The sequence below is a fragment of the Benincasa hispida genome, chromosome 3 (genome assembly GCF_027475165.1).
Source record: "Benincasa hispida cultivar pf3 chromosome 3, pf3_genome.v1.1, whole genome shotgun sequence".
Taxonomy (NCBI): domain Eukaryota; kingdom Viridiplantae; phylum Streptophyta; class Magnoliopsida; order Cucurbitales; family Cucurbitaceae; genus Benincasa; species Benincasa hispida.
This window is the reverse complement of record NC_143480.1, coordinates 22,154,315-22,225,718: the sequence shown is the minus strand read 5'-3', so window position 1 is coordinate 22,225,718 and position 71,404 is coordinate 22,154,315. Positions and strand designations below refer to the sequence as shown.

General features: G+C 35.6%; 4 protein-coding genes across 9 annotated transcripts; 2 read left to right on the top strand and 2 right to left on the bottom strand.

Annotated features, from left to right (window-relative positions):
- The first annotated feature begins 10,981 nt into the window (after window positions 1-10,981).
- On the top strand, window positions 10,982-13,229 carry ACBP3 (acyl-CoA-binding domain 3). The gene is made up of 4 exons (XM_039027576.2): window positions 10,982-12,072; window positions 12,539-12,644; window positions 12,756-12,849; window positions 12,946-13,229. The coding sequence occupies exons 1-3, from the start codon at window positions 11,327-11,329 to the stop codon at window positions 12,825-12,827; spliced, it is 924 nt and encodes a 307-aa protein (XP_038883504.1). The 5' UTR covers window positions 10,982-11,326; the 3' UTR covers window positions 12,828-12,849; window positions 12,946-13,229.
- A 2,593-nt stretch (window positions 13,230-15,822) lies between these two features.
- On the top strand, window positions 15,823-21,002 carry LOC120073037 (Major facilitator superfamily protein). 2 transcript variants are annotated; one of them, XM_039025611.2, is made up of 9 exons: window positions 15,823-16,202; window positions 16,461-16,605; window positions 17,074-17,242; window positions 17,634-17,889; window positions 18,521-18,609; window positions 18,861-19,043; window positions 19,143-19,228; window positions 19,332-19,416; window positions 20,307-21,002. In XM_039025611.2, exons 1-9 carry the CDS (start codon window positions 15,995-15,997, stop codon window positions 20,439-20,441), a joined length of 1,356 nt encoding a protein of 451 aa, XP_038881539.1. In that variant the 5' UTR covers window positions 15,823-15,994; the 3' UTR covers window positions 20,442-21,002. The 2 variants fall into 2 exon arrangements, with proteins under 2 accessions (XP_038881539.1, XP_038881538.1); XM_039025610.2 differs by having other exon boundaries at window positions 15,825-16,202; window positions 17,631-17,889.
- Window positions 21,003-21,270: 268 nt separating this feature from the next.
- LOC120073038 (putative prolyl 4-hydroxylase 9) lies at window positions 21,271-31,817 on the bottom strand. The gene is made up of 8 exons (XM_039025612.2): window positions 31,507-31,817; window positions 31,283-31,402; window positions 30,906-31,063; window positions 30,037-30,139; window positions 23,918-24,013; window positions 23,656-23,721; window positions 23,428-23,547; window positions 21,271-21,603 (listed from the first exon to the last, which is right to left on the bottom strand). Exons 1-8 carry the CDS (start codon window positions 31,630-31,632, stop codon window positions 21,517-21,519), a joined length of 876 nt encoding a protein of 291 aa, XP_038881540.1. The 5' UTR covers window positions 31,633-31,817; the 3' UTR covers window positions 21,271-21,516.
- Window positions 31,818-33,752: 1,935 nt separating this feature from the next.
- On the bottom strand, window positions 33,753-45,072 carry LOC120072979 (Chaperone DnaJ-domain superfamily protein). 5 transcript variants are annotated; one of them, XR_005480646.2, is made up of 5 exons: window positions 44,621-45,072; window positions 43,040-43,924; window positions 36,223-36,399; window positions 34,843-34,983; window positions 33,753-34,364 (listed from the first exon to the last, which is right to left on the bottom strand). XR_005480646.2 is itself a non-coding variant. In XM_039025529.2 (5 exons), the coding sequence occupies exons 1-5, from the start codon at window positions 44,927-44,929 to the stop codon at window positions 34,220-34,222; spliced, it is 1,566 nt and encodes a 521-aa protein (XP_038881457.1). In that variant the 5' UTR covers window positions 44,930-45,071; the 3' UTR covers window positions 33,753-34,219. The 5 variants fall into 5 exon arrangements, 3 of the variants coding, with proteins under 3 accessions (XP_038881457.1, XP_038881458.1, XP_038881459.1); XM_039025529.2 differs by having other exon boundaries at window positions 36,314-36,399; window positions 44,621-45,071; XM_039025530.2 differs by lacking the exon at window positions 34,843-34,983 and having other exon boundaries at window positions 36,314-36,399.
- Between the last annotated feature and the right edge of the window lie 26,332 nt (window positions 45,073-71,404).

Genomic DNA, 71,404 nt, shown 5'->3' with positions numbered 1-71,404 from the left:
TTAATATAATCTATTCTAAAAAAATTACTCAAAAGAGAACTTTATGAAAAAGTAATTATTAAATAGTAAGACAAATATTCTTCTCTATAGTCCCGTAAAATCTTATAATTTTAATTTAAAGTAGCTAAAAGATGTTTAGCTTTTATTTGAAGTTTGTTTCATTCTCCATAAAATTTATGAAAAATTTTAATACATTATAATTTGAAAGATTAAGATTATAATTATTTTTTTTTTAAAAAAAACCAATGCAATAAAAAAAAAAAATTTGAAAACTAATCATTTCTTTGGGAATCCAATGAAACTTTTTTTTAAATGTTTTGAATTCTTTATTCAAATTTTAGTAAAAATTAAAGATTCTTAATTAATTTATGCATATGTTTATAATTTAAGTCTCTAGGGTTTTTTTTTTTTTTTAAATATATATCAATCTTACTTTATTTACTTTCAAACTTGTCTCTTAAAAATATCATATATACTTCTTTTCTAAATTTTAATTATATGAAATTTCTTTTGTCTAATAACATAATCAAACACTTTCGTTTTTTTTTTTTTTCCTTTTTATATAAGCAATTCTCATCAACATGAAATGAAGCATTTGTTGGATGTATAACCACAACCCTCAAAATATTCACATCATCATTTGCATCAATTGGTGCTCATCAAATAAATATACTCGAAGAGCTACCTCCCACACGCACCATTTACACCTATTGGACATAAAACTTTAATTTTGAAATATATAAATACATTTTGTGAACTAAAAATTAGAAAGGTCACATCTACTGTCTTTTGGATGGACACCTACACTCGAAAAAGCTCATTTTGTCGGCAAATGGTAACACATAAATTTACTAAAAATAAAGGGAAAAATAAATATAGAAAATTAAAATTTTCCCTTATAGGCCTTTTTATATATAGGAATGTATTAAAAAAATAATTAAACATGAATCTTAACAAATCAATGCAAATACCTTATAATCGTAATGCATAGAGAATGTCAGAAAATTACATCCAATTTTATTGACTATTTGCCTTTCTACAAAAAAAAAAAAGAAAAAAAAAGAACAATAATCAAATGAAAATTATTCCTAAAATAATCAAATGAAAACAGCTAAACTAAAAAACCCAAACATGTGCATATGAAGAAAAACAAAAACAACAATAGTCCGTCCATTATTCAATTCTTTCTAAAACATTCACAATGTTGTGGATCCGTTGCCCTCTCAATACCTATAAAACATAAGTTACCAAAATTCGATCAACAAAGAAAAAATTCCACCACCATTAACATCTTCTCCAAAAAGTAACCCAAACAAGAATAAAAGAGAGGAAAAAATAACTTGAAACTATCATTTTGAAATCCAACTTTAATTTTTCATTTTGGAAAATTCTTTTTATCATATCAATGCTGACATAAATTTTAGAGTTTTGTGCACTCTAGTCTTATTTCAATCTCTAATAATTTAGAAATTGATACTTATGAACAATTAACAAAAATAAAATCTTGAAAATACTTAAATAATAATAAAAAGTTAGGGTGGTTGTCATAGAAGGGATGAAGTCTCTCTACAAAAGATGCTTTGATGAAAGAATTTGATTCATGAGGTATGTCGGAAAGGTTTTAACCAAAAAAAATAATTGGCATAAAATAGGAATTGTAAATAATTTTTAGGCCAAAAAGGAAAAAGAATTGTCCCCTTTAATATAGTGTAGATGTCCACTCTACTAGTCTAGATGAGTAAAATAAGTAAAGTTTGAAATATCGATATTGATGGAAATATCGAAATTCCGATTTTATGGAAATATCGATGGAAATTTTTGAAAATTTTATAGAAATTGATATAATTACTTAATGAAACTTTGATTGTGACTAACTATAATTGACAATTTAAAATTATCATTTCAAATAAGACAACATTTTAAATGTATATTCAAAAATATATTTTTTTTAAATGTTGATGCGAGAACATAAATTTAAAAAAGAAATAGAAAAATAATTACAAAATAGTATCAAATATTGAAAATTATTTACGAAGTTAAAGAATGTGAAATATTTACATAAAAAATAATTGTAAATTGTTTATTATAAAATAATGTAGATACAAAAATGAAAAATCATAACACTAAACTTAACATAATATAAAATAATAATAATAGATAAATTATAACATTAAACATAAGAGGGATATAAAAGCATGACATTAAACATAACACAACATAATGGAAGAGAAAGAAAAAAAAAAGAAAACTCTTGAAGTAGATAGAGTTTGAGAGAAAATGAGAGAAATATTAGAGAACTCACATAAATTCAAGTTTGAGATGGAATATGTGAAAATTCAATGGAAGAGTGTTTCTTGAATACAATTTTTTTTTTTTTAATGGTAGAAGAGAAAAAAAATCTTCTATTGAGCTAGCACGACTAATTGTTAAAAGTAAAAAAAAAAAAATAATAATAAAAAGAACTTCGAAATTTCAATGGAGATATCAATGAAAATTTTGGAATTTTGAGAAATAGGAAAATCGAAAATTTTCTCCTATCGAATTTTTGAGATTTCGACTGAAAATTTAAACTATTGATAATAGGACATCGAAATTAATAGCTCAAGAGTAAATAGGGTGAAAATAAAAAATAAATAGGTAAATTATACAAAATATTTATAACTTTGAGGTAGGTTCAACTATGTATCTGTTTTTACTCTTTTCAAATATTTGTTCAAAATTATTGGGTATATATAAAGATAAAATTAATATAGTGGTATAAAACTTAGAAGTGTATCATCTAATATTATTTATAACTATATAAAAGATCAAATATATCGTTCATGTTATGTGATCTGATTCGTTAAGATTTTGTTACGATTGCCTATGTGGCGTGATAAATATATTGTTCTAAAAAAATTATATAGAGATCAAATCATTGTTATCACCTATTTTATCTTAAAAGATATCATTAAAACTATTAACATAATTTTTTTCAGCCAACAAGTTATTTTATGTAAATGATGTTGCAAATAATATCATGCCAATCTTTAAATGCACATTAGTCATCATGTAACTTCTATCTTGACATTAAAAAGAAAAAAAAAATGAAAAGTAGTTTTTGGAACCAATAGAGGCATGTTTGGGGGCCTAATATCCTATGTGGAGATCATATAACCCTTATATCACCGTTTGACCCACTAATATACCATCTCCCATGTGCATAGTAACCCAACTTCCTTTCAGCATGTGCACAATAATCCTCATTTAACATTTCTCTCAACTTCTCCACCCCCACTTCCTATGTCTCCTCCTTTCTCATATCACTCTCTCCTTCCTTCCTATGGCACACTTATGTTTTTATTTCTTTATTCTTTTCTTGAGTTTATTTCATTATATTTCGGGTGTATTTTTTTCACTATATCCATTTTATTAAGAAACTATGGTAATTCAATATAGTTCCTTCCACCCATTTTTTACTTCAATTTACATACATCGTTTTTTCCAATATCCTATGATAGAGTATATTAATAATTTCTTATCTATAAATTATATCATTTAAATTTTCATTCTTATTTGCCTAGTATATCGATTACTTATTGTATGATGTCTATTAAAAAATCACAATATTTTGGATTAAATCTTTGTACACAATTTCTCAAAAATAAAAAATCTCTTCATATACAACATTAATAATCAAAATTTACTATACAAAAGCCCATTATAAAATATTAATAGAAAACTCATTCGTAAATATATATGAGAAAAACCTCAATGAAATACCTAAAATCAAATAGAAGTAAAACATTTTTTTTGAATGCCTCATTAAAATATTTAACTGTCCATTCATAATCCTTTAGTTCTCGATAGTTTTTAAAAAATAAATTTATAAATACTACTTTCTTGTTTATTTTTATTTTTTTGTTTGTCTTACTTTTGAAGGCTATTTTCAACATTCAAGTCATGATTGAAAATTATATATAATTAGTATTAAAAAGTGGAAAATGGTTTTAGAAAAGAAGTTGGTACGTCCATCCTTGACTTAGAATTAAATTTCGTATTTTTAAATGTTGGTATTTCGTTGACTATTTATAATTAATCTTAAATTTTGATTGAGTTTTTTTTTTTATAAAAAAAACAACAACAATAAATAATTATTTAAAAGACAATAATTGAATACAAAAAAATGAATTGATACAATAATTGAATTATAAGATTAAAAAAAAATAGTGTTGTAAATGTTGGATCGACACCATCACGCAGCGGAAGGGAACGGGATCCATAAGCATTCTAATTCATTAATTTTGGTTGAAAATAAACATGCTAAAACATAGTTTAATGGGTTTCAAGAACATACCTTGGCCGAACCAACAAAATCTCCATTTTCATATGCAAAATCCTCCGAATCCTTGGATAAACCACCACAAGATCTTCCCTACTATTATCTAGTGCTCTAAATTGAGTTGTGGGACTCAAAATAAGTTGGAATCAAATGGAGTATGGAGAAAGCTCACTGAACCAACCCATTGAAGAACACCTTCATCCGAATTTTTCAACAAAAATTCAGTCAGATTTACATTTTTTTCTTCACTCCAATCTCTTTAATATATTGCAGACTATCATGCAAAGAGATGTGCTGCATGGGATGCAGCTTATGTTTGGAGTAAACCAAATAAGAGGTGGTGAGTTCTTGTGAGCAAGTTGAAGAGTTTTGTGTAATTTTCAATTTCCAAAAATCCAAAATTGATCTTAAAATCATATTTTATTTCTAAAATCAAAATTTATTAATTTTACAAATTAATTTCAAAAATTAATTTTCTAATAAAATTAATAAATGATTATTTAAACAATTTAAAGAATTCTAATTAATTTAATATCCAATATTAAATTAATTTTTACACAAATTCATCTTCATATATTTAAATCATATTTAAATATATTTTCTCCAATTCCGTTTGATTCTAATTTGAACGTTTCAAATTAACTTATCACACTACTCTAGAGCTAATCCATTTCCGAGCTAGTAGGGAGACCTCATGGACCTACAGATCATGGGCTCCAACGATCCGAGATTAATCGGCTAAACTTGATCTAACCCCCATTCGTTAACTAATGGGTCACTCCACTAAAGGCCATAGTTGAACTCCCTAGATATATTATGTTCACTCGATATAACCATGATTAGTAAGTTAACTCCCGAAATTATCTTTTGTTCCTTAAGTCCCCACTGATCCCCTAATGAACAATTGTTTTATGATCCAATCACAAAATCAAGTCCTTCTCATGCCAAATGAGAGGGCGGGATCCTTTGTTCAAGCCTCATAATCAGCACACTTAAGGAATCTCTACTATCCCTAAAGCGGGTAGAAGTGAATTCCCTCTTGCACCCTATGTCCCCAGCTATCTATCCGGTCTTACCCCTGAAATGACAGTCATATTGAGTCGGCATTGTTGAGCCAACCCTCACCTATGCAAACTAAGGGAAATCCTAGATAAACAGGAGTTCATAGTTAGCTCAGGATTAAGGTCAAGTTACCTAGGTCATTGCTTTGAAATAGCCAGTCTTAAACAGTAAACATCGTTATAAAGTAAGAGTGACTCATTTCGTTGTCCGATCTTGTACAGACTCTTTTGCACAAGGACACCCTCACTCCTCATGTCCAATATGAACGAATTAGGATCACTTCGTTTGTAGCACTTTACAACTCATTGTAACAACTACAAAGCATGTTGTATCCAATAGTGTTACCAGAATAAAGTAACAAACCCTATCCATATACTATAGATCATTTTGACTATTTAGTCGAACCTGATCCACTTTTATGTCTCCACATAAAGTTCAAGTACTCATCCAATAATCAAGGGACTTTTAGGTTTATTGGATTTCTATTTAAGCAATAGATCTATTCAATAACACCTTTATTGAATTTCCAGAATAAGCTTCATTGTTTACATACCACGAGTTTTAGGACATAAAACCCAACAACAAATTATTTTATAGTACAAAATATTGAACCAGACAATAGGTTGATCGAGTCATTTATTCAAAATATTTGGGTTGGGTTGGTTCAGGTTAATCGAGTCATTTATTTAAAAGTTTGTTATAAAAAGAAGCAAAACATAAATTATATATTAAATTAAGATTAACAACTCAATTTTAATTTATAAAAATTTTCTTTCTAAAGTGCAAATAGAGTTGTTGAAGAATAAATTATTAAAAAATATATTGAAATTTAATAAAATTAAAATCAATATATATAATAAATAATTGTGTTATAAGTAATAAAAAAATATATTTTAAAGTTAAACAATAAATTCGGATTGGTTTGGATTATATTAGGTTAACCATGAACTAACCCAACCCATAAAAATTTCATCTATTTGAACCTAACCCAACTCAAATGAGTTGATACCCCAACCCAAACTGCACGGGTTGGGTTGAGTTAATCGATTTTTTTGGGTCATCGAGTTTTTTGAACATCCCTACCAGACAACACTGACATATGAACTCCACACATCCAAACATAGACATATGAACTCAGTCATAACTTTGCACTCCCAAACACAAATATATAAACTCAGACAACACAACTATACACCCCAAACACAGACATCAGAACTTTCCAGACATCAGAATTTCCAGACATCAGAACTCCAGACATCCTATATCATCTCGGCATCCCAAACAACTCCTTAAGGACATAAGTGAAATTAATTAATTTACTATAAAGCTCATGGTATTTTGAATTATTTAACCTTTAAAAAAAATCATTTAACCAATTGAAAAACATTCAGATATAATTTTGGATTTAAATATTTAGGCAAATGTTGGACCACTCTACCTTCCATTTGTATCAATCGTTGGACCAAACCAAATGAGAGATCTTTCTCTTCTCGGAGGACAAGGCGACTTCTTCTTCTTATTATTATTATTCAACAACCATACATGAGGTGGCAATTCAAACGTGCCAATTAAACTAGGTTCATATCAGTGGTAAAGTATTTTCAATGTAAAAACTGTGGGATGAAAATTTAAATTTTCAAAATTATGCGAGTTCATACTTAACGGTGCATTTAGTTAGTGATGGAAAAACAAAAATATGAAAATAAGATATTCAGCGAAAAACATAATTACTTTTCATATTTTTTAAATACATATTTTATTGTATATTTTGAAATTGGATTCCAACTTAAATAACTGTTCACCAAAAATTATTATAATTATCAACGAAATATTACCTTAAATCTCAATTATATTGAATTATTTTATGAACCTGATTTATGTTATGAATTTTGCATACTCATCATCTTATAATTATAGTACGATTTATAGTTAATATTATTCATATTTTAATTTAAAAAATGAAAAGAATTGATAACATAAAATATTATATTTATAAAATTAAACTTATTTGTCTTTCCTAAAGTAATTCTACATTTGAAATTTTTAAAGTTCAAAATCTAAATAGACTCAAAATATAAAAATGTTGTTTTCAAGTTTTCACTATTTGAATCACATAAATTCAAAAATAGTATTAAAACAAATTTGTCAAATATTGAGTTAGTGAATCTAAAAACATAAAACAAAATTTATATATTGTTTAAAGCAGTCCCTTTATATGGTTTAATATTTTAAAATCTTAAATTTTTGAGTGTAGCATGTCTATTTGGATTGTGTAGAGCAACAAGTTTATAAATTTTACTGTGTTTGGTTGTTACTTCTTTTTCTTGAAGGGAAATTAACTAATGAATAGAAATAAAGATTTGAAGTAAAAAGTCAGAATTTTTTCGTAGTTCATGAACTATCATTTATCAATTTCGGAGTCTGAGATTATTGGATGAGAATATGATCAAAATTCTATGTCGGTTAAATAAATGGACGATCGTGGGTTTATAAGGAAGAACAATTATCTTTAATAGGCTAATGGCATGAGACCTTTTAGGATGAAATCAAAAACAAAATTATAAAGATTTTTACAGAGATAATTGGAAGGTCGTTGTCTTTATTAAAGATTTCATCTATTTTAAGTATGCTAAAAAAGAAAAACAAAAAAAGAAGTTACTCTTTAAAAAAACGATAATAATAAAGAAATTATTCATTAGAATCGACCGTTTACCATATCCAAAGATTGGTGATTGTCGGTGACACCTAAATTTCATTTTATATTTTTCTTACGGCATTTTTGGTTGTTTTTAGGAGAGAGATAGACATGGAAGAAGGTAGTTTTATATGGTGTCTTTTGGGTGAATGCATTGAATTTGTCATTTATCGGTTCCCTGTCGTTTTTAGTTGCCTTTTTGCGGCCAATGAACGTGATAAAACTTTAATATAGAGTTGAATAATAATAATTTGAGTACGTCCTGCTGCTTCTTCTCAAGCCCAACAATGAAAACTTGTACGAAACATTATATTTATTTTAATATTCATTAATCGAATATTATATTTTATGGACTCCGTTATTTAAAAGTATAAATTTTAAAAGTTAGTTGGCGCGGAATTATTGTGATTGGATTATAATAGTTTTTGTTTGAAATGTAGATTATTTTAGTTTTAGTTGTAATAATATGTATTTGAGGTGTAAACTTGAGAAAAAAATATTAAATACGGTAACAAATAATTAAAAAAAAATGATGAATGTAAAATAGTAAAAACTGTAACAAATAATAAAATATTATAGCAAATAGGAGAAATTATGTTGGCTGTAGCTAATTGAAAAATACAAAATAGTATTTACTGTAACAAGAGATGTTTATTATCGTCTTATAATAGTATTTCCCCCAAACACACCCTTATAGGTTTGGAGTTGCTTTTGATTTTGGTTTTAGTAGATTCTAGAGATCATCATGGTTCACCCTCAACTTAGGTAAATTGTATTAAAATTTATCTTAGTTTTTCAATTGTTAAGGTCTGTTGGGTAACCATTTTTTTTTTTTTTTTGAAAATTAAGTCTATAATCTCCTTATTTCTTACAATGATTTGCATTTTTCTTAAATATAAGGGTTTAGTTTTTAGCCAAATTTCAAAATAAAAACAAGTTTTTAAAAGCTACTTTTTTTAGTTTTTAAATCTTGGCTTGGTTTTTTAAACCGTTGATAAAAAAAAATAGATAACACATGAAGAAATCGAAGGTGGAGGAAGTGTCTATAGACTTAATTTTTTAAAAAATAAAATGAAATGGTTACCAAACGAATCTAAATTACACGTTTTTTTTCAGTTAAATAGTATATGTAACTTGGAGGATTCAGACCTTTAATCTTTTGATCGATGAAAGTTACATATATGTGATGAAAGATCCAACGCTAACTAGTGTTTATACTAGTTGAGCAAAGTTTATGTTGACATTCAATTATTTTAGTTGAAGATTTGGTAGGCCATTTTTTTTAAAGTAGCACAAACATTTCACATGTAATAATAATACCCTTATAATTCTAAATAGGGGAATTGTTTTGAATATAAGATTGTTGAAAATATTTTAGTTGGTCAAGGATTAAAATTTAAAAATTTAATTGCTCTATCTGATGTAAAATTGACTATGTCTATCAGTAATAGAAGATAGTATTTATCAATGTGTAATACTGATATACAATGACATTTTGTATATTTATAAATATTTTGATTTTTACTATATTTGAAAATAACTCTTTTAAATATCTTATTTTAACATTGTTTTTTTTGTTCTCCAGAATTTTTTTAGAGACCTCTGTGTTTTCCATTTGATTTTAAAATATATTTAAGGGGGAAAAACCTTAGTTGAAATTTGAAAATATTTTAAATATCGTGAAAAGGTTAAATTACAACTTTACCCTTTAAACTTTAAACAAAATATTAAATAGATCTTCAAATTTTCAATTTTATGTTTGATAGATTATTTTACACCATCCAAATTTAAAAATTTAATTGCTCTACTTAATGTAAAATTGAATTTTTACCATCAATGAGACCCTAAATTTTTTATTTTGTGTTTAACTGATGTGGATTTTAACAACAGTTAAACACTAAATTGAAAATTCAATGGCTTATTGAAAACTTCATCAATATTTAAATTTAATATAAAATTTTTAAAGTTCAAACATTTATTTACCAAAAAAAAAAAAGAGAAAATAAAGATTATATCATACCCTTTCTAAAGTTTAGAGGACAAATAAAAACAAATTTTATACTTTGAAAGTTTATACACTATTTATAATTTAGGTTTAGATACTATTTTGATTCCTAAATTTTGAACTTTGTTCTATTTTAGTTCCTAAATTTTTAAAAATGTATGATTTAGTCCCTAAATTTTTAAAAAATATTCATTTTGGTCCACATGTTAACTTTTAAGGAGGAAATCGATTTAAGGATAAAATTGCATCTAATATAGGTTGAACAAGATGAAGGTAAAGTAAAATGTTAATAACCAATGTATACAAATAGTAAACGACCAAAATCTTGAACTCAAAAATGACTTTTAAGATCTATAAAATCGTTTTACCATCTAATTCAAAATCAAAACCCTAGATTTTCTTAGCTGACTAACTTATTTAATAACCTAGTTATCCAAACATACAAGCTACACCACCATTTTGTTTAAAAGTTAATATAATTTTAATAATAGGGACCAAAGTAAGTATTTTTTTAAAATTTAAGAACTAGAATAGACGTTTTTGAAAGTTTAGAAATCGAAATATAACCAGTTTCAAAGGTTAGAGACTAAAAGAAAATTTAAACCTATAATTTAATAACAAAGATGTTTGAATCTCCACCAATTATAATTTAACCAAATAATTTTGATAACTATATATATTTTTTAGGCAAAAATTTTGATAACTAGATTCTTAAAATAGAAAATTGAAGGGGAAAAAAAAAAAGAAAACAAAATCATCATCAATCATCTAACCTAGATATTTTTCTTTTCTTTTCTTTTTTTGACCAAGTTTGAAAGGAATTGAGACGAGTCTATTTTGATCGTTTTGGTTTGATCTCCCTAATAAAACATCAGCGGTATACATGATCTTTGATTTCGTCGTTTTTGGCAATGATTACAAAAGGCAAAAGGCCGCATCAGCAAACACTCAAAACAAGGCCCTAATCTGATCATCGTTCCCAGTTGGTGTAAGGGTTCCATTGCAACACCTTGCTTTTCAGACCATTGCCAACATCATGGGCCCGACACCTAATAGCTGCCCCTGATGCTGATGCCGACTCGAATATACTTTCCTCTGTTCTTCCAAAATTCCCTTCTCTTTTCTCCAACTCTTATCTTGATCCCCGTTTCTTTCTCTTTTTCTCTGTCTACTCTCCTTTTCCACCGCCGCGGCTGATTCTTCCCTTCTTCTTTTCCCTTCATCTATCTCTTTCTGTCGAGTTATGGAGTTTTTTCTTGAACTTGCGCTAACCATTAGTCTTCCTCTTCTTATTTCCCTTTTTGTTAGTAAGTTTCTCTCCAGGGGATCAACAGATGAAGAATTGGCACCGTTTGGTTTTGATTTCGGATTTGGATCGCGAATTCGTAATCTGGAAAGTGATAAACCTAGCGTTGTCGTTGAAGATTTTGTCGGTGAGGAGGAGATTGTAGAATGTGAACCGAAACATGGTAATTCCACAGGAGTACTTGAATCGAGAGATGAAACTAAGAGTAAATGCAATGATGCAGTGATTGACTCTGTGAGGATTGTTGATGAAAGAGTAAAGAGTGACTTTGATAATAGTGGTGGTGATTGCGGCGGAGAGGTCGGAGAGAAGGTGATCGATGAAAGTTCTGTTAGGGCGAGGAGGGAGGAAACTGAAATCAATCGGGATGAGGAAGACGTATGCGAAGGCGATGGAGTTGAGGCGGTTGAGAGTGATCGGAGCAAGGAATCCGGTGGAGTAAGCGATGGAGGATCGGCGGAGGAGATTGCCGTCGAGGATGACGATTGGGAGGGAATTGAAAGAACTGAATTGGAGAAGCTATTTGAAGCCGCGGTGGAGATTGTGAAGATTCATGATAACGATGATCCCAAATTTGGCGGTGAATTGAAGATGCGGCTGAGCGGGCTTCACAAGATTGCCATGGAAGGGCCTTGCAGAGAACCGTCGCCAATGGCTCTGAAGATCTCTGCTCGAGCCAAATGGTATAATCAACTCCTCTTTTCTCTCTCGTTCTCATTTTTCTTCGATTCAATGTTTCTTCTGCTGCCATGATCGTCCTGCAACTAAATTATTGTTTCTGATTTCTGGGAAATCTTCGGGAAAAGAAAATTTGAGTCTCACGAAACTGTTAATCAAAATGTGAAGATTCTGGAAATTCAAGACTAAATGGGAAGTTATCTATATTATAATGCACATTACAACTCTAGGATTCTCGTTTGTTTAATAGTTATATCATGGAGAAGTAGCCAGTGGGTGGTAGAAAACAAATCTTTCAAAATAATTGTCGAGTTTGAAGATTTTGACAAACAGTTTTTGTAGGATTGGGACTAATCTTAACCGATTTAAGAATAAATTGAAAAGTACTGATTTAGTAAATGGTTTCTATTTATTGAACTTGATTTGTTAGGCTTTTGTTAGCTTTGTTAAATTGGATACAATTTCTTTAAGGAATGCCTGGAAGCAGCTGGGGAACATGACCCCCGAGATGGCTATGGAAAGCTATATAAACCTTGTTTCTGAGAACATTCCTGGTTGGACGCCCAGAATCACTCCGGTAAGTATTTGGTTTTAATGTGAGCTATTGATTTAGGTCTAAATGATTATCAAACGGAGTGTCACTGATTTGCCACTTCAAACTCGGTTTCTTTTTCCCTTCTGATTGCAGGTAAATAGTGATCAAAATGCTTCTCATTCTCACAAGACTGAAAAACTAGCTTCTGAAACGAAACCACTTTAACAAGGGGAAAAAGCTCAACCGTGTAACGTGGAATGCTGAATGCTTTTTGTTTATCGATTTTCTTCTGGAACTGCAACTGCAGGAAATCTGAATAACTAAAGCCTTGTTTCAACTGCAGGCGATGAAACTCGGTGATGAGGAAGCTCTATGGTGTAAGATTTAGTTTATCCTAAGCTTTGGTTCTTTCTTGGCCATTTAGCCATTTTCATATGGTTTGCATTTTAGAGAACCTGGCTGTAACATAATTTATTTTTATCCATGAAAATCCTGGCGTTCTTGTAAATAGCAATTTGAAGTTATTTTTCCAAGGTATGAGGCTGTAAATTCCAAATAATTCCTCTACCACTGTAAGTTTGGATTGATATGTGAAAATAAATTGAATCATTTGATTTTCTTTTTCTAGTTGAATATGTGAGAACGTGAATTCAAAACTCATTGGATCATTTGATTGCAAGGTAGTAGTTGCCAAATGGTACAGAGTTACCTGTAATTTATTTGTACACACTTTCAACCACAAACTTCTTAGTTCCCTTATCCACTAAAATTTCCTTCCAAACCATCAATCAAATAATTGTTATTCAAAACACCACAAATAAATCACCAAATAATCACTAAGCAATCAACCAACAAAAGACAACAATAAATTACAAAATTTTGGAAGATTAAAAACAAAGAGCACACAAATTATATGTGGAAGTAACCCAAATAAGTCATACAAAGGTTCACTACCAACCAATACTTTCATACGTAAAAGATGAACACTTAGAGATGATCGACAACGATTACGGACAAACCATAACTTCAAACAATGATCCAACCGTTTAAAACGAGACCTTATGTGTCCTGCATGGTTCAAACTCCAACAATCGACAATTTTGTGGAAGTTGTCACTACCGAATTTTTTGCCTCTTTTTCACTCTCTTTTTTTTTTTTAGGTCATCTCATAAAACTCAAGGCTTTCAAGATGGGCCAACCTAAAAATTAATCCCAATTGGACTCATAAAATACAAGTTTAAAATAAAATCTTGCTTGTGCACCAAGTGAGCTAGACACCCACAACACACACGTTATATCCAACACAAAAAAAAAAAAAAAAAAGAAGTAAATATCTTAACTGCTAACTATAGTTATTCCTATTTCTCATATTTGTCCCTCGCGTTACTCCTATTTGGCCAATAAATAATATGAAATTTGAGGGAGGGAGGAGAGAGGAAATTCATTCTTTTATTTTCACTTTAATTTGGAATAAGGCCATGTTTATTTCGATCAACGGTAATCTAAAATCAAAACATGCAAGCTGGTTGAGCACCTCTTTCTCAATCAGATTGTGTTTGAAAATTATGTAAGACTTACTATCTTTACCATTATTGTTACTTTACTGTTACTATATGGTATGGTAACAATAACAATAAATTGTTGGGGTGTATGCCTTAAAGCCTCGTAATTTTATATTAGTTGATCAATGGTTGATTAATTTTATACTACTTGTATAATAATCCATTAACCTAAGATCTAAGGTTATTTGATGTAACTTAAACATGTATGTTGCGACATAAAAGTGGATCATGTGTAAGTGGCAACCTAAATGGTCTGTAGTGTGTGGATAAGGTTAGGTGTCTTATCCTAATAACACTACTGATACGGCTCACTTTTTAATTGTTACAATTGTTGTAAAGTATTACAAATGATCTGATTCTAATCATTATTGTGGAGACATGTGGGCAGGGTATCTCATACAAAATAGTCTGTATAAAACCGGACCACAAAATGTTATCTCTCTTTATAACATCATTGCTATAAGAGACTTACATTTTGCTAGGATGATCATAGGTGACTTAACCTTGATCCTGAATGAGTTGTGAATTCCTGCCTATGAGAGCGATCTTTTGATTTGTATGGGTGAGAGTGGCCAGATTCGCTGGCTCATTAAGCCTATCATTTTAGGGATTCGTCTAATTAAGAAGCTGGGAACATAGTTACACAAGAAGGAATTCACTCATTCTATATAGTTAGGGTAAGGAGATAAATTACTCCCTTAAAACTGATTCCAGGACTTGAATAATGAGACACCTTGCCTTCTCCTGACCTGATAGGGGTTTGGTCATGATTGGACTATGACTAATTGTTTATTAGAGGAATCAATAGTTATTCAGGGGATAGATTTAACTATAGGGTAAAACGGTAATTTGACCCAATTGTACTTACGAGCAATTTGTGAATGGTCAATGCATTGTTGATCGGTTATATCCAACGAACACTTAAATATATCTATAGTGCAAAGAATTGAGTTGTCGGTCTTTAATAGAGTGACCGACAGTTAATGAATGTTGATTAAAATAATTTAATCAACTAATCTTGTATCATTGGAGCTCCAATCTATAGGTTCATAAAGTCCTCTTATTAGTTTAACAAGGACTGATAGGAATCAAATTAATTTTGGTATGATTTGAATTGTTCAAATTAATTAAAGACAATTAATTGTATGAGAGAAATAAATATTTGAATATGATTCAAATATTAATTACATGAATATGGTTCGTATAAAAACTATATGTTAAAATTTAATGTGAGTATGATTTATATTAAATTTATATAGTTTTATGAGAGAAATAAATGTATGAATATGATTCGAATATTAATTATATATATACGATTCATATTAAATTTATATATTTTATTGAGATGTATTATAATTTGAATATGATTAAATTGTTATTTACATGAATGTGATTTATATAAAAATTATAGGTTAAAATTAATATGAATGCGATTCATATTAATACCATAAGTTATTTGAAAGAATAACAAACTATGATTTATCTTATAAAAGAAGTACCCAATAATATTTTGAAAGTTTTGAGAATAAACTAGAACAAAATTTGATTGAGCAAAATAAGATTCAAACCATAAAATTATTAATAAATTGAATTTATAAGATTCAGAAAATAAACATGTAAATCTTTATATAATATCAAAAAGACTAAAAATTGTATATGTATGTATATATCGTAAAATTTCCCTCCGTCCCACTTCTAAGCAGTTGAAAGAAAAGAAAATCGAGCAATGCTTGTTGTTGCCATCGCGCCTTTTCCCCTTGCGATCTCACAATTCTCTCTCTGAAATGGCTAGAGACCTAGGGCTTCTTTGAGAGATTAACTGCTAGAATAATGGCGGTGATTATCGAAAATTCAGTTTGGGAACCAAATCCATTTTTGTTCATTTTCATCTTCCTCTCTTGTTTTCTTTCGATCTTTCTTCTACCTTATGCTTCCAAAAATAGCTCCACCAGAGCTCCTGCTCCGTTCGAGCATGGATTTTCATCCGCCTTTTCTAGTTTCCAGCGGAAGTTCCTGCTACTTTATTCTCTTGCCTCAGGTAAGTTCGATGCATTACTTTGCACATTGTTTTGTGAAGAAAATTTACAAGAAACTGGTCATTTGGAATTGGAAATCACCTAACGAGTCTCTCTCCGACGAGATATTCTCTTTTTTAATTTAACCTTGTTCTAGACTATTTCCCCTTCTTTACTGACATTTCTTGTTAACCGAGTTTAGCAAACGTAAATTTCCCCTTCAATTGAGGGCGTGGATGTTGCTGTTCGATTATCTAAATCTCTCCTCTTTAATTTTACAGTAATGGAAGGCTTATGGTCAGTGTATGGTGAATTTGAGTTTACGTATCGTGGAGTTAGCAGAGAGCAGATAGTGTTGTCTCTATGTGTTGGATATGCAGCTTCTCTCTTCGTCGGTACCTTTTTGGGCATTCTATCCGATTTGATGTAATTTTAATTCGATTCTTAACTCGATTACCTTCTTATTCTGAAATGGCGTCTTCGTCTATATGACAATATGCACAGGAAATGTAGACATGGAATTATACTGGTTATTGTGATGTATCAAAGAATATTGTTTACGCAGTATTCTGATGTTAAAAACTCAGATGTTTTTTGGTGAAGGAAATAGTGATTTTACATAATTTCCAAGCTCTTAGTTAAGAACATTTGGATAGGACAATGCATTTTTTTTTTTTGGGAACAAATATAAAGAAAAAGAGACTGCAGTCTAAAAAGTTTCATCGTTGTTTTTCAGTAATCACTTTCTAGGTTGTGACGTTGATTCTTATGCTTTCACTAGAGAGTATATCTCCTCCAATGCTTTCTTTCAGATTTCATCACCAATAATTATCTGTAAATACATTGAAGTTGATGATGCAGTTCTTCTAACAAATGATTCTATTATTGTTGTAGAGGTCAAAAGAAAGTCTGTATGACCTTTTGCATTATACACCTTGTTACTGCCATATGGAAGAGGATTTCTGTGCATCCAAGTCTCTTTATTGCCAGTATTGGCTTATCTCTTGCTACTTCAATATTTTCATTCAGTTTCGAAACATGGATGGTGCATCATCATGAGAAGGTTTGTTAATATGGTTTTGCACATGGATTTATTTAGTTAGTAATCTACGGCCACATAAATGTCGTACTTGTTTAAAGGAGTTCGAATATAAAATCAATGGCCTCTGATTGTGGTATTTTTTACTTCAAGTCTTAAGATTCTTGAAATCAAACCAACCAGCTTTTCTTTAACAGAATCGATTTAACCGGCTTAGTTTAGTTGGATTCTTAATTTTCTGTCCTATCATTCTCAACTTGTTCCCCAAGTTCTTTAAGTATGTGTTTTTACTTGGTTGAATTGTTGGCCTTGTTGATTTGTATTTTAGTTCCTGCAGTACCTAATGAGTGTCATGTTTGAAAGAAAGCACTAATTTAAACTCAGCCCCTCATATTTTTTTCTCCCCTTGCAGCAGGGTCAAAGGCAAGATATGTTAAGTGACACATTTTGGCTAATGACTATATTTGAGTCTGTCTCTTTGATTGGAAACCAGATGCTTGTGAATAGTTTGATCGGTGATAATGTTGAGAGGAATATGTTTACTCCTTCCACCATTGCTGTGTTCTTGGCAGTGATATGTTTAACTTTTATCATCAAAGGGTGGACAGAAGTATCACAAAGAATAGAACTGGAGGACTATAGAACTTCTTTCAGTGCATATATTTTTAGTGGTAAGCACCATATGTTCCTTAAATTTACATCTTGATTTAGGTTTTATTTGACTGGGTAGAATTTTCCGACAAGACCATTTATGCCTTTTATTGTTCATTTAATATATCAGTTTTGCCCTGTTGACACATTCATCTCTCTGTATTTGAACATGATAATTTTTCCGAATCCCAACATACCAGAAACTATCAAATACTTTTGTATTGTTTTCGGGAATATTTTGGATACGTTCTTGTACAAGGGTGGGTCTTTTCTATTTATTTGCAATGTTTATTAGAATTATAGTAATTTTCTAGAATATCATTTCTAACTTTTTCAGAACTGAATGCAGCCATTAATTTGTTTTTCTTGTGCTCTTCTGCACTCTACTAATGAGAAACCTAGGGAACAAACAGTGTCTTAAAGTGTAAAAATGCTTGCCAAGTGCTTGCCGGTGTCTTCTTCACCAGGTTTAGGTAGATTCTTTTACATATCAGATAATTTAATCTCATTACCTTGTCTGTATTGAACTGATTAGACGGTTTCATGGTCCAAAATAACTTTAATTGTTTATTTTTAAAAGTCTGAAATAATTGTGAAATGTGAAAGAATTAGTAGATGTTCTCAAATTTCATAAACTTTCATAATTTGCAGATAAAAGGATATGGTTATTGGCATGGGCCCAAGCTTCTATTCACTTCTCTGTTGCATTCTTTTGGATTCTTTGGGCACCAACATTAGTGGTACATATTTAAATGTTCATTGAGTAATGTAGTTATGAGAACACTGAAGCATCAAAGTTAATTTGTTAGAAGATTTATAATATTTTAAATTGTATGCCTGAACAAGTCTTTCATTTGCCTTCTCTAATTTTAAGGTTCTTAGTCTAAACTAACTAAACCACTGTACTAGTAACCTTTTATACTGCTGTTGGATTTAGTTAACTGGCATTCATAATTATAATTTTTGAGTTATTTGATCATTTCTGATCTAGGCTGATGGGCGGGAAGTCCATCTAGGGTTGATATATCCATGTTTGCTGGGATCAAGAATCCTTGGAAGCTCATTGTTTCCATGGCTTATGAGTGGAACATCATCTCTTCGGACTGAAGATTGTTTACTATATTGCTTCGTAATATCAGGGCTTGTGATGTCAATTGTTGCTTTTGATTATCAGGTACATTACATATGACTCATGTTCTTAGGTTTTTAAGAAATTTGGACGAATATAGAGCTTGATGTTTTACTGCTTGATCTCTTTATCTATAATATGCAGGAGCTTGGAGTTTTAGTGATGCTATTTTCCATATTTCATGCCTGTGTAGGTTTAATTTTACCTTCACTTGCAAGATTAAGGACCATGTAAGTGCTTTGCTTCACTATTATGATAGCATCTACAGAAACTTAAATATGCATACATAAAGTTCTGATTTCACACTGGTTTTCCCCCCTATTTTTCTAATAGGTATGTGCCAAATAAGTTACGTGGAGGGATGATTAGCTTATCTCTGGCCCCGGCAAATGCGGCAATTTTGTTTTTTCTGTTGCAGGTATGTAACTTTACCTTCAATTGAATTCTAAAGAGTGGTGAGCTCGCATTGGCATTGACAAGAGATGATGCGTGCCTCCATCATTCACAAGTAACTCATTTGCATGAAAAGAAATTGTCTATTATAATGAAGAATACCTTAACTTCATCACTCAAGCAATCTAAATTGTATAAGGAAAGAATTAGCCGTTAAGCGAGAATTTAGTTCATGACCATAGGTCTGCTCAGAATATTCCTGTGTCTAAATCTAATTTGTTTACAATGAATGGGCCTTATGAAAATTTGGGAAACCAATGTCAAACGTTGGCTAGGGTTTCATTTTCGATCTTACCCTAACTGAAGTTAGTGGACGAATTCAATGCATTTGAAATTTAAGATGAAGAAGGGTCTAAGAATGGGGAGAAGGGCACAAATGTAAATGTGGAAGAGAATAAAATTAGTTAGAATGGGGACCACCAAATCTATAACAAATTCGGTTAGTAGAGGGGGAATTCTGTTAGAGAGAGAGATGACTATTTGCTATAAACATAGGAGGGTAGAAGCACAGGGGGCATGAATCATTTTATTGTAGAAACTGAGCTTGCTAAGCTTGTAATCAAGAGGGGGGTCTTGACCTTCCTAGGCTATTTGAGCCAAAACAGTAAATATATAATTGAGACACTATCAGATTGCTGATATTGTTATCTTTGAACTCATTCATGATATACTAAGCCTGACGATAAGAAAGATTTAAAACGGGAATCCAGAGTATGTGTTATTAGGTTTGATATTTTTGGTCCCACGAGAATGAGTTTTAAAGGTCCATTTCCATTTTCCTTTTTCCTTTTTTTTTTTTTTTTTTTTTTTCAAATAAGAAATGGCATAGATGACATTGCTGTCTTACTACTGCAGGGAGGCTATTACCAGCGCATCGAAAATTCAGTGATAATAGCATTTGCTGCCCTTGGTCTGTTCACTTCGGCTGGCGGTATGTATGCATTGAAACGCTGGGGAAAGCATCCATATCAGACCTGGCAAAAGCAGTAAGTTGTTTTCACATTTCAAGCTTTGGTTTGAAGTTGGTACACATCCATTCAGAAGTGCAACTTCTAATCTTATGGTTCAAGCTTGCAAGGCAACGTTATGGGATATCAATTTGTTTGTTGGTTATGATTAAAATTCAACAAACCCAGTCCATCCTATTTCCCTGTTTCTGGGAAATCCGGCTAAATTCCTTTTGATGTGACGTTAAATCTTGGATTGAGCTAGAGGACTCTTCAACCCAGATTTTAATGTTGTAGATGAAGACAATTAGCTGCCAAGGGGGTTTGTGCCTTTTAACCCTCTGAGTCAAATATAAAATGCGTTTTCATCCTTGGGATCCAAAACCAACGAAGCAGCTAGACTCGTGCTCTCACGGGTTTAGAACCTGTTTTATACCTTTGTAAACTTTAAATGAGATGATATCGGGTATTGTGCCTTTACTTAATTGCTTCACTAGTGAATAATGAATAGTTTTGTATCAATTAAATTTTAGTATATATTTAATTTTGCTCAACAATGTGAGGGATTTGAACCTTTCATTCAAATATGATCTCTTAGTCCTCAGTGTATCGGTGCTTCATCGTTTTATCGACTTGATAATTTTTTTAAATACAACTGCTAGTCACTTCCCCTTTATACATACTATCTATAACAAAAAAAGGATAGGTATTGACATCCTAATCAATAATTATTCATCAAACAGCATTGTTATGTACCAATCAATGATTATTCAATCTATTCAATAATGTTTCCATAACTTATAACTATACTAGGTTGAGGTGTTGAGCATCTCCTAGTTTAACCACTAATATTTAGACATGTTCCAATTCAGTTTATTGTTTAAACATTTTCAATTTAATCTCCGGTTGATAATAAATATACGTGGCATCAACCTTTTAAACAATAAGCTACAATGGAAAAAACATTCCAACATTAATAACTAGCCTATTATGTTATCTGGTAAAGAGGAGAGCATGGGAATCAAGTTTTTATAATGTTAGAACTCATTTTATCATACAGAGAAAATGATGAGGTAGAGATTTACGGATTATGCATTGCGTGTAGTAAATAGTAACGCTTAATCGTCCTGTATTTGATCTCTGATCCACTTTGTAGCGACCCATTTCTGCCCCTTGACCACTGGACAGCTTCCATGAAGTGATGTCTACAAAATCATCCAATACATGAGATTTTCAGACAAGCAGCGTTCTTAATAAATGCAAAATGCTAAACAGATGAGCAAAATTTAACGTAATAGTAATCTTCTTCATCCCTGAAAAAGATACATCATAATATGCTTCCACACAGAAGCAAATAACTCAAAAGCACCAACTTGGGCAGCATACAGAAACAATGAATTGCCCACAAAATATATTTTCGAAAATAATTGCTGTTACTTTATATACATGCATGCTTTCAAATCCAGTGACGTATGTAAAGATTTGAAGTAAGTACCTATTAGTATGATGTAAAGATTTAAAGTAACTACCTATTAGATAAACATGAAGCTCAGTAATAAGATGAGTAACTTATGAAGTATCTTCATCCTTTCGATATAAGTGAGATCCTCAACACTACCACTTACAATTTTAAGTAGATGTCTATTGACCCCGAGTTGCAAGGTCAGACTATCTAAGTCCCCAACAAAATAAACGAGCATTTTCTATCATCATCCAACACTATATAACTAGGTTTGGTCAGATGAAGTTCATCAATTTTTTTAATAGTTTACTTTCGGAAAGCTTTCATATATTAATTCATTAATTACTTGATAAAAGTTCAAATGTTGTAGTTTTAAACTTATAATGGGAAAGAACAATTTTTTTTTCTGTATTTCCTAAACAAGATGAGTCCCGACATCTGTTGAATGTGTCACACCCGCAGCAGCGCCAAAACATAAAAAACTTAACAAACTAAAAGTAAATTTAATGCTTAAAATACGTGTACGAAGCATGTCTATCTCCAACATGGGAACACCTTGACATTCTGCTCATAATAAGTGCCCATGCTTCCTAACGAGCATCATCTTATAACAGCTTTGTGAAAGTTTAACATAATATATAATGCCTGACGTTCCTTGTCTATGACAAAGCATATCTAATTGAAGTCGGTGAACGAATATGTCAAAAACAGCAACGGCCTGAAGAAAGTGGGAAAGATTTTAGTAATTTTAAAGGACTTCGATTAGAGAATGTTATTTGGATATTAGTAGTGACAATTGTAACTCCTCGATAGTTTGTTAGGAGGAGTGCTCATAAATAGAGGGAGTTAAGAGTTGGAACTGGTCCATTGTGGAACTTGGGAATGGGATAGAGACAGTTCTCTCGAAAGGTTCTATCAGTCTGCATTTTCCATTTTATAGTCATACATTCTTTTCCCCCTAAAGACTGAGATCCTAACCATCTTCGATTTCAATGTCTATACTTTAAGTAGCATATGATATGAATTTGTAGATTTGATATGAGCAACTGTTGTTTGTTACAAACATGCTCAAACTCTTTTTCATGGCAGAATTAGACCCCTACTTGGAAATTGATAAGTGAGACCTATTTATCAAGAAAGGTGCTGAGTCAATGAATAGTCTTGTTTCCGTTTCCCAAAAAAAAAAAAAAAAGGTGATGAGTCAATGGATTTAGAAAGCTTCCCCTCTCTCCCAAGTACAAAACTCTCAGACTTACTAACCAATGTCCAGCTCGTTCTCTGACAATATATTTCCCTTTATTCACAGCCCACATCTCATTACATTTACATGGGGCCACCCTTCTAACTAACTTCTAATAGACTATTATTCCTCGTTCCCCTTTTTCACGTGCCTCCTTTTGTAAACATGTTCAATAGGGGGTCTATCATCAATCGAGCAACTCCATGCTCAAACAAACGATAAATGCTCCCTCTTGTTAGCTTGTTGTTCAACAATACACACATCCATACAGCATTCAAACTAAAACCACCATATCAAGCATCAGGGGAAAGGAACAGGAACACTAACCGGATCGATTGTACCATTTGGGAAAACAGAATAAAACAGAAGTCCGTCACCTTGACGTGGCTTCACTTTCAAACCAATACACCTTTGGAAATCATAGAGTCCATCCATATTCGAGCCATTCTGCCAATCAAACATAGTAAATACTCCATTTGATTCATATTCTTGGTTGTAAAATGTAAAAGATGTCAAGAGAAAGGCCACCTTGTTCATATGGTCTTATGGTCTTACCTCAAATGGAAACATGGTTTCTCCACCTTCGTCAACATCAGTCAAGTACAACAAGAAGGAAGCCACCTGAATTTTTGGATACTAAAATGTCAGGCAAAGTAGTGCAACATTTTCGCTTCTTTTCTTCTCTCTCTCTCTCTTGGAGGGAGATCAAGATATTTGTGTAACAGAGCTCTTATAAATGAATGAAAAGGATTGAGTGTAAAACTGTAAATGTGAACGAGCAATGAGCAAAGGAAAAGCTGATATATTTATTTTGTACCCTTTGGCTCTTCTGTGGCCCATATTCAGAAGGATTGAACGCATCATAATGAGAATTATACTTCTGCCCAATCTCATAACGCAAGATATTAAATGCCTGAAACACAGAATCCTCAATCCATTTTAAAACATCTGGAAAAAAGAAATTCTATACTTTTTAAAGAAGTTTTTTAACCTGTAAATTAACTACAAAATGAAGCATTATTATAGAACATATTTCTGCAAACAATTGAAAGAAAGAAAAAAAGAAATGAAGTACCAGGTGCATCAAATGGATAGAACGCAACAACTAATTATCTCAGGTTTTATGTTCACCTGTCACTACTTACTATTACGTACCTTGGTATTCAATCAAGAAATGTGAAAAGGTAATACTAATCCTCTTTTGGGTTATCAAACTATCAATCTCCAGAAGTTTGAACGTGAAAAGAACAGTTTGAGAGAGAATTTTAATCTCAGCATAAAATAACAAACAAAATCTAACCGTTGAAAGTAGGGTTTTAACTTAGGGGTATTTTTGTAATTGTATTCAGCCCAAGGGTTCTCTATCGTCTATTATTCGTCATGTTCCATTGTATTCTGTGTATCAATTCAATAATAAGAAAAAGGCCGGTATCGTGGTTTTTCTCCTTGTTCTAGGGTTCCACGTAAACTGTGTGTTGGTCCCTCTTTTCTTCTCCTCTTTTATATTTCATCATGGTATCAGAGCATGGCGACGAAACCCTAGCCGTCATCAACGAGAACCAACCATAGATGTCTTCAGAAGCCCTTGTGGGAACCGAGGGCGCTCCAATCGTGGACATGAAAGCTGTCATCCAAGCGGCTGTGAAGGAGTATCTCCAAGCCGCCCTACCGCAGCTGATCCCAGCTACCATAGTCGTCCAGCCGCCGCCGATAGAGGAGCGGTTCAATTCTGCCGAGAGGTTCCAGCTGCCGCGTGAGGGAGTGCCGTCGACTTCATTCCAAACTGAAGCCTACATAGTTGGTTCTTCCCATATCCAGCCATTGGTCGAAGCATCCTTTCTAGCCGTGCCAAATCATGGTGGCTCGGCCCAATGCCTTGATAATGTCCGACGACGGTTGGCGTACCTCCAAATGCAGATTTCAGATTTGGAAACAGCTCTTGGCACAAATCCTCAACCTATCAGCACAGAGAATCCGGTAAATTCGTTCTCTATTTTGCCCAATACAACTTACTTATCTAGCTCAATGGGAAATTCTGTAAGATTTCTGGTAGGAGAAAAATTAAATGACCAAAATTATTTCTCCTGGTCCCAATCGATCAGAATGGCCTTAGAGGGACGACACAAATTCGGGTATCTGACAGGAGAAATTCCGAAACCTATCTTGGGCGATCCTCAAGAAAGAATCTGGAAAGGGGGATTCTCTATTACGCTATGTTCTCATCAATAGTATGGAGCCACAGATTGACCGCCCTTTATTGTATACAACAACTGCCAGAGATACTTGGGACGCAGCAAGGGACCTGTACTCAAAGCGACAGAATGCATCTCGACTTTACAAACTACACAAGTAGATCTATGAGTGCAAATAACGGACCATGGATGTCACATCCTACTTTAATAAACTGTCAGTGTATTGGCAAGAGATGGACCTATGCCGAGAGATTGATTGGAACTGTGCATAAGATGGGGCTCAATACTTGAAACTTGAAGAAGCCGACCGGGTGTATGTTTTCTTGGCAGGATTGAACCCCAAATTTGATAGTATTTGGAGTCGCATATTGGGTCAACGACCTACACCCTCCCTCAGAAAAGTTTGTTCAGAGATATGACTGAAAGAGGATCAATCGCATGCTATGAACAATCCTGTTGTTGTTTCCACTAATGCAACAACCTTTGTTACAAAGGCGCTTACTGCAAATGGTGATAAAAAGCCCACTTCTGCTTGTGAGTATTGTAAGAAGCCATGGCATACGAAGGACCAGTGCTGGAAGTTGCACGAGAGACCCCCAAATTGTAGGCGATGACAGTCTCATGACAAATCAAACTCTGGGCGTGCCCTCATAAGTGACTCAGTTAATGAGAATACACAACATCAATCCTCCACCGACAATAAGAACAATTTGAGTGCGGTCGGGGTGAGTGCTATTGCACAATCAGGTACATTTCCCTTTTTTGGCCTTATTAGTATTAATGGCAAGAAACCCGGATTGTAAATTCAGGGGCCACAGATCACGTCACCAGTTCTTCAGATCTATTTATTTCATACTGTCTGAGAGCAGGGAATGAACGTATTAGAATTGCAGACGAATCCTTTGCCCTAGTTGCAGGGAAAGGACATACCTCCCCGTTTGATGGCTTAATACTGCGTGATACTCTACATGTGCCTAAAATCTCATATAATCTTTTATCTATCAGTAAATACGAGAGATTTGAATTGCAAGACAATTTTCTCACCAGATTCTGTTGTGTTTCAAGACCAAAAGTCGGAGATGACGATTGGCACTGTCCAGCACGATAGGGGACTCTACTTCCTTTCTAACGATGCTTCTTCTAAGGAGGATCATAGAACTGGTTTTATGTCTTTAATTTTTTCTACTTCCAAAAATGACTTTATGTTATGGCATTATCGCTTAGGACATCCAAAATTTCAATATATGAAATATTTGTTTCCGCATCTATTCCGCAATGTCAATATAGCCTCTTTAAATTGTGATGTGTGTATTCGTGCCAAACAAAGTCATGTTACTTTTCGTTCTCAACGTTATAAGCCGTCCAGTCCCTTCTCCCTAATTCATAGTGATGTTTGGGGACCCTCACCTACTACTACCTCCACTGGCAAACGTTGGTTCGTTATAGACGACCACACCCGCCTTACTTGGGTCTTCTTACTTACTGATAAGTTTGAGGTGTCTTCCGTCTTCCAACAATTCTATACAACTGTTGAAACCCAGTTCCGTGCAAAGATTGAAATTTTGAGGAGTGATAATGGGCGAGAGTTCTTTAACACCTCTTTATGAGACTTTCTTATGTCTAAGGGGATTGTCCACCAGAGCTCGTGTGCTTATACTCCCCAACAGAATGGAGTAGCCGAGCGTAAAAATCGTCATCTGATGGAAGTCGCCTGGTCCTTAATGTTGTTTGCCACTCTTCCGTCCTATCTGTGGGGGGAGCCATTCTTACTGCCGCCCACCTCATTAATTGCATGCCCTCTCGTGTTCTTGACTTTCATAATCCCTTGGACCTATTTAAAGAATCTTATCCGACTACTCGCTTGATTTCCGATGTTCCCCTCCGAGTCTTCGGCTGCGTCGCGTTTATCCATTCCCATGGCCCAAATCGCACAAAATTCACTCCACATGCTCAGAAATGTGTCTTTGTTGGGTACCCTCTCCACCAACGTGGGTACTGCTTTTCATCTGACCTAAAAGTCCCGTGAAATAGTTGAATAAGTACTATTATCCGTCTTCTCGTAGGTATTTTGTCTCCATGGACGTTACCTTCCTTGAGGATCAGTCCTTCTTTCCCGTTAGTTCTCTTTAAGGGGAGAGCTTGAGTGAAGAGACTAACTGGTCTTCCTATGCTATTCCCTTAGAATCAGCCCCTATTCCTTCTCCCAGTTCTGAAAATGCTTGTCCAGTCCTTCCTACCAACCAGATTCCATGGATAACCTACTATAGGAAGAATCTTAGAAAGGAAGGAGTGCCACCTGTTGAACAGCCAGCTCCGGTCCATGAATCAGACCCTGCATCAGGTCCAGGTACGTGTATTCCTAAAACTAATGATATTGATATATGTATGGAGACTGAAAAATTCAGAGAGGATAAGGACGAAGGAGGTGACAATACCGAAAATGTGACAGATGAGGAGACAGCTGAGAATGATAGCAGTAGGGAAGAAATGCCAGCAATTGGTGAGGAGGTGGAGAGTGTTACTGAAATTCCTGATATACAGATGACCCATCATGCCGAGAAACCTGGAGAGTTGGAAAATCATGATGCCTCTCTCGATCTTCCTATAGCACTGAGGAAAGGTACTCGTTCATGCACGAAGTACTCTATGCACAGCTACATGATATATAGTAATATGTCTCCCAACTTTAAAGCTCTCACTACCAACTTGGACGTTGTCATGATCCCAAGCAGTATTCGTGAAGCAATGGAGAGTCCTGAATGGAAAACGACTGTTATGGAAGAAATGAGGGCTCTTAAGAAAAATGGAACTTGGAAACAAGTGTTTTTACCTGAAGGGCACAAGACAGTTGAATGCAAATTGGTGTTCACCGTAAAGTACAAATCAGATGGGACGATTGATCGGTATAAGGCCAGACTGGTTGCTAAAGGCTTCTCTCAGACCTTCGGAGTTGATTACTCTGAAACATTCTCTCCCGTGGCCAAACTCAACACTATTCGGGTATTGTTGTCTATTGCTATGAACAAAGATTGGCCACTTCACCAATTAGATGTTAAGAATGCATTCCTGAATGGAAAACTTGAAGAGGAAGTCTATATGAGCCCCCCTCCTGGGTTCGAGAGTCAGTTCAAGCACAGAGATATAAATAAGGGCACTCAGATCATACACTGTTTACAAAAAGGTCAGGCTTCGGAAAGATTCAGTCCTCATAGTGTATGTTGATGATATTGTTCTGTCTAGCGATGATGAGGGTGAAATTATGAGGGTTAAAACTAGAATGGCTGAAGAGTTTGAGATTAAAGACCTCGGTAAGCTGAGATACTTCCTTGGAATGGAAGTGGCCTGATCAAGAGAAGGTATTTCAGTGTCGCAACGGAAATATACACTGGACTTACTCAAAGAAACAAGCATGACGGGGTATAAACCAGCTAACACACCCGTGGAGTACAATGCAAAACTTGGTGTTACAAACAACAAAATTCCTGTTAACAAAGAAAGGTATCAAAGGTTGCTTGGGAAGTTAATCTACCTGTCCCACAAGACCAGGAATTTCATATGCAGTGAGCATGGTAAGCCAGTTTATGCAAGCTCCCTATGAGGAGCATATGATTGTGGTTGAACGTATCCTTTGGTATTTGAAGGGGACTCCTGGTAAGGGCCTGATGTTCAGAAAGTCCGAAAAAAGGGCTACCGAAGCGTATACCAATTCTGATTGGGCAGGCTCTGTCGTTGATAGAAAGTCAACCTCCGGATACTGCACCTTTGTCTGGGGTAACCTTGTCACCTAGCGAAGTAAGAAACAGGGAGTTGTTGCCAAAAGTAATGCTGAGACTGAATACAGGGCAATGAGCTTAGGGATCTGTGGAGAAATCTGGCTGAAGAAGGTGTTGTCTGATTTTCACCAAGATAGTGAGCTTCCAATGAAATTGTTTTGTGATAATAAAGCAGCAATAAGCATTGCAAACAATCCATTCCAACATGATAGAACCAAACATGTAGAGATTGACAGACACTTCATCAAAGAGAGACTAGATAGTGGAAGCATTTGTATCCCCTATATTCCCTCAAACCAACAAGTGGCAATGTTCTCACCAAGGGGTTACTTAGGCCAAACTTTGATTATTGTATCAGCAAGTTGGGCCTTATTGATATTTATGCCCCAACTAGAGGGGGAGTGTTGAAAGTAGGATTTTAACCTAGGGTATTTTTGTAATTGTCTTTAGCCCTAGGGTTCTCTACTGTCTATTTATTCGCCATGTTCCATTGTATTCCGTGTATCAATTAAATAATAAGAAAAAGGTCTGTATCGTGGTCTTTCTCCCTGTTCTAGGGTTTCCACATAAATTGTGTGTTGGTCTCTCTTTTCTTCTCTTCTCTTTTATATTTCATCATTGACTACATGGTAAATTTACATAAATCCCATCAACGATTATAAGAAATGGATGGTCAAGATCCCACGTCAAGCATTAAATTTTAAGAAGGCGAATGGCCAGCTACTATAGAGATGGAAATAATAAGCAATTTAGAAAATGACTTGCTAATGGTTTCATCATCTTCATGAAATTGAAAGAGTTCAATCCATGACACTCCCTATAAAAATTTACGTCAAAGATATTCAGGATTCTAGAACAAAGTACTTTAGAAAGTTTAGACTCTGATGAACGATATACCAACAGAATTCCACCTTAAGAAAACAGGGTGGAAATAGTGATGATCAAAGTGGTAAATCTTACTATAATAATACCTCTCCATGCGTCCTTGGAATCATGGTTGCCCTTGCAATTTTTTCCTCAATTACACCCAGAGTCCCACTTTCATCTTCTGAAGCACCAAAGAACGCTCCAGAACTGCTTGGGACAGACAAAGAGGGAGAGAATCAAATTGAAAATGTAATCAAGCACCTTTACAAAATTCTATATCACTATAACCAGAGTATAACCAAGAACTTAGAAGATCACGAATTCCTAGTACTAGAGCCTTCAATTCATGAAACCAAAAACCAAAATAAAGAGAAGTAATAGAAAATTTCCATTTTCACCCATACCCATGGCTAACCCTGAAGTTCTGTCGATTACAAAGTGCAATAAAGAAACTACAATGGAAGGATAAATATTTTTCTAGAAATGAAAAAATTACAAAAGTGGATGGAAGTTCCCAAAACCAATGCGTAGGAGTTCAAATGGAATTCCAATAAAAAATCATGGGTGAGAGCGACCAAAGAATCGAACTAAAAAGGAAGAACCAAAAAATGAAACCATGTATAACTATGCTGAATTCTTAAAATCTCGATAGATAACTTCTCATACCATAACAAATCGCATATATAGATAGAGGTTATAAATGGAAGTACAGGAAGAAACCTATGTTGAGGCCGTTCAAAGAATAGTATGAGAAAATTAAAAACAAAACCAGAATGTCGTTCCCAGATAATGCGAGTATAACACATACTGATAAATACTTTCTGCAAACATACATCCTCATTCAAAATCCCCAATCCCCATAGTGTGACCGGATTAACTCCTTGAATCATCTCATCGAGCATAAACTCCATCCTAAATAAAGATAATTAATAAAATGATGAGCGCCAATACATGCAGACAAAACAGGAGATACCTTGTTCGGATTCCTTTCGTGTTCTCTTCGGTTTCTCCCTTACGTAGAGCCAGGGTAGACGGTCTAAGCTTCGGTCTCGCCATATTAACTATGCTCAGGCATTGCTCCGCAGTTGCAAACTTGGGGAAAAAAAGGGCGCGAGGTCGCCAGCTCAAAACCTCCATTAAAGGAAAACGTTAAATTACACATGCAGTAATTTAAACACTAAATCATGGATACTGAAGATCGAATAATCAGTTGCAAGGTTCGTTCATCGATAAAGTATTGCTTCGCATAAATACATGTGAATCTTAAAATGAACAACTCATTCTAAGTGACAATGCGGTGAAACTAACATACCAGAGGGAAAATGAGAATTAAAACCAAACGGAGAGCACCTGAAAAGGAATTGAAGAAATTGAATCGTCGCCGTTTTCTCCGGGAGTCATCAAATCGAACTCGCTACCATCGCTGACTGATTGAAGCAACCTCGGCCCCGGCCTATCGTCCTCTACATCCTGTTCATTCGTCCGATAACAATGAGATAATCAGAAAATTAAAATATATGCTTTGAAGCGACAAAATCTAAAACTGATTGGAAACTTGAAGCACACGGATCAACCTGAGAGAGAAGAGAAGAACCGAAGAATCCGGCGAGGAAACAAAAAAGGCATAAAACGAAGATAAGTGCCGGCAAACCTAGCTTTGATCTCAAGCTCCAATTACTTTTTCCGCTTTTGCCTTTCATCTTTGTTTCCTTTGATGGAATCACCGATCTCTTCCTTATTTGTTCCTATTTTCCAATTTCAGAAGCGCCTCGTTAACTTGGACTGATTTCGTGTCTTGACGTTCAGTCAACAGAATGAAGGATAAAAATGTCTTTTCGGTCGTCGAAGGTTTTGTTTGTGTGAGGGCGGGAATGCACTTGCCGTTGCCGCCACTTCATGCACACCAAGTATTAAAATGGGTTAATTAAACATCTGTATAATCACTCTTTTGCCTTTTGTTTTTGTTTTGTTTTGTTTTTTTCTTTAAAAAAAAAAAAATAAACTTATAAACGTAGTTTATATGTTGTTTAGATTTAAATCAAAACCACATTTTGAAAACTAAAAAATATAATTTTGAAAATTTTGTTCTTATTTTTTCAAATCTCTATATATAACATATGAAAACCATAAATAAGCATTTATAATAAAATAAGTATAACTTTCAAAAATAAAAGATAAAAAACAATTGATTACTATATGAAACCTAAATATCGATAGTTTTCTTAGTTACTTAGATTATGATCTTGAACATGTATTTCTATAAAAATATAAAATTAAATTTATTTTTACTGTAATTTTACATGGAGTAGGAGATTCAAATACCGAAACTCTTACTCTTAGTTAATTATATATGTGTCTCGACCAATTAAATTAGGTATAACTTGGCCACAAAAATTGTGTGTTGATATTAATTTGAAGCCAAGACGTCTATACATCTCATTTTTAAATATATTAATAAGAACTACGACATAAATTTAAACTAAAAAATCACAGGAAATAATGATCTGTCATACATAACCGGATACTAGAGTAGTAAATAAAACGGGCTTCTTTTTGTTTTTTTTGTTTTTCTTTTGTTTTATAATTCTATATACTTTGTGACGAGGAGAACAATAGAACAATTAGTTTGTTTTAATTAAATATTTAGTTTATTTATTAATTAGTATTTGTAATTAATTAATTAATTAGTTCTTTTCAAAGCTATAAATGACATTTAGGATGGTAATAGAACAAGCAGTATCAATTTCAATATACTCGTGTTCTTTGAGAGAGCTCTCTCGATTTTAACGATAGATTTTCTTTCTTGACTATAAATTTGGCCTATGCATCATTGTATTTGATTGTTCAAAATATTTACTTAAAAATAATCATCGAAATGCTGAACAAACATTACTTAACAACCTTAAAGAAAATCATTATTAAATCTATGTTAAAGCATTCCCTAAAAAAACCATGAGTATTTAATCCCAATTGCCTGTATAACCCTTTTGAATCTTCCATTGGATAAAAACAAAATTGGGAATAACAAATCAGCCTCAAAACATAATATATGTTTGAAAAATCATTGAGCCAATCCAAGTTAAGCATTCGTAAAACATGATTACTCATTACTCATTGCCTGTATAATCTTTTTGAATCATCTATCGATGAAAAATGGAAATGGAAATAGAAATTTATTTATTTATTTAAAAACCTTATATTTCAGAAAAATTGTTTTAAATATCACTTCAAAATATTTTTAAATATAATAAAATATCAATATTTATCGATGATAGACCTTAATAGATATCTATCAATATCTATTAATAATAGATGAAATAGTCTATTAAGGACATTCGGGGCAAGAAATTAGTTATTATAGTTTTAGATTATTATAATTGGATTATAATAGTTTGTGTTTGGTATAGACTATTTTAGTTTAGATTAAAATAATACGTTTGAGATGTAAACTATTTTAGTTTGAAAATGAAATAGCAAATACCGTAGCAAACAATAAAAAAATAATGAATGTAAAATAGCAAAAACGATAGTTAATAATAAATATTGTAACAAATTGAGGTTTTGAAATAGTGTTGACGGTCACTAATTGAAATTTTTTAAATAGTTTTTACTGTAGCAAGAGGTGGTTATTATAGTCTTATAGTCCTCAAATACCTCCTTAATATCTGTCACTAATAGTAATAGATAGTGACATTATATTATATTTGTAAATATTTTAGTTCATTTTTTTATATTTTTAAGCAACCCTACATTTTACAAGCTGACTTTAGTAGTAAACTCTAAACCTTAAATCCTAACAAAACAAAGAAACAAGCTTGAATTTTCAAAAACTAAAATTTAAAATTTAAATAATTATCAAAGAGAATCTACATTGTTTACAGTGCAGCCACCAACGGGTGATATCGTCCTTCTAGAGCTAGTGCTCGTGTTTAGAATTTTGACCATCTTTTTACCATATGCTAAAACTCCCTTCAGATAATTGAAATACTTCCAAACTTGTACATGGTGTGTTTATCAGATAATTGAAATATTTTAGTTCAGAATTTTCCAAACTTGGCCATGCTCGAAAGTACTTCCAAAATGTCGTTATCGACCACACTATAATGCTGATCACGAGGATGATTGGCTCAAACTGATGTCTTTACCTGTGCTGGGTATTATTCATATCCAGGCAAATGGAAGAACTGACCATCTCGCAGTAGCATTTATCACGCCTAATAATTTCTGTAGCATTTATCACGCCTAATAATTGAAGCATTTTCGACATCAAGAGGACCAATGTTCTTCCTAAATAAGTTTCTTGGACCAATTGAGGATCCTAAAAAGTTGGCCCTTGATAGTATCCCTGATTGTTTGTTTTCTCATCCTTGCATCTTGGATATCAAGAGTTCTGTATGCAAGTGCAATTAGATACATTGCTGGATGGAGCCGCCTGCACAGACTTAGATAGTTTAGTTTGCAATGGTCTCGACAAAATATTAATTTTGAAACACAAAATTGTAGAAGAAATGCTCAGCAACCTTCGATGTAGAAGTCAGAATAAACCCATGTTAGGGAAAATACTTTCAAATAAGATATCAGAATTTTATGCCGAAATGGAACCGAGACATAAGAATGCATAATTATAGATTTAAGAGATGACAGCAATGACGAACATCAGAAGGCAATTAACGAAAAAGAACCGTGCAATAATTACACCACCAGCTTGAAGATATGGGGCTCGACAAGAAATCGACATGCCAAGTATAAAAAAATTTTAACCTGACATGTTTTTTATCCTGAACAAACTCAAACGAGAGTGGTATACGATAATCAATAAAAGTGAAACTCTCGATTATCCTATTAAGTCATTCTGAGCAAATAGAAGCTTTAAAATGAAAGGTTTATTGGTATACTCCGTATGAACTTACTCTTGAAATTGGTCTCGAGAATCAAAGCCATCCCAAAACCTTTGTGATGGGACTGTTCGGCCTTTCTTATTTTTACCAAATGTTTCAACATACCACCCCCCTATGTCATGCAGGCCACAGCGAGGCTCAAATAGCCAAAACCTATAAGATAGAAGGGTTTACACGTTAATAATAAGAATAGCAATCAGGAAAAGAGAGGCCAAGTTGTCAAGATCGTCATTTCTAATCTACCAATCTTCATGTCACATCATGCACAGAAATGTCATGATGTAAGCTGTTTCTAACCCCAATCATATAGCTAAAAGGGATATCGAGAGAAATGAGCGTTCGTGGGGTGAGTACAAATGTTCAAACGCTTGTGAGGTTAGGACCTCTCCTTTACACAATAATTATATTCCAATCCTGTGTAGTTAGCAGTAGCACCTTCTTCCAATCCCATATCCCACTCCTTTATCCCTTTTTCCAATAAGGATTTAGGCAAAATGACTGCCCGACTTTCTATTAGAAAGAAGGACTATTGGATTACAGCAAGCAATCACGAGATAGAGATGTCTGCATGATGCTCATAGACATGCACATTTGTTTACCATAATTAAGGACCGCCATGGAGAAAAAGATCTCAACAATCACACGCATCTGCTAGCCCCTTACAAACCAAAGAGGGAGGGGGGAAGATCACAAGTCATACAAATTCTTCTATCTACACCCATTCCATTTTCATAAAAATTCCAAAAAGTAGCTAAGCTTTCAGTAACCTAAACAGTGGCTCCTTTCACGCACCTGCCACTTAGAAGCTAGCTAAAAACATTGAAGTATTGGATGATGCATCCACATAAGAAACTCAAGAATTGGATGATGCATCCGCATAGAAACTATGGAAACCACTGAGTTGAAGACGTAAAGTGGTCCAACTATAGAGATCAAAGAATCCAAGGTGTGGTTCCTTTCAGAAACCAAGGTGTCCTCCCAAAAATATATATATATTTTCTTTCTGAAGGCAAAGGCAAAAAATTTTAATCAAGACGTCCAGACCTTACGTAGTGCTTTACAAGGAGTTCTATCCTGTAGAGGACTTATAAGTCCCATGCATTTTGTTATTTAACACACGTTTACTCTTGCCTATGATAATTGACAGCTACAACTTTTTCCCCTTTACAAATTCATTTACATTTTATCGCAAAATCACAAATCCTCTTTCCAGTCATGCATTTATTTTTTAGTGTCTAAATCACAATTGGCTAGGTGAGTGACAACAAGCCCTTAATCTTCCTCCTTCCCGCAAAGAGTCCCAATCTTGCATTACAGTTTAAAGCTTCCACATAAAACTATCAGATGACTACAATGACACTAGAATAGAAAGAAAGAAAGAGTAATTTTTACTTGGCCAACTTCCAGTAGCAGGACCAAGAACTAATAGCATCACTTAACGTGGGGACGCCAATCTATAAAATTCTGGAGATGCAAAACTCACTTGCTTGGTGGTAAACGTGCTCGACTGCATCTACACTCACAAACAGAAACTTTTTCTCCTGTACTGTACCAGTGCATGTGTTTGACCTGAAAAACTAGGAATTAGTATATAAGTATCAACGACATAAATGTACTATTTAATTTATGGAGGATAATCAAGCACACATCCGGTTTCCATTGAAACAACAATATGTTGATCGTGCACAAGTCATGCAGCTTATACCTTTCTGTAAAATATAATTTTCCACAGCATCGTTGTGACATTGCATTGTGTTTTTTAAATGGACGGAGAAAGACGAGTCCCAAGACTCTCTTATATCTTATTCTCTCTTCATTCACCATAGAAGGGTTTTGCTCAGCACAAAATGGACACTTATTTTACTGTATGAACAAAAATGCATCCGTACAAAAGCGTAATCACATAGATGTAAAAAAGTGCATCCTAGCATAGTATCCCAGTCGGTAGTATAAAGATAATGAAGTCAAACAGAAAAAATACCAAGCATGCACCGGAGAAGCCTCTTTTCATTAATAACATCAAGAATCTCTTCAAGTACATAAAGAATAAAACATTGTTTGTTCTTTTTTTCCCCATTTCTCCTCAGTATCATCTCCACAATAGAACTTGATGAAATATAAAAGAGAAAAGATGAAAAGAGAGATCAACACAATTCTTACGTGAAAACCTTAAAACAGGGAAAAAAAACTACGATACAGATATTTTTCTTATTATTAAATTGATACTCAGAATACAAGAGAACAAGGTGAATAAATAGACGGTAGGGAGCCCTAGGGATGAAGACAATTATATAAATACCCTTAGGTTAAAACCCTACTTTCAACACTCAAACCCTACTTTCAACACTCCCCCTCATGTTGGGGCATAAATATCAATAAGGCCCAACTTGCTGATACAATAATCAAAGCTTGGCCTAAGTAACCCCTTGGTGAGCACACCTGTCACTTGTTGATTTGAGGGAATATAGGGGATGCAAATGCTTCCACTATCTAGTCTCTCTTCGATTAAATGTTTGTCAATTTCTACATGTTTGGTTCTGTCATGTTGGACTAGATTGTTTGCGATGCTTATTGCTGCTTTATTATCACAAAACAATTTTATTGGAAGCTCATTATCTTGATGAAGATCAGACAACACATTCTTCAGCCAGATTTCTTCACTGATCCCTAAGCTCATGGCCCTGTATTCAGCCTCAGCGCTACTCCTGGCAACAACTCCCTATTTCATACTTTGCCAAGTGACAAGGTTACCCCAGACAAAGGTGCAGTATCCAGAGGTTGACTTTCTATCAACAACAGAGCCTGACCAATCGGAATCGATATACGCTTCGATAGACCTTTTATCGGACTTTCTGAACATCAGGCCCTTACTAGGAGTCCCCTTCAAGTACCGAAGGATACGTTCAACAGCAGTCATATACTCCTCATAGGGAGCCTACATAAACCGACTTACAATGCTCACTGCATATGAAATATCTGGTCTTGTATGGGATAAGTAGATCAATTTCCCAACCAACCTAAGCTCATGGCCATGTATTCAGCCTCAGCGCTACTCCTGGCAACAACTCCCTGTTTCTTACTTCGCCAGGTGACAAGGTTACCCTAGACAAAGGTGCAGTATCCAGAGGTTGACTTTCTATCAACAACAGAGCCTGCTAGTTAGAATTGGTATATGCTTCGATAGACCTTTTATCAGACTTTCTGAACATCAGGCCCTTACCAGGAGTCCCCTTCAAGTAACGAAGGATACGTTCGACAGCAGTCATATGCTCCTCACAGGGAGCTTGCATAAACTGACTTACAATGCTTATTGCATATGAAATATCTGGTCTTGTATGGGATAAGTAGATCAATTTCCCAACCAATCTCTGATACCTTTCCTTGTTAACAGGAATTTTGTTGTTTGTATCATCAAGTTTTGCATTATACTCCACGGGTGTGTCGGCTGGTTTACAACCAGTCATGCCTGTTTCTTTGAGTAAGTCCAGTGTATATTTCCGTTGCGACACTGAAATACCTTCTCTTGACCGGGCCACTTCCATTCCAAGGAAGTATCTCAGCTTACCGAGGTCTTTAATCTCAAACTCTTCGGACATTTTTGTTTTAAGCCTCATAATTTCACCCTCATCGTTGCCAGACAGAATAATATCATCAACGTACACTATGAGGACTGCAATCTTTCCTGAGCCTGACTTTTTCGTAAATAGTGCATGATCTGAGTGCCCTTGTTTATATCCCTGTACTTTAACAAATGTGGTGAATCTGTCAAACTAGGGCCTTGGAGACTGTTTCAACCCGTATAACAACTTCCTCAATATGCATACCCTGTGCTTGAACTGACTCTCGAACCCAGGAGGGGGCTCATATAGACTTCCTCTTCAAGTTCTCCAGGAATGCATTCTTAACATCTAACTGGTGAAGTGATCAATCTTTATTCACAGCAATGGACAACAATACCTAAATAGTGTTGAGTTTGGCCACGAGAGAGAACATTTCAGAGTAATCAACTCCGAAGGTCTGAGTGAAGCCTTTAGCAACAAGTCTGGCCTTATACCGATCAATCGTCCCATCTGACTTGTACTTTACGGTGAACACCTATTTGCATCCAACCGTCCTGTGCCCTTCAGGCAAAACCACCTGTTCCCAAGTTCCATTTTTCTTAAGAGCCCTCATTTCTTCCATAACAGTCGTTTTCCATTCAGGGCTCTCCATTGCTACACGAATGCTGCTCGGGACCATGACAGCGTCCAAGCTGGTAGTGAGAGCTTTAAATTCGGGTGACAGATTACTATATGTGATGTAGCTGTGCATATAATACTTCGTGCATGAACAAGTACCTTTCCTTAGTGCTACAGGAAGATCGAGAGAGGCATCACGATTTTCCAACTCTCCAGGTTTCTTAGCATGATCAGTCATTAGCATATAAGGAATTTCAGTGATATCCTCCACATCCTCACCAATTGCTCTAGTATCATTACCAACTGCTGGCATATTTTCCCTATTGCTATCATTCTCAGCTGTCTCCTCATCTGTCACACTTTTGGTATTTCCACCTCCTTCGTCCTTATCCTCTCTGCATTTGTCAGTCTCTATACACATATCAACATCATTAGTTTTAGCAATACACGTACCTGGACCTGATGCAGGGTCTGACTCATGGACTGAAGCTGGTTGTTCAACAGGTGGCACTGCTTCATTTCTAAGATTCTTCCTATAGTAGGTTATCCATGGAACCTGGTTGGTAGGAAGGACCGGACATACACTTTCAGAGCTGGGAGAAGGAATAGGGGGCTGATTCTAAGGGAACAGCATAGGAGGACCAGTTAGTCTCTTCACTCAAGCTCTCCCACTGAAGAGGACTATCGAGAAAGAAGGGCTGATCCTCAAGGAAGGTAATGTCCATGGAGACAAAATACTTACGAGAAGACGGATGATAGCACTTATACCCACGTTGGTGGAAGGGATACCCAACAAAGACACATTTCTGAGCACGTGGAGTGAATTTTGTGCGATTTGGGCCATGGGAATGAACAAAAGCGACGTAGCCGAAGACCCGAAGGGGAACATCGAAAATTAAGCAAGTGGTCGGATAAGATTCTTTGAATAGGTCCAATGGATTATGAAAGTTAAGGACACGAGAGGGCATGCGATTAATGAGGTGGGCGGTAGGAAGAATGACATCCCCCACAGATAGGACGGAAGAGTGGCAGACAACATTAAGGACCAGGCGACTTCCAGCAAATGACGATTTTTATGCTCGGCTACTCCATTCTGTTGGGGGGTATAAGTACACAAGCTTTGGTGGACAATCCCCTTAGACACAAGAAAGTCTCAGAAAGAGGTGTTAAAGAACTCTTGCCCATTATCACTCCTCAAAATTCCAATCTTTGCATGGAACCGAGTTTCAACAGTTGTATAAAATTGTTGGAAGACGGATGACACCTCAGACTTATCAGTAAGTAAGAAGACCCAAGTAAGGCGAGTGTGGTCGTCTATAGAGGTGACGAACCAACGTTTGGCAGTGGAGGTGGTAGTTGGTGCGGAGCCCCGGACATCACTATGAATTATGAATTAGGAAGAAGTATCGTCAGAAAGGAAGTAGAGCCCCCTATTGTGCCGGGCAGTGCCAGACTTCAGATCCTGAAACAAAACAAAGTCTGGTGAGAAAATTGCCTTGCAATTCAGATCCCTTGTAATTTTACTGACAGATAAAAGATTATATGAGATCTTAGGCACATGCAGAGTAACACGCAGTACTAAACTGTCAAACGGGGAGGTATGGCCTTTCCCTGCAACCGGGGCAAATGACCCATCTGCAATTCTAATACGTTCATTCCCCGCACTCGGACAATATGAAATAAACAGATCTGAAGAACTGGTAAGATGATCTATGGCACCTAAATCTACAATCCAGGGTTTCTTGCCATTAATGCTAATAAGGCCAAAAGAGGGAAATGTACCTAATTGTGCAATAGCACTCACCCCGACCGCACTCAAATTGTTCTTATTGTCAGCTGAGGACTGATGCTGTGTATTTTCATTAACTGAGTCACTTACGAGGGCACGACCAGTGTTTGATTTGTCATGAGATTGTCGTCGCCTACTGTTTGGGGGTCTTCTGTGCAACTTCCAACACTGATCCTTCGTATGCCATGGCTTCTTACAATGCTCACGAACAGGAGTGAGTTTTTTTTTATCACCATCGGCACTGGGCGCCTTTGTAACAAAAGCCGCTGCATCAGTGGAAGCAGCGAGAGGATTATTCATGACATGCGATCGATCCTCTTCTAGTCGTATCTCTGAATAAACTTCTATAAGGGAGGGGATAGGTCATTGACCCAATATGCGACTCCGAACACTATCAAATTTGGGGTTCAATCCTACCAAGAAAACATATACCCGGTCGGCTTCTTCAAGTTTCAAGTATTGAGTCCCATCTTGCGCACAATTCCAGACAATTTCTCGGCATAGGTCCATCTTTTGCCAAAACATTGACAGTTTATTAAAAAAGGATGTGACATCCATGGCCCCTTGTTTGCACTCATGGACCTGCTTGTGTAGTGTGTATAGCCGAGATGCATTTGATCGCTTTGAGTACAGATCCTGTGCTGCCTCCCACATATCTCTGGCAGTTGCTGCATACAGTAATGGTCGGCCAATCTGTGGCTCCATACTATTGATGAAAACAGAACGTAATAGCGAATCTTCCCCTTTCCAGATTCGTTCTTGAGGATCACTTGGGATAAGCTTCAGAATCTCTCCTGTCAAGTACCCGAATTTGTGTCGTCCCTCTAAGGCCATTCTGATCGATTAGGATCAGGAGAAACAATTTTGGCCATTTAATTTTTCTTCCATAAGGAATCCTGCAGAATTTCCCATTGAGCCAGATAAGTAAGTTGCAATGGGCAAAATAGAGAATGAATTTACCGGATCCTCTGTGGTGACAGGTTGAGGATTTGTGTCAAGAGCCGTTTCCAAGTCTGAAATTTGCAGTTGGAGGTATGCCAACCGTCGTCGAACATCATCAGGGCATTGGGCCGAGCCACCATGATTGGGCGCGGCTGGAAAAGATGCTGCTACAGACGACTAGACAAGGGCAGAACCAGCCGTGAAGGCTGGACTCGAGCCGCCGGCTAGGTGAATCATGAACAGAGACTGCAGATGATCAGTTGCTCGGCTCGGCGCACGGGAAGGCAGCAACTGGATTGAGGCTGGAGCGATCGGCACGAGCGGCGCGACCGGTGCGGACGAAGGGCTCGGCAGCAACCCACCGGCGCGGCTCGGTGCGATCGACCGTCTTTGATCGTCGAAAGCAGCTTCGGTTTGGAACGAAGCGGACGATTCTCCCTCGCACAGCGGCTGGAACATCTTGGCAGGGCTGAATCGCTCCTCTCTCGACGGCGGCTGGGATCAGCTGTGGTAGGACGGCTTGGAGATACTCCTTCACAGCCGTTTGAATGGCTGCCTTCATGTCAACGCTTGGAGCTCCGTCGATTCTCATGGGGGCTGCTAAAGAAGTCTGTGGTTGGTTCTCATCGATGACGGCTAGAGTTTTGTCGCCATGCTCTGATACCATGATGAAATATAAAAGAGAGAAGAAGAAAAGAGAGACCAACACACAGCTTATGTAGAAACCTAGAACAGGGAGAAAAACCACGATATAGATCTTTTTCTTATTATTGAATTGATACTCAGAATACAAGAGAACAAGGTGAATAAATAGACAATAGGGAGCCCTCGAGATGAAGACAATTACATAAATATCCTTAGGTTAAAACCCTACTTTCAACAGAACTACTACTCATTCTAGGATATTTGTAGGTAAGGAAAACTTGCCGACTATTCAAGATTCACAGAAGTGATCCAAGGTTTGAACACCTTAGCCATTTGGTGGAAGCCTTAACCAAATGGACAAGTGTAAACATAATAATAATAATAATAATAGAAAACAAAAAAAAGTGTAAAAATAATAATAATGCCAACAAAAAAAAAATATCGATATCAATTAAACTTCAAGGCGATGCAATAGGGACTATGTAAACACCTTGGTGATCCTTGGCTTCTATCACACACAAGATATATCATAAATAGCAAACACATAGACAAATGAATGAACTATAGAAAAATATAACATTTGAAGTGACGATAATTTATGTTGACAAGTGTAAAGCAAATAAAAGGATGGCTGTAGCATAAAAACTATACAGACCATCAATGTTCGATGTTTCATTATCACATGTGTTTTTGTGCCATGGTTATTGTAGACAGAGCATGATCCTTCTTCTTCAGATGTACCTAGACCAACAATAGTACCCACGGGAATCTTTGCATCGGCAACATCCTCAGTAGAGAAATTTATAGAATATCCATCACTGGAATGCATGGGATCATCATTGGAACTTAGAAAAACATGTATTTGATCTTGATTGTTTTTATCCTCCATGCTCTCACCGTGAAACTTTGGAGGAAGTCTAGAAGCCTTAGCAATTACTTTTCCACAAATATGCAACTCTAAATCTTTGTATGCATCTGATTCATAAAGCATTGAGGCCTGAGGAAGCTCAAATTTTTCCCCTCGTGTCAATTTCACACAGCTGCCAGCATGTTCAATGGTTTGAGTAATGTCTAGATACCTAGAGGTTGAAGCAATAGATTTTCCATTGGTGGCAGAAGCCACTTTAGGCACCTCCTCAGCAAAACAGACTATCCCAAAAAGATCACGCCCTGAAACCAAGTGCAATATCTCTGAAGTTTCATGAGTTGACCTCTCCTCAGCTTCAAAACAATCAGGAAGAAGTTCCATAGATTCAATGGTTGGACCATAGAAAGCAATATGCATGGCTGAGTAGAAATCCTTCTCAAGAACATCAAAATAATCTGTACCAACAACAACTTTCCTTTCTGATAATATCTCATTTATAAAAATTCTATAGGACTTCAACCATTCAACAACTTCCATCTGCTTGAAGGTTATCTGATCTGATTTATATGCGTATGATGATATTGAACCATAGCTACCATGTTTTTTAATTATCCTTCTCCGAGCTATAAGAAAACTGTCATAGTGTGCCCTCTTCTTAGAATCAGAAAGGATCTGCAATCCATCATCGATTATGCTTTGATGTCAGATTACCCTGTATATCACAAAGAAAACAAAAAGACTAAAACATCACTATTAACCAGTTTTTTCACTTGCTATCCGTGTAGTGAAGCATAGAAGCAGTATTACATTTTAGAAGAGATGCACCTATTACAGTGACTTGCACACAGGTTATGAAAACGTAAGTTCTCAAACATAACCGGGTAGCGGCAGGAAGACCATTGCACGTGTTAGTGAACTAACTATGAAGCTCCATGAACAAGTCATGTCGTTTGAGAAAATGCCACAGTGAAGCTCAGTTCCCATGCGTGACTCTGGAGAAAATTTGTTCTTCGAAATCCAATATTTAGTCTTAACAACCTTTTTATCAAATACCTAAGTTAATTATCACCTTCTACTGCTAATGTCATTGCGAACCTTTCCAAACTAAGATGATTTTCTATTCTAGTTTTGCCTACATCTCAGTCTTCGCGAAAAATAAATTTTAGGTTGAAATGTAACATAGATGGCTATAATACATTCTACAAGTAAATTACATTCAATTAACAGATGAAGCAGATAAATTGAATTGCTTAAATTGGCTTCACATGTTCCAAACTGAGAAAGGAACTAGTTTTGGAATTACATGACAGCAATTTATCAAGTGAAGGAAAGCTAGAATTAGAGAGGACGAGTATTGTACATAAGCACCTCATACGCCGCAAGGATTTGAACAAAACGCTGTGAAGCGGCGGAATCATTTTTCGACTCAACGAGGTCCGGGTGAGTTTCCTTTGCCAATTTTCGAAAAGAAGCTTTGATTTCATCGCTGGAGCTAGTTTCTGAAACTCCCAAAATGTCGTATGCGCTCTCCCCATAAAATTCAGATCGAACTGAGTCACTGCCACAGGTGAACAGCCGAATTCCACAACTCGAATAACATAATACTAGGCGATAAGAGCTAGACTTGCCTCGTCTTTGTAGAACTGAAACAAGAGAGAGTGCCTGCCGGCGGCACATTCCGTCAACCGGAGTAACTTTCAGTTTTATTTCGATTCGAGTGGTGAGACGCACAAAGAAACAATCGTAATCGCATCCTGAGTTGTATGTGCTTGCAATGGTGACCTGTGATGTGGTTTAGGGATCACTACCGTGGCGCGAATCGGGACACTCGCTTTTGAGGGAAAAATAAACTAGACCGACTCAAATGAACCAAACCCAACCGCATGGCTTTGCATCTTTCGTGAAGAAGTTATTACCTCAACTTAAAAAAAAAAAAAAAAAGTATAATAGATGATGTCTATATATTTAATTTTGTGTTCTTTTAATAGTTACAAAAAGATTCTTAATTTTGAAATCGTACTTATTGATACCAACAAAATGGATCAACCATAAATTTGTATTACGAAAAAGAAACTGAGCATCGGTGTGTTATCAAGCCATGCACACATCGATCTTCAAGTCAATCTCAAGTTTGTGAGTAACTCGACAATAGAAAATATTAAGATATTTTGGCGCACCTTCGATCAATGGCTTTGGTTGCTTATGTAGAATACTAAAGTAATAATCACTCAGACTCATGATTACCCTTCATAAATTTATGGAACCATTGAGTTAATTTGTTAGGTCGGTTATACCAATATTGGTACAGATGCTTAAATGCACTTTCCACTTAAGTTCCTAATGCCTCCTTTATGACATGTCTATTATGAATTTGGATGGCTTCAACCTTAATCGCTATGATGTTTCCCATGGGTCGTCTGAGCTCCCTATGAAGGGATTTGAATCTCGACAGAAGCGTGTGATCACATTATTTGATTTCTTGAAAGAATTAAAAATAAAAATAATCAAGAAAAGTTAAACGACATACATTTATTGATCTACAATTGCAGCAAAATCTTCTCCTCGAACAATTAGTCTTCTCCTTGAAGTCTTTCTTTTCCACAAGATCTTCCTTGTTATGGCTCTAGCAAGGATTCGATTTGTGGGAATTGCTCTTGAAATATGAGAGTGATAGAGAAGAAGAATTTTTTTAGAATTTTCTTGGGAGTGAAATCTTACAATGTGTAGAAATTATGTTGTAGAGAGTAAAGTATATAAGTGATTTCTATGAAGGCTCCCTAGGGCCCTATTTATTGATCTTTAGTGGGTCACTCCTAATCCTATTAGGAGAACCTCTTTGCAAATAATTTAAATTAAACATTCAATAGTATCTAATAAAAATATTTCTCTTTTGTTTAGGATATTTAAATCATATTTAATATTTATCTTCAGTAGATTCTCTTTAATTTAAATCTCATTCAAATTAATTAACTAATTATTTGAATCATATTCAAATAAATTAATTCTCCCAATATCTATTTAATTCGAATCTTATTAAAATTAAATAATTTATTTATTTATATAAATCTCATCCAAATAAATTATTAATTGTTTGGATCATATTCAAATAAATTAATGCTCCATATGTAAAGTTATGATTTGAAGTTTCATCGAAATAAACGTTATAATAAAATATGTATTTAATTACCAATACAATTAATATTTTCCCTCATAAATTTGAACATTACAAATTTTTCTTTTAACATATTTGACCCTTGTTGGTCTATGTTGAGCTAGCAAGGAGACCTTATGGATAGATTATAAGCTCTAATGAAACAATATTAATTAATTAAACTTTTTAATTAAATTAACCTTCATTCATTAACTACATGACAAACCACTGTATATTTATAATTGTACTTGCATTGTAGGACAAGTTGTGTCCATGGATATAATCAATATAAGTCGTTGGGTTGTATGTCATAAAACTCGCAGTTTGTAAATATTAAATATATTTTATTTACAATAAAAATATTATTATTAAGGTTTATTTAGTAAAGTTATTATTGAATATGTAAATTGCACATGTTAAAGCCTAAATCCAATAAACTAATGAACTATTGGCCTAGTATGAATACTTGAACTTTATGTGGTATAAAAGTTGATCAAGTTTGAGTATGTAGCCTAAACGATCCATAATATAAGGACAAAGTTGGATACCTTATCTTGAGGACACGATGGATGCGACCCGCTTTGTATTTGATACAAACGATGTGATCCTGAAATCGTTCATATAGAGACATGCGAGTGGGGACATCCTTTGCAAAAGATATTTGCATAAGACCAAACCACGAAATAGTCACTTTTATTTTTAACACTATTTACTGTTAAAACTGACTATTTCAATTCGATAACCTAAGGTAACTCGATCTTAATCCTAAATTAACTATGAATTCCATTTATTCGGGATTATCCTTTAATCTGCATGGGTGAGAGTGGCTCAACAACGGCGACTCAATAAGCCTCCAATTTTAGGTGTCACACCCCTATCCCAGATTACCCTTTAAACCTGCAAGGAGGCGTAACCGCAGTAATTACCAACTCTCTTGCTGGTACTTACTGCCTACTGACCTACTTAACTTGACTTAGAACCTGGAAATGCACATCTATATATGTATGCTCAATCATCAACTTGAGAACAAACGACAATCATTAAACGAGTTGTACATTACTCTTCAATAATACAACTTAAACACTTTACATAAGCAGAAAGCCCACCAAACTGAACTAGTCCCTACAAGACTAATACATGTATACTACTTATTACAAAACCCTCACATAAACTTTTAACACTTTGGTCTTGAGTGGCAGAGTAATAGCAGAGTCGTCTTATGAGGAGTGACCGCTACTTGTGGAGAAAACATTTAAAAAAGGGTGAGCTAGAAGTCCAGTGGATGACTAACCATTGAACATAAAAGACATATACATCAGTCACGTCTAGCAAGGAGATCATGAATGAAAAGCATTGCTAAGAATGAGAAATTAGCCAAGAGTAATTACATAACACTCTATCTACTAGAGTTTAACCATAACAAGGTGTCATAAGCCTCAACTCTGGGAGACCCGTAGGCCTCATCTTCCACATTAAATATCTTTACAAGAGAGCGACTCCTATGGTCTGCTCTTGTACATAACCTTAACGAACCTCAACCTGGTTGGGGGAGGGACCCTCTGGCCCAACTACCACTATTACCTTAGTCAAGGTGTGTCACTCATGACCATTACTTAAACCATTAACTATAGCTCATTGAACAGCTTCATAACACTTGAAGCATAAGCATGATAACGTTTTGTGGATATTTCCTAAACCTTAGTTGAGAACGAGCATTCATCGCTCAAGCCTTAACGTCTGTATCACTCCAAGAGACCCATACTTCGCCCTTCATTCACTAAACATGGCCTAGGAGACCCACACATCAGCCTCTCACTTATGGTCCAAGAGACCCATACTTCGGCCTCTTCTTCCAAACCTTCTACGTGCACATGGAGTCATTAAGTATCGTCAACACCTTAGGTACTTCCTAGACACCTTCCATACTTTTAGTGTCCAACTAACTAAAGACATATCATGCTTAACATTACATCTTTTATAAACCATCCAGAGCATAGCCTTACACTTAGCATTTGTGGAAACTTAGCTACAGTCCTTAGAATGCATGCTTCACATAGGATACCTTTATGCAATAAGGCAATCATGTTACCTTGGCATGTGATCAACCAAACACATACTTGAGGAAGATGTTAAGCAACCTCATGTAGCTTATTTGCTTGGGACCTATGAACTTATCAACAATTATCCATGAATGACATAGTTCATCCCTCCTCATAGTCCTCGCTAACACGGAGCCACCTCAATGCATAACATTCTTCATTAATAAGTTTTACTGAAACTTGACTTCATCTCTTGGGATGTGGATCCTCTGTCCATCACCTTCCTATTCATACTGACCCTACGTGTACGTAGTTAGGATTCTATCATCAACCGTCTCTAAGCTCGATTACCATTTCGAGGTATTGAGCTAAACATACTTTACTAGGAGTCCTTCACCTAGACCTCTCACTTAGCTTGTCTTATAGCCCCGACTTTCCCTTAGTAGCATATGCTAACCATTCAGATTCTGTTTAGGGCAACATACCTCATAAGCACTAGACACAAATTACTTAGAACATTGTGCTCGAACCATAACTATCCATACTCTATAAGTTATTAATCTACCAAGCATTCATAAACATCAACAAGGTAAATAGTTAGGTAAATGTTTGAGGCCTGCTACCAATAAGTGACTTTTCATAAAGCATGACTTGTTAAATAATTCATAACTTTTGTAAGCATTCGAGTCATTCACAACCTTTAGAAAATCTCTTTAAGATTGATGAGCTTCTCCCACTAATGTCAACCCTGTGAACTCACCAAAATACTTTAGTTACTAGTCATGGCTTCCCTTTTTAGACTCGCTTTTAGAAATAAGCTCACATTTACACAATTCTCTTTCAAATCTTCTTAACTTAACTTAGGGTGTCGGGTACCTAATCGAATTTAAAAGGGCTTAAACTTCAGCGGGTCGCCTCCATTCTGACACCCACACCCAATAATTAGTTGGGTCTTTGGGGTGCCAAGCCCACGTTAAGCAAGTAGTTACCTGTTCACCCAATAATTTCTAGATTCAGTTTCTAATACCAATAGCTCAAAATCCATAACTCATTTAAAGAAAGTTCCTTCTTCAAACATGCTCAGAATCATGTTGACAATGTTACCTCAAATTTTAGTGTAAAACTCTTCGTGGTTTGATCTGGAGCTTTAAATATTCCCTAGTGGCCCTAGACTGTGAAGCTACCTGGGTGTTCAATACTTTCTAAGTTTAGATTCTAAAATATGTAACTCAAATTCCAGGCCTTAACTTGCAAAAGTTCCTTCTAGAACTTACTCATAAGGGTGATAACAATGTTACCTTAAATTTTCAGCTTGAAATTCCATGTGGTTCGAACTAGATCTACATTTCTTCGTCGAGTGCTCGAAATGCCCGAAAAATGCACCTTCGACTCTTTCTACCTTCTCCGACCCTTTTTTGGTGAGATCTCCCTCTAAAGGCTCGATTTCAGAAACTAGACTCGTAGAGCTTTCCAATGGTACCAAGTTCGTTCGATTTTCTCGAGCAAATCGTCCCAAAATGAGCCCTTGAATTTTTTTTTTTTTTTTTTTTTTTTATACTATTGTCCAACCCTTCACCTGAAATCTCCTTAAGCCACCTCACCCATTAATGGAGATCAAGGGTCGAGATTAAGCCATCTATCCAGATAACTAAAAGAAGAGTCTAAAGTTAAGTGTTTAAATCTGAGTGTTTTGAGCAACTCATTTCTTGCTGAGGAAACTCGATGGAGAGAGGTCCTTACTCGACAGACATTTCTAGGACTCTCTATTAAATAATCGATGGGAGGACTAGCTACTCGATGGGGAACTCAGCGCTGGGAGCTCGCTCGACACACACTCCTTACTCAACGCTCGAACTCGACACACGGGTCTTCCTCGCTCATCCTCGACACTCGCATCCTTCCTCGCTCACATATACTCGACACTCGACAACATCTACTTAATGCTCGACCCTTTTCGATCACTTATACTTGACGCTCGACATCATTCACTCGATGCTCGCCTGATGCTCACTTGATGCTCAAACACCCTTCAGCACGACCAACACTTAGCCATAATTTCTCTTTGTAAGGTTAAATCAGTAAGTAATTGAGAGTTAAGTTCCCATACTTAAGCTTTTTTCTCCTTTCAACTTATCCTTTACCTCAAATGCTCAAATCCAATCTAACTTAAATATTTAACCTAACTTTTGCTTACTTAAACCATAGACATCATGAAAAAGGGGAAAGTAAGGTGCGGGTCTTACATTAAGGGTAAGATCGGGTAGATAGCTGGGGACATAGCCCTGCAAGATGGAATTTACTTCTACCCATTTTCAGGGTTAGTAGATAGGTTGTTCCCTTAAGTCTGACTCCTAGTCTTGAACTGAAGGAACTCTTAAACAAGAATGCCTATGAGCGAAAGCAGATCTTCCGATTTCATTGTGACAGAATTACCACACATACATTCTAACATACATATATGCATTGTAACACTAATTACTGGTATGCTTTAACAAATAAATACAAAAGACCGAGAGACTTACCAGTTGGAGACAGTCTTCACAGGAACTCGGTCCAATGCGAATGGACTCCTTTCGTTCTTACTCGTCCAACAAGCAGTCGCTTAGCAGCACCACGGTCGTCTATACGATTAACAACGCACGAACACAAAGCAATTGAGGAAGACACCACCACTCGAAGCCCTCGGTATTCTTGGAGTGAGAATCCAAAGGGTGGACTTTGATGGAATTGGTAGAGGGAAGGAGGAAAAACGATCGTGTAGAACGAACAAACAAGGAGGAGATAGTAGAAGACTATCGTATAGTTGGGTGTGCTTGATCATTTAGATCAGGGTACATAGTTGTGTATGTATAACTAAGCGATCGTCTATCAAAAGATAAGTGATCGTTTAGTTCCGCTCGGCGTGCAAAGCGATCGTATAAAAAACGTAAGCGATCGTTTAGAAATCGCGGGGGATCGTTTAGTACGCAGGTGTGCGATCGTTTAGGAAGACGGGCACTATCATATAGGCTCTCAATGCTAAGCGATCATATACTTTCACATCGTGAGCAATTTTTTGGATCTCTTTCGTAAACCCATGCAAAATGAAAACAATTTTCATTTTATTCTTCAGTTACAAGAATTGAATCGAACTTCCCACTTTCGCACGAATCTGGAGAAAACTCTGCCAATTATCACATAACCGCCCAATTAATTAATTAATTAATATAATCATATTATATTCTTAACCTATAGTTTGATATCATATATCTACTATTGTGTTTTCTCTTCTACTTGATATATATCATATTTATATCCAATTTTCTCCCAAATAAAGTATCTCATACATTTAGTCAATCATATCATATATAATTGAACTCCCTCTTATCAATTTGAACGTTTCAAACTGACCCAAAAACTGATTCTCAACTTTATCTAAGCTACTAAGGGGACCTTATGAACCTATGGCTCGAAGCTCCAACGGTACATGAATAGCTGACTAAACTCTTTAGCCACGAGATCCACCATCCGTTAATTGCCAGGCATTCCACTAAAGACCGACAACTGAACTCTTCTTACCACAGATATATTTATGTGTCCATCGGATATAACCAATCATGAGTATGATAACCTTCCACAGATGCTCGTAAGTACAGTTGAACCAAATTACCATTTTGCCCTTATGGTTACATCTCACTCCTTAAGTACCACTGATCCCTCTAATGAACAATACAACATAGTCCAACTATGTGTGAACACCTCTTGGGCCAAGAGAAGGTGTGTGGCGTCACATCGTTCAAGTCCTGGAATCAGTCCTTAAGAGAGCTATCTATCTACTTGTCCTTGCATCGGGGAAGGAGTGAATCCATCTTGTGTAGCTTACTTTCTAGCTCCCAAATCAGACGAATCCCCAAAGTGGTAGGTTTGAGTCATAAAATGGGCCACTCGTACCCATGTAAATCAAAGGACCGCCCTCAATGGCAGGAGTTCCAACTCAATCAGGATTGAGGTCATATTACCTATGGTCATCCTAGTGAAGTGAAGTATCTGTTGTTATATAACGAGATGTTAACACTTTGTGGTCAGGTCTTATACAAACTCTTTGTATAGGATGTCCCCGCTCGCATGTCCCCTACACGAATGATTAGGATTAGACCATCTGTGACAAGCCACAACATTTGTAACTATTCCACAAAGCGAGTCGCATCTGTAGCGTTACCAAGATAAGGTTTCCCTCCTATATCCATGTACTACAGACCATTTTGGTTATCCCTTAAGACATGATCCACTTGTATGTCACCACATACATGCTTAAGTTACATAAAGACAACAAGGGATTTTAGTTTATTGGTTTATGGTAAAGAAAATAAAACATTCAACTGAGCAAAATCAAGAAGTGAAGTAAAATATCATATATTATACATCACAAGCGTTCGAATAATTTGTTTACAAACTATAGGACACGAAACTTTAGGGCATCAACCCCAATAATCTCCCACTTGTCCTAAAGCGAAGTGGGGTACAAGTACAAAACAATAAACTAGGGCATAAAGCCCAGTACAAGAAAATCTCCCACTTGCCCTAGTCCAGCTGCGGGCGATCCTATAGACTTATGCTCTGAAGGTGACCCTCGAACACTGTAGCCGTGAGAGCCTTCGTAAACGGGTCAGCAACATTGTGCTCCAAAGCAATCTTCGTGACAATCACGTCCCCTCGATGCACTATCTTGTGGATCATGTGATACTTCCGCTTTATGTGTTTGCCACGCCTTAGACTCTTAGGCTCCTTGGAGTTCGCCACAACCCAACTATTGTCAAAATAGAGGGTAATGGGCCTAAACATATCTGGAATAACTTCCAGTTCTATCAAGAAATTTCTGAGCCAGACGACCTCCTTAGCAGCTTTGCAAGCCGCTACGTACTATGCCTCCATAGTGGAGTCTGCGATGCACCCCTGCTTAATGCTTCGAAATACTATAACTCCTCCATTAAGAGTAAAGACTGACCCTGACATGGACTTGCGAGAGTCTCTGTCAATCTGAAAATCAGAATCCGTTTATCCAGTAAGGATCAAATTCCTAGATCCATACATGAGTATGCAGTCCCTCGTTCTCCAAGATACTTGAGGATGTTCTTCACTGCTGCTCAGTGACCCTAGCCTGGGTCAGATTGATACCTACTGACTATGCCCACAACGTAGCAGATGTCTGGTCTAGTACAGAGAATCACGTACATCAAACTGCCAACGACAGTTGCATATGGGACCCGTCTCATTTCCTTAACTTCTTGAGGCGTCTTAGAACACATGTCCTTAGACAAAGTGACTCCATGCCTGAACAACAATAGGCCACTCTTGGAGTCCTGCATCGAGTACTTGAGCAACATCTTGTCAATGTACGATGCCTGAGATACTGCTAGGACTTTGTTCTTACGATCCTGAAAGATCTTTCATTTGGAATTGGGTCGCTAGCTAGTTCTTAACTGCAGTTAGTAGACCTACATCATTCCCAATGAGTAGTATATCGTCTACATATAACACTAAGAAAATTACTGAAACATTGATGATCTTCTTGTAGACACAAGGTTCATTAACATTCTGGTCAAAGCCATATGATTTGATCGCAGTATCAAACCGAATGTTCCAAGATCGAGATGCCTTTTTCAGCCTATAAATGGACTGATTCAGTTTGTAAGCTTTTTTCTCTTGACCTTGGGCAATGAATCCCTCAGGTTGCATCATGTAAATGGTCTCCTCAAGATTGCCATTCAGAAAGGCCGTCTTGATGTCCATTTTCCATATCTCATAATTCTAATAAGCTGTAATGGAGAGGAGGATGCAGATCGACTTTAACATGGCAACAGGCGAGAAAGTTTCCTCATAGTCGACTCCCTCTCCCTGGGTATAACCCTTTGCCACAAGTCAAGCCTTGAAGGTTTGCACCTTCCCATCAACACCCTGTTTGCGCTTGTAGATCCATTTACAACCTATTGGTCTTACCCCATCAGGCTGATCTACAAGATCCCATACTGAGTTGAAGTACATCGACTTCATCTCGAGATCCATGACCTTGACTCATTCATCTCGGTATATATCCTCCATTGCATTTTGATAAGACAATGGATCCTCAACGTCGCCATCTACTACCATAGCAAGGATTTCCGTGAAACCCAAATAGCGAACGGGCGGGTTCGCAACCCTCCCATTGCGTCGAGGTTCCCTCAACTCTTGAGGTGGAACCGACCTACTAGATGAACTACCATCAACAACTCTTGCTGATGAAACAAGCTCTTCAACAACTCTTGGTGAAGTTTCAGTAGTTTCATTGGAAAGCTCACGCAACACAACTTTACTACGTGGACTGTGCTCCCTGATATGATCCTCCTCCAGGAAAGTAGCGTTCGTGGAAACAAACACCCTATTTTTCGACGAATCATAAAAATAACCCCCTCGTGTACCTTTGGAGTAGCCTACAAAGAGGCATAACCTCGACCGTGGTTCCAATTTCTTGGGATTTACCTCAAGCACATGTGCAGGGCAACCCCAAATGCGGAAGTGATGTACACTAGCTTTACGCCCATTCCACAACTCCAGAGGTGTTCTCATAAAACTGTTGGAAGGAACACAGTTGAGTATGTATACCGCAGTTTCTACTACGAAACCCCAAAACGAGTCTTGTAAGGAAGTGCAACTCATCATTGAACGAACCATGTCTAAAAGGTTCTATTTCTCCTCTCCGCTACACCATTCTGCTGAGGTGTAACCGATGCTGAGAGTTGAGAAACGATTCCATGTTCTATCAAATAGTCCTAGAATGCCGAGTCCAAAAACTTTCCACCTCGATCTGATCGAAGTGTTTTAACTGTCTATCCAATGCGTTTTCAACTTCAGCCTTGCACTTTTTGAACTTTTCAAAGGATTCAAACTTCCGTTGCATCAGATAAATATTCTCATACCTAGAATAATCATCAGTAAAACTGATAAAATACTCATAGCCACCTCGGGTTCGCACATTCATAGGACTACAAAGGTCAGAATGTTTTAACTCAAGAGGTTCTTTGGCTTGATAACCTTTTCCAATAAAAGATCTTTTAGTCATTTTACCCTCAAGGCAAGATTCGCACACCGGTAAAGAATTTTCTTCTAACTAACTTAGAAGACCATTCTTCACCAATCTCTCAATTCTATCGAGGTTGATATGCCCTAATCGAAGGTGCCAAAGTTGGACATTTTCGTTTGGAGAAATTCGTTGACGTTTAGATTGAGTTACGACAGTTTTAAACAACTCTGTGTTATGAAGGGAACTTAAGGTTAACGGTCTTAGCACATACAAGTTACTTTCTAGATAAGCTGTACAAATATTAACACCATCTTTATGAATAAACACTTTATCCACATTAAAAGAAAGTGTATATTTACATTGCAACAGGTACTTTACAGAAATAAGGTTTCTCTTAAGTTTAAGAACAACATATACATCATTTAGAACTAGAAACCTATTCTGTAAAGATAACTGGATCCCTCCCACTGCCACAGCTGAGACGACGTGCCCGGTGCCTACTCGCATCGTCATCTCACCAGCCTTCAACTATCGCCAGAATCTAAACCTTTTAAAAGAAGAACAAACGTGATTAGTGGTGCCCGAATCAATTATTTAGGCAGAATCATCATTCTCCACTAAACATGTTTCTAGTACAAGTAAATCATATTTACCTTTATCTGCCTTGGCCTTAGCCTTGGCGGCCTTTCTTTCCTTCAACCAGCGAGGACAATTCCTCTTCCAGTGTCCGTCCTAATTTCAATGGAAACATTTTCCCTTTTCAACCGGCGACGGACGCCTTCTTGAGGTGACAGGTGGCGGGTTAACAGGCGTCTTCCTTTTCCCCTTACCATCTTTCTTCTTCTTCCTCTTTACAGAGTTAGAAGTAGAAGGTGCAGACTTTGTCCCTGAGGTTGAACCTCTATGGAACGTCCTAGAGGATGAAGCAACATTTGCCTCAGCCTTTTTCCTCTTCTTACTTTTCAGTAAAGATTGGTATGTCTGCAACTCGTTGAGGAGAGTTGTAAGGGTGTATTTCACTTTGTGAAGAATCACATTGCTAACAAAATGCAGGAAGCTCTCCGTCAAAGAATGCAGGATTATGCTAACCTGGCTGCCCTCATCGATCGTAGACCCATTCAACTTCGCCAGATTAAAGTGGACCATTATGTTAAGCACAAGTTCATGAACAGATGTGCCTTCCTCCATTTTAGAATTGAATATATATTTCAGAGCCTCGTGCTTGAGCTATTCAGACGGTTGTTCAAACATCCCCCGCATGGGCTCCATGATCTCAAGCGCTAAGACCATGGGCTCATGCTTCTTGGCCAAGACGTCATTAAGACTTGCCAAGATATAGGCTCGGGCCTTCTCATTTGCCCGTGTCCATCGCTCGATGCCTCCCGAACATTTCGATCGACATTGGGAGCTGGAATAGGAGGACAGACCTACGTAAGAGCAAACATGAGATCCTCGATGATTAAAATAGTCATGATTATGTGTTTCCATGTTGAAAAATTGTCGCCAGTAAGTTTTTCGGTGCTAAACAAAGCTAATGTGGCTATAGCCATTTTTAAAAACATGTTGCTGAAAAACAAACAAACTTTTATAAGATTTTGCTAAACTACAAAATAGTTTCAAGTACCCTAAGTGTTTAAGACTTCTATTTTGCAATGATGCCCCAGTGAGGCAGGACAAATGTTACCGGTGGGGTGATCAGATGCCCCTTCACTGGGATGAGACATTCTCAACCATCAGGCAGAACCAACTCTTGGAACTGAACCTAACAGCCACCATTTATTTGGTCCAGAACTGTTAACCCTTAACAATTCCGTGTAACCCCTCGCTTTTGGTGCCAGAGGCCCGCCCTAATGAACCCACCGTAGGGAATAAGCATATTAGGACAAGAGAATAAGTAACCTTATCCTCTTACAGGAGATCAAATAAAGAAATGCACAAAACTACCATCCTATAGGGGGACACTCCCAGGGTGTCTCGAGGCGATGCGTAGAAACTTTATTCAATCCAACGAGGGAGATCGTGGGATATGCTGTCGCACTTCCCACTCCCACTTACTATGAACACTTTCTCCATCCACCTTGATATTGACCTACCCAAACACCATTCTTTAGGGGGACACTTCCAGGGTGCCACGAGGCCGAGGGTGGATCTCATGGTGTGGACTATATGGGAGAAACATGAAAGGTTTAAATGAAACATCATATGCCCCAAGTACCTCCCACTGAATGTTCTACCTAGGGATTCATTAACCTAGAAAATCTGGCTACTTATTTTAGTCTAAGTCATCTTTTTAAGTCTGCTCATAAACAACTTTTTTCTATTAAATAAACAAGTTCAAGTAGTCACATTTAAACACTTTAATGGACTGTTCTTAACTTGCATGCATGCATCAAATCTATCTAATTCACCTTTCTAGGTAGGGGTGTTACGTTTCCGTCAACTTAAATACCCCAGCCTAGCCAGAACCCGCCTTAGACAAAAGGTTCCTTATAGATAGATTTGCTACACTTTAACCTTTTACTAGTCAATTTAATCCTATTAATCTGATTAAAAGATTAAAGCCTAAAGGTTGCTAATCATATTAGAACCGTGATCTTAAGTCTATGTCATCCAAGTTTTAAATATTTTAAAACCATGAATTAAACCTAAGTGAGCATGTATGTCTTTCTTATTGCTTTTAGTTCTAATTTCTCTTTAACCTTTAAAACGAAACAACTAAAATACATTGCACATAACAAGGTATTTATAACGCTTATGAAGTAACCTATGTGTCATGCTTCATGCGTCCGGTCATTATTATACATAACTTTTATATACATGTAATAACCAAGCAAACATGCTTTCCATACAACCTTATACTATAACAATTATAATATAAAGATGATGCATGTAAATGCTTTTTATGCATGCATAAATATAACTCTTATATTATATGATGCATGAGCATGCTCTTACGTAATTGAATCACGCTTCTCTAAATTATAACATTCATAATGAAGATGATGCATGGCCGATGCATGTCCAATGCATAACCTAAGGTGGGATTTTCTAGATGTACATACCATATGACATATAATAAACATATATTTCATGTAATAAACCAAAGATTAATGGACAGGGATGAACCTTTACAAAACCAAAATGAAAAAGTTATATCTATTACATTTTTCATCGATCAAACTAGGTCTTGAACTGCCAGCTGAAGCTCCATCGTTTAATAAACAGCTCAGGTAAACGACCGCTTAGTGCACACTAGACGATAGCGCGAAAAGCTAAATGATCGCTTAGACAACAACGAGGCTATGAAGCCTGATCGTTTAGACGATCGCTTAACATGGGAAGAGGTAAATGATTTACCATGCGTTTTACTCCACGATCGTTTAGTCAGGTACTAAGCGATGAAGCTTACTAAGCTAAACAATCATCTAGTGCGTGCGCATGTTAAACGACACTCGAGCATCCGATCTCAGCGATCGCCTACCCATCGTCTACACGACCCGACCAACTCTTGATTGTCTTCTTCCTCGAAGAACAGCAACCTTTGCTCTGAACTTTTTCACGAACGACTCAAAACTCAATCTGACTTTGAATTACAGACTCGATAATAATTAATTATGGCAAAAAACGCAAGGGCCTTTACAATTAACCGAAAATGTAAAAGAATTAATCAAACCGAGGTTTCATCCCAGGAAACTCCATTAATCCGCACATCCATAAATGATTTAACAATTAAACGAAGACATACATATTGTACTCATCGAGAATGTATACGCAAGTCTTTGCATCAATGAAATAGGATTATTAGAAACCTGGCTCTGATACCAATTGAAGGAACTCTTAAACAAGAATGCCTATGAGCGGAAGCGGATCTTTCCGATTTCGTTGTGACAAAATTACCACAAATACATTATAACATACGGATATGCATTGTAAACACTAATTACTGGCATGCTTTAACAAATAAATACAAAAGACCGAGAGAATTAACAGTTGAAGATAGTCCTCATAGGAACTCGATCCAATGCGAACGAACTTCTTTCGTTCTTACTCGTCCAGCAAGCAGTCACCTAGCAACACCATGGTCGTCTACACGATCAACAGTGCATGAACACAAAGCAACTAGGGATGACACCACCACCACTCGAAGCCCTCGGTATTCTCGGAGTGAGAATCCAAAGGGTGGACTTTGATGGAATTGGTAGAGAGAAGGAGGAAAAACGATCGTGTAGAACGAACAAGCAAGTGGGAGAGAGTAGAAGAGTATCATATAATTGGGTATGCTTGATCGATTAGATCGGGGTACACGATCATGTAGGTATAGCTAAGTGATCGTTTATCAAAAGGTAAGCGATCGTTTAGTTCCGCTCGGCGCGCTAAGCAATCGTATAGAAAACGTAAGCGATCGTTTGGAAATCGCAGGCGGTCGTTTAGTACGTAGGTGTGCGATCGTTTAGGAAGATGAGCACTATCATATAAGCTCTCAACGGTAAGTGATCGTATACTTTCACACCCTAAGAAATTTTTCAGATCTCTTTCGTAAACCCATGCAAAATAAAAACAATTTTCATTTTATTCTTCAGTTACAAAAACTGAATCGAACTTCCCACTTTTGCACGAATCAGGAGAAAAACTCGGCCAATTATCACATAACCACCCAATTAATTAATAATCATATTATATTCTTAACATATAGTTTGATATTATATATCTAGTATAGTGTTTTCTCCTCTACTTGATATAAATCATATCTATATCCAATTTTCTCCAAAATAATGTATCTCATACATTTAGTGAAACATATCATATATAATTAACGAGTTCAATGATATCCTCTTGTCAATTTGAACGTTTCAAACTGACCCAAAAACTGATTCTCAACTTTATCTAAGCTACTAAGGGGACCTTATGAACCTAGGGCTCGAAGTTCCAACGGTATATGAATAGTTGACTAAACTCTTTAGCCACGAGATCCACCATCCGTTAATTGCCAGGCATTCCACTAAAGACCGACAACTGAACACTTCTTACCACAGATATATTTATGTGTCCATCGGATATAACCAATCATGAGTATGATAACCTTCCACAGATGCTCGTAAGTACAGTTGGACCAAATTACCATTTTGCCCCTATAGTTACATCTCACTCCTTAAGTACCACTGATCCTTCTAATGAACAATACAACATAGTCCAACTATGTATGAACACCTCTTGGGCCAAGAGAAGGTGTGTGGCGCCACATCGTTCAAGCCCTGGAATCAGTCCTTAAGAGAGCTATCTATCTACTTGTCCCTGCATTGGGGAAGGAGTGAATCCATCTTGTGTAGCTTAATTCCTGGCTCCCAAATCAGACGAATCCTCAAAGTGGTAGGTTTGAGTCGGCGAATTGGCCACTTGCACCCATACAAATAAAAGGACCGCCCTCAATGGCATGAGTTCCCAACTCACTCAGGATTGAGGTCATGTTACCTATGGTCATCTTAGTGAAGTGAAGTCTCTATCATGAACGGTGTTATATAACGAGACGTTAACACTTCGTGGTCAGGTCTTATACAAACTCTTTGTATAGGACACCCCCGCTCACATGTCCCTTACACAAATGATTAGGATCAGACCATCTGTGACAAGTCACAACATTTGTAACTATTCCACAAAGCGGGTCGCAGCCGTAGCGTTACCAGGATAATGTTTCCCTCTTATATCTATATACTACAAACCATTTTGGTTATCACTTAAGACATGATCCACTTGTATGTCCCCATATACATGCTTAAGTTACATAAAGACAACAAGGGATTTTAGTTTATTGGTTTATGGTAAAGCAAATAAAACATTCAACTGAGCAAAATCAAGAAGTGAAGTAAAATATCATAAATTATACATCACAAGTGTTCGTATAATCTGTTTACAAACTACAGGACACCAGACTTTAGGGTATCAACCCCAACAATCTCCCACTTGTCTAAAGCGAAGTGGGTTACAAGTACAAAACAATAAACTAAGGCATAAAAGCTCAGTACAAGAAAATCTCCTAATTGCCCTAGTCCAGCCGCGAGCGATCCTGTAGACTCATGCTCTGAAGGTGACCCTTATACACTATAGCCGTGAGAGCCTTCGTAAATGGGTCAGCAACATTGTGCTCCGAAGCGATCTTTGTGACAATCACGTCCTCTCGATGCACTATCTCGCGGATCAGGTGATACTTTCGCTCTATGTGTTTGCCGCGCCTATGACTCCTAGGCGCCTTGGAGTTCACCACAACCCCACTATTGTTACAATAGAAGGTAATGGGCTTAGACATATATGAAACAACTTCCAGTCCTGTCAAGAACTTCCTTTGCCATACGACCTCATTAGTAGCTTCGCAAGCCGCTATGTACTCCGCCTCCATATTGGAATCTGCGATGCACCCTTGCTTAGTGCTTCGCCACACTACAGCTTCTCCGTTAAGAGTAAAGATTGACCCTAACGTGGAATTGTGAGAGTCCCTATCAATCTGAAAGTCAGAATCCATGTATCTAGTAGGATCAAATCCCTAGATCCATACACGCGCATATAGTCCCTCGTTCTCCAAAGATACTTGAGAATGTCTTTCACTACTGTCCAGTGAACTTGGCTTTGGTCAGACTGATACCTACTGACTATGCCCACAACGTAGCAGATGTCTGGTCTAGTACAGAGCATCGCTTACATCAAACTGCCAATGGTAAACGCATATGGGACAGGTCTCATTTCCTCAACCTCTTGAGGCGTCTTAGGGCACATGTCCTTAGACAAAGTGACTGCATGCCTGAACAGCAGTAGGCCCCTCTTGGAGTCCTGCATTAAGTACTTGAGCAATATATTGTCAATGTACAATGCTTGAGACAATGCTAGGACTTTGTTCTTACGATCCCAAAATATCTGTATACCCAGAACAAACTGAGCCTCTCCCAAATCTTTCATTTGGAATTGGGTCGCTAGCCAGTTCTTAACTGCAGTCAGTAGACCTACGTCATTCAACAATGAGTAGTATATCATCTACATACAACACTAAGAAAACTACTGAAGCGTTGACAATCTTCTTATAGACACAAGGTTCATCAATGTTCTGGTCAAAGCCATACGATTTGATCGCAGTATCAAACCGAATATAACCTAAATGGTCTGTAGTATATGGATAAGGATGGATACCTTATCCTAGTGACACTATGATTACGACCCGCTTTGTAGGTGTTACAATTGTTATAAAGTGCTACAAAATTTGATCTTGATAATTCATGTGGAGACATGTGAGCGAGGGTATTCTATACAAAGGAGTTTGTATAAGACCGGATCATGAAATGTTTAGTTTCATTACATAACGTCGTTCATAATAGAGACTTACATTTCACTTGGATGACCATAGGTAACATGACCTAAATCCTGAGTGAGTTGTGAACTCCTACTTATGAAGGCGATCTTTGATTTGTATGAGTGAGAGTGGCCAGATCGCCGACTCAATAAACTTACCATTTTGGGGATTCGTCTGATTGGAGAGCTGGGAACATAATTACACAAGAAAGAATTCACTCCTTCCTTAATGTTGGGGTAAGTAGATAGATTGCTCCCTTAAGGGCTTGAATAATGTGGCATCACACCTTCTCCTGACCCGAAAGGGGTTTTTTCATAGTTGGATTATGATTTGTTATTCATTAAGGGATCAATTGTACTTAAGAAGTTAGATGAAACTACAGGGGCAAAACGGTAATTTTGGTTAAGTTGTACTTACGAGCAATTTATGAAGGGTTATCGTACTGTTGACTGGTTATATCCAATGGACATAGAAATATATCTGTAGTGCAAAGAGTGTAACTGTCGGTCTTTAGTGGAGTGTTCGTCAGTTAATGGATTGTGAATAATTTAATTAAAGGAGTTTAATTAATTATTCACGTACTATTGGAGCTTCAAGCTACAGGTCCATGAGGTCTTCTTTGTAGCTCAACGGAAATTAATGAGAATCTATTTTTGGATTATTTGAATTGTTTAAATTGATTGAGGGAATTAATTATATGTGACATAATTAATTTAATCTAATTATATATGATATAATTACTATATTGTATTTGATACATTATAATATAAAGTTTATTTGAGAGAAAATAAATATTTGAATATGATTCAAACATCAATCATGTGAATTGGATTCATATAATTAAATTTAATATAAATGTGATTTATATTAAAAGTCATTGGTGAGAGAGAATTAAAATTATAGGTTATATTGTATTTGACAATATAGAAACTATAGGTTATATGTTATATTTGATATAACATATAGTTTAATATATATTATATGATAAGGTAGTTATCATATAAATATATATTAATTGATTTATTAAAAAAAAATTATTTTTATTTAATTTATTTTTTGAAATCATTTGAAGGAAGGAGTTGTAACTCCTTCCCCCATTTTTCTCTCATCTACGTGATAGTGGGATTTTTAGGGAGTTGATTTTTCTTTTTCCCATTTTGGTTTTCACTGAGAATTACATATAATACAAAAGAATCACAGAAGAGTTATGAGATTTCTTGATAATCATCCTCCTCCTTTCTTCTCTCTATAGATTTCTGTTTATTCTTTGTAATTTAAACATTTGTAAATTTTGGATTTTGGGTTCGATCCCACCTCTACTTAAGGATTTTTAATGGTTCCATTTTGAAGTGTCGAAATTTGGTTAACTCAATTTTGCATGAATTGCATGTAATTGCTCATAAATAAGATGCTTTAATTGACATTAAAGTTTCTTTTAGCTGCTAATCTGTTGTTATCGGGCTTACCCTTATTTATTGGGAGATCTTGGAGGAAGGAACAGAACAACCATAGTTTTTGTACATAGAAGAAATGCCATTTGGTGAATTTCAAGTTAGTTGAAAACCAAATTCTTCTTGGCAACTTAGTGAATCTAAAAGTGTTTTAAAAATTAAGTCCTCAATTCTCTCTCAATTTCTATACTAAATTCATCCCTATTTTAGTCACTCACCAGATCCCATCATCCTGTTCTAAGGTCGGAGAATAGAAAGGAAGACTCTCATTGTGGTTAACAGCTGGCTTGTGAGGAGATTGGAGCGAAATAAGTGGTCAATTTGGAGCTACAAAGGTTGTATTCTCTAACTTTTCTTTTACATTTATTTGTATGCTTATTCCTTACAAATTAGCATAATTAGAGTACTAAAGATTTGTTTCTCTTCTGTATGTTGAATGTCAATCTAACATAAGCTGTTGGGATTGATGCCCTAAATCTCGTGGGTTTCATAATTAGTAAATTATTTGTACACTAACTATTTATTTAATGAAATAAGGTGTTATCTTATTTGAGATTTAGTTTGCATTAAGCAATCCAATAAACTAATATCCAAGATTATTTTATGTGATTTAAACATATATGTGGTTAACATACAAGTGGATCATGTTTAAGTAATAATCTGAATGGTCTATAATATATGGATAAGGTTGGGTATCTTATCTTGGTGACACTATGGATACGACCCACTTTGTAATTGTAATAGTTATAAAGTATTACAAGTGATCTAATTCTGATCGTTTATGTGGAGACATATGAGTGGGAGTTTCCTATACAAGAGTTTGTATAGGACCAAACCGCAAAATGGTTAGTCTCTCTTTGTAACACTATTACTTGAGGAGACTTACATTTCACTAGGATGACCATAGGTGACTTAACCTTAATCCCGAGTGAATTGTGAACTCCTGTCTATGAGAACGATCCTTTGATCTGTATGGGTGAGTGTGACCAGTCTCGCTTGATAGAGTAAACTAACATGCAGCAGAAAAATCAGAATTAATAAGCACTCTAATTACATTTAATTTGAGTTTAAAACATGCATTGAAACAAAATTTCAAAGAGAATGGTTTCAAAAAGTACAACCTCTGATGAATCTCTTCAATACCAGCTTCTCTCCACGAATTAGATTTTCAAATCAGCTAAGGACCCCACAGAGACCTTCTCTATTATTCTTTAACTCAGATTGAGAGGTGGAATCTCTGAATTGAAGTTGAATTTGAAGGAGAGGGAAGAAGGTTTGAAGGGTTAAACTTTCTACAGAGTTTTTGTTATTAAACAAAAGCATCATCCCATAATTGAACTTCAAAACTTCAATTTATACAGGAGGACCATGCATTGTGGATTAATACAGTTGATGCCACTTGAAGTGGCATGAGGTGTATTTTGAGTGGAAAAATCCAATTTTGGATTTTCCTATTTTGAAATATTTAATTCAATTTTAATAAATATAATTTGATTAATTAATTTTAATTAAAAACTATTTTTTTTTAAAAAAATCAATTTTTAATTTATTTTTTATAATTTTGAATTTTCAAAAAAGCCAAAATTCGAATTAATTAAATTACCAATTTTGAACAATTTTCAAAATTGAATAAAATAAATAATTAATTAAGCTAATTAATTTAATTTAATTTAAATCAAATATTAAATATTATATTTCACCTCATCAAATATTTAAATCATTATTTAGATATTTTTGAACTCTCCAATTTCATTTATTTTCAACAAAATTAAACATTTTAATTGCATCAAATACAATTAATTCAAATCCTATTTGAATTTGAATGCTTCAAATTCAAAACCTATTTGAATTTGAATGCTTCAAATTCAAAACCTTAATTTTGAATCTCAACATTTCAAATTCACTCAATTCACTAATCTAAGATAATTTTACGAGCTAGTAGAGGGACCTTATGGATAGGGTTGACAAAATTCCCCGCGGGGTCGGCTCCCTGCGGGGCCCTGCCCTGATCTCCAGTTTGACCAGGGATGGGGTCAAACCGGAAAAATTTTTCGGGACCCCGTTCGGGGACGGAGTGGGGACGGGACGACATCCCCGCCCCAACCCCAACCCCGATTTGATATATTTATATTTTTAATATTTTATAAATATATATTTATAATATATAAAATAACTTATTTATATGTATGTTTATAATGTATAGACTTATAGTGTTGTGGAGCCCAATATTAAATATCTAAATTCTAAATCTAAGCCCAAAGTCAATCCCAAATTTTAATCAAATTTTAAATAAATTTTTAATTAAAAAATGGGGAATCCCCGTCCCCGTCCTTGCCTTCAAATGGCAGGGGCGGGGGTGAAGATGGGGGAGAATTTCCTCCGCGGGGCCGGGAACGGGGGACGTTCCCTCGGCTAGGCCCGACCTCGTTGCCAACCCTACTTATGGACTTACAGATCATGAGCTTCAACGATTTGAGATTAATTGGCTAAACTCTTTAGACTGAATTAATCAATATTCGTTAACTACCGAGACACACCATTATAGCTTGGTAGTTGCACTCTCCTCACTGTAGATATATTTCTAGCCATTTTAACCATAATTAGTAAGCCGATCCTTCATAGGTCGTTCGTATTTATAGTTAGGTCAAAATTATCATTTTACCCCTATAAATACATCTTGCTCCTTAAGCTCCCACTGATCCTCCATCAAACAATTGATTTATAGTCCAACTTATAAACCATGACCTTATTGATCATGAAAGGGTGGGGCCCTATTGTTCAAGACCAGGAATTAGTGCTTAAGAGAACAACCTATCTACTAACCCTATGTCGGTTAGGAGTGAATTCCATCTTGCAGAACTATGTCCCCAGCTATCTATCCGGTCTTATCCCCAAAATGGGAGGCTTATTGAGCAGTGCTGTTGGACTACTCTCACCTGTGCAGATGAAAGGATAATCCCGAATAAACAGGAGTTCATAGTTAGATCAGGATTAAGATCAAGTTACCCTAGGTCATTGAATTTGAAATAGTCAATTTTAATAGTAAGCGGTCGTATAAAGAAAAGTGATTATTTTGAGGTTCGGTCTTATGTAAACTCATTGCATAGAATGCCTCCACTCACATATCTCCCCATGAATGATTTTGGGATCACATCATTTGTATCAGTATACAAAATGAGCCGCATCCAATAGTGTCACCAGAATGAGATACCCGATCTCATCCATATACTTATAGACAATTTTGGCTATATACCAAAACTTGATCCTCTTTTATGTCGCCACATAAAATTAAAGTATTCATATTATAGCCATGGATTTGTTTATTGGATTTTTATAACATAATGCAATATCAATAACAATTTATTGAATAAAATAAATACTCAATAATACTTTTATTGATAAATAGAATATGTTAACAATATTTACAAACTACGAGTTTTAGGACATTCCCAACATCGCCAACTCAATATGTCTACCATTTTAGGGATTCGTCTGAGTAGAGAGCTAGGAACACAGCTACACAAGATAAATTTTACTCATTCCTGTCTCGAGGGAAAGTAGATAAATTGCTTTCTTAAGGGTTGATTATCAGTCTTGAACGATGAGGCGCCTCACCCTCTCATTGGCCAGAGAGGGTTCTAGTTTATAATTGAACCATAATTAATTGTTCATTAGAGGAATCAGTGGTACATAAGAAGTTAGATGTAACTACATGGGTAAAACGACAATTTTGATCTAGCTATAGTTACGAGCATTTTGTGGAGGGTCAACTTATTGTCGATTGATTATATCCATGGATAGAAATATATCTACATTGCGAAGAGTGCAGTTGTGAGTCTTTAGTGGAGTGACCGACAGTTAATGAATTTGATTAATTTAATTAAAGAGTTTAATTAATTAATCACATATCATTAGAGGTTCTAATCTGTAGGTCCATAAGGTCCCATTGCTAACTCACTAGGCTAAACACAAGAGATAATTATCTTTTGGAATTATTTGAATTGTTTAACTTATTTAAGGAAACTAAAAGTATTATTTATATTAATTGATTAATATAGTTTATAATGCATATTGATACACTATAGTATATATTTAATTATAAATATGATTTATAATTAAAACTATATAATATGTGAGAGCTAAATATTTAAATAAGATTCAAATATTGTTTGAATAAGATTCATATAAATACTATACATTAAATTTAATGTGAACAAGATTCATATTAAAACTATAGGTTATAAGAGAGAGTTGCTTTTTAATATGACCGAGATACATAATATTATATTAATTACATTATATTATATTACATAGTTCATTAATTAATGGTTAATTAATCACCAATAGTAAAATAACTCTCCACTACATGGAATTATTTTCTGTATGCACAAAGGGAATTGTGCAACTCCTCTTTCCCTCCTCTATAATCAATCTATTGTGAACAAACAGAGGAGAGATACATAGTGTGAAAAAAAAGAACATGAAAATTTTCTCAAGAAAAGTTCTCCCACTCTCAAAATCGTTCTGTTTTTACCCTTTTCTAAAAAATAAAACAAGGAGACCACACTTCTGTATTCTCTTGTCCTGAGAATAGCAGAGGTTCCAAGTGGTATTGTTTGTTAGGTTGATTTTCGGTGTTTGTGCAGAAGATTTGGTTTTCATCATTCTTGAGGAGGAAATACGAGAAGAAGTTTTCTTCAAGGGTAAGCAATTTCTTCTTCCTTTCCTCTCAATCAACTAGTATGCTTATAGTTATTTATCAATGTTTATCCTCTGTGAATCTGTGTTCTTTTTCTCTACATTTTGTGTGTTTCAAATTGAATTTCGATTGCATGATATTCACATGCTCTGCAAAGGAATTTCATTCTTTCAATTGGTATCAGAGCCAAATCGTGCAATTTGTTCTTAATTTTAAAAAGAAAATCAGAGAAAATGTGGGTTTACTGTATTGTGAATGTTGGTTTGTAAAAATAGATAATTTCAAGTTTTGACATTTAGATTTACTGCTTTAATGTTGATTAAAGTTGTAAGGCTCTGTTGTTTTGGGCATTTATGTATTAGTCTGTGTCATTTGCAATGAAGCATTTACCGTGACGGAGGCCAGAAATCAAAATTGGAACTAACTAAATACGAAGAGTACAGAAGGTTTCTGGATCAGAGTGTCATGGCGCCCAGTCGTAGAGTAGCGACGCTCGAGAAAAATTGCATGGAACGCCGTGACACTCTCCTTGAGCACAGTGGCATTACATGCGTTTTTTGTCCAGCGTCGGGTTGCACTCTTGAAAGAAGACCAGAGCATAATGGCGCTATTTAACAGTGCAACTGCACTTTAATGTTACTCACGCGTGTTTCAAATAGTGTAAAGTCGTGGGTTCGATCCTCCAGGCAGTTTTCTGAAGCAGTTTTTCAAAATTTTTTTTGAATTATATAATTTCTTTCTTTTAATTAATTAAATTAATATAATTGTTATATTGATTTAATTAATTTTAGAGGTTCCAAAACTTGATCTATTTTTGCTCTTTATTTTATTTTATTTATGATGTATGATTAATTTTATATGTTGCATAATATATGTCATATAGTTTTAGAATCTCACATTAGGATAAACATTAATCATGCATCTTATTTAATACAAAATGTTATATTATATGATTGCATGCATTATTAAGCATATCCATGCATCATACTTTATTATAAATATTATACATGTATGATAGATATGTATTATTTTCATTAATGAATAATATAAAGGTTATATTATATGATGAAAATAAAATTGCGTTGAGCATAACATTACTTTGTAAATATAAATGTTATATTTAATTAATGTCATTAGATGCATGATCATTGGTTTTAATATTTCATTATTTTATAATCGTTATAAGTTTAATGAATTAGATTAGAATCTATAATCAATAGTTGCATGCAAACATAGGTCGTAATTAATTTTAAATGGTTTAAAACTAATTCACTTAGACTTATATTAAAATATTTCTAACATGGTTAGAAATAGATTAATCCTTTAATTTTATTTTAATATGATTAATTGAAAATAATAAAAGATTAAATTTATAAAATAATTGTCTATAAGAGATGTTGTGCTTTTGAATGATGCGGTGAATGATAACCTTATGCCATGCTTTGAATCCTAAATGAGATGAATAGTTTACTTTAAACATAATTTTTTCCTATTTAGACCCAAGTGTATCTCTAAACAGAGTAGTCTTGGTGAAGTCTGAGGTCGAACACAAGGACATACGACTAAAGTATGATCAAATGATTGTTTGATCTTAACGCAGTAGGTTATTTTCAATTATGCGATGAAAATTGTGTTTCCTAACTAATGAGTCACTTACAAATATGGTGGAGCGGACGATGGCGAGTGTGTGAATGATGATGCGTCGAATGATGGTGAATGTGTGATGACAATTACAATCACTATATGAAGCAGCGTGAAAATTGAGAAAATACCAATAACTAGACAGAGTTTGAGAAAGGTCCGCTAACATTTTCCTATACAGTGCATAAGTCATCCCTTCATGCTATAAACTTATAAAGTAATGAGCTTTACCTCTCAATGTTTTTAGCCACAATGTCCCATCTCTATGATACATGCGATGAGTTTTGATTGCAACCGGTTAACTTTATCTCTAAAGCCACTTATTTCCTTATTTAACGCGCTCCATAATCACATACTCTGTCAAGAAATTGATTGTTTCTACCTAGACCAATCTCTCGATTTGATCTAAGCAACTCACTATGTATGCATTAAACAAGATGAATGCCTATTTATGCATAATTTGGTGAAAATGCTAGTTTATCTTCCTCAACCCATTAAAAGGTATGGACAGACAGGATATGGAAGAAATTGTATTCATATTAAGAATAAAGAGATTTTCAAATCTCTACAACTTAATACAAAATTAAGATGCCCAGAAAAATATAATTAAAAAATAAGAAATGAAACTGCCAAGCCACATATCACAATTTCTTGTTCCTTTTGGCTCTAATGATTGTCGTTTCAATGTGGTTGCAACAGTGATGGTGGCCTCACTTCTCATTTTTCAGAGAAGAAAACTGAGCTCTCACTTTGAACTCTTCAAAGAAAAGCTTGAAGGACTGGTGGCAATGGCGAGTTTTAG

Coding starts and splice junctions, on each gene's coding strand:
- ACBP3 (XM_039027576.2), top strand. CDS start 11,327: ATGGAGTTTTTTCTTGAACTTGCGCTAACCATTAGTCTTCCTCTTCTT. Junction 12,073..12,538: donor ATCTCTGCTCGAGCCAAATG/GTATAATCAACT, acceptor AATTTCTTTAAG/GAATGCCTGGAAGCAGCTGG. Junction 12,645..12,755: donor GGACGCCCAGAATCACTCCG/GTAAGTATTTGG, acceptor TTCTGATTGCAG/GTAAATAGTGATCAAAATGC.
- LOC120073037 (XM_039025610.2), top strand. CDS start 15,995: ATGGCGGTGATTATCGAAAATTCAGTTTGGGAACCAAATCCATTTTTG. Junction 18,610..18,860: donor TTTGGGCACCAACATTAGTG/GTACATATTTAA, acceptor TTTCTGATCTAG/GCTGATGGGCGGGAAGTCCA. Junction 19,229..19,331: donor CTTGCAAGATTAAGGACCAT/GTAAGTGCTTTG, acceptor TTTTTCTAATAG/GTATGTGCCAAATAAGTTAC.
- LOC120073038 (XM_039025612.2), bottom strand. CDS start 31,632: ATGAAAGGCAAAAGCGGAAAAAGTAATTGGAGCTTGAGATCAAAGCTA. Junction 24,014..30,036: donor TTCCAAGGACGCATGGAGAG/GTATTATTATAG, acceptor TCTGTGTTTCAG/GCATTTAATATCTTGCGTTA. Junction 23,548..23,655: donor AAACCATGTTTCCATTTGAG/GTAAGACCATAA, acceptor TTTGATTGGCAG/AATGGCTCGAATATGGATGG.
- LOC120072979 (XM_039025529.2), bottom strand. CDS start 44,929: ATGTGCCGCCGGCAGGCACTCTCTCTTGTTTCAGTTCTACAAAGACGA. Junction 34,984..36,313: donor GCACGTTTACCACCAAGCAA/GTGAGTTTTGCA, acceptor TCTATCTTATAG/GTTTTGGCTATTTGAGCCTC. Junction 34,365..34,842: donor TCTCGAGACCAATTTCAAGA/GTAAGTTCATAC, acceptor AAGTCTGTGCAG/GCGGCTCCATCCAGCAATGT.